The following is a 72,089-nucleotide window of genomic DNA, read 5'->3' on the forward strand; positions in this document are numbered from 1 at the left end:
ACTGACCTGAGACCATTTTCATGTGACTCTTACCCGGGAATGAGGTGGGAGGAGTCATGACATTTCCTAGACCAACCACACAGGAAGTGTGTATTTATGTCCTCAAGTTCACATGAAGTGTGGGCCCAGACTTTGAGGAAATTCTTGAGTCTCCTGGCCCCATAAGCCCAAGCAAACTTCCTTGCTTTATCCTTTTGCCAACTGGATGAATTTTTCAGTTTCCCCCCTTTCACTAAGGCTGTTGCTATCTCACGGTCCCAGCTTTAACTGGAGGTCTCATTTCCAGCTTCCTGCATGGCCTGCTCTCTTGTCTGCATTAAAACCCAAGTCCTTCAGTTAGGTTTCCTTATAATCCCTCTAGTAACTGCTTCTGCTGTCTTACCTTCTGCACTAGTTTTCAATTCCTTTCATTAGGTCTTTGGTGTCCCCGTTCTTGGAAGCTCAGCTATGCATTAAAAACAAATTCAAAACCAAACCAAACTTTTATTTCCCATTTCTAGATGTCTGTCTCAGGTTATTTTAGCCTGCATTAAGCCAGAACTAGTATCTTTTATATACTTTGACATCTCTTCTCAGCATACCTTTGCTTTCAAGTTTTCTCCCACCTTGCCAAGAATAATTTAATAGTTCTTTTTGCACTGTATTATCTTTCCTCCTTACCTGGGGTATATGAGCTCTTTGAGAGTAGTAGAAACCAGATCGTGGTCCTCTTTATGCCTCCAGCGTCTGCCACAGTGCCTATCATAAAGTAGGCACTTAATCATTTTATTGAACTGTATTTCCCTGCATGAATATTGGATCTAAAGTCTTAAGAACTTGGTTTACAATCAGCATACTGAATCAAAACCTCCTAACTAAACCTATGTGATGTGATTATTTTTAGGATTGTGATAACATGAAAGCTCATGATATATGATGGGCAATCGAAGATGTTTGTGGGATTTTATTTTTTAAAAAAGATTTTATTCATTCATTCATGAGAGACAGAGAGAGAAAGAGGGAGACACAGGCAGAAGGAGAAGCAGGCTCCATGCAGGGAGCCCGATGTGGGACTCAATCCCGGGTCTCTAGGATCACACCGTGGGCCAAAGGCAGGCGCTAAACCACTGAGCCACCCAGGTGTCCCTGTTTTTTTGTTTTTGTTTTTGTTTTTTTTTAAAGTAACCTCTGCAACATGGGGCTTGAACTCATGACCCTGAGATCAAGAGCTGCATATTCCACCGACTGAGCCAGCCAGGTACCCTGGTGTGTGTGTGTTTAAGATTTTATTTATTTACTTGAGAGTGTGCGTGAGCAGGGGAAGGGGCAGAGGGAGAGGTACAAGCAGACTCCCTGCTGAACAGGAAGCCGGATGTGGGCTCCATCCTAGGACCCCGAGATCATGACCTCAGCTGAAGGCAGACCCTTAACCGACTGAGCCACCCAGATATCCTGATGTTGGTGTTAAGCACGAAGACTCAATTTCCTCAATGTGGCAGGTTGAAGTTTTTAAAGATGAATGTAATTCTATCCCATTCCATGTGCTTTTCAGCAGGAGCCCTGCTACTCCTCATCTAGAGGTACTGTCGTCTGTGTCCCCACCCTCTTGAATCAAGGTGGTCGCCGTGACTACTTTGATCAGAATACAGTGGAGGTGATGTGTGCCAGCTCTACAGGACATTCTTCTTCTCCGCACTGTGTTTGGATCCTGAGATCAAGACCTGAGCTGAGATCGAGTCGAGTGCTTGGGGCACCTGGGTGGTATAGTTGGCTGAGCACCTGACTCTTGGTTTCAGCTCGGCTCATGATCTCGGGGTCGTGGGATCGAGCCCTGTGCTGAACACGGACCCTGCTGGATATTCTTTCCTTCTCGAAAAAGAGAGACACTGGGTTTTGATTCTTGATTAGCTGTTTGACCTTAGGCAAGTTAACTTCTTTTTGCTTCATTTTTATCATATATGAAGTGCTTTATATAGTGCCTGGCATGTAATGAGTTATGTGGTATTATTTATGTTATACTACTCAGGTGCATCTTTTGACAGATTAACTGGGACAACCAACAGATATACAGAGTAGCTGTTCAGATTGCAAAGGCTTAAAACCGTATCTTTTAAAAGTATTTCATATTTCACAAATCCATGAGTCAACACTAGGGGAAGTTGAAGAGCTAAATTTAAGACCTCAGGCTAGCTCTGACCAAAAAACTATGTAAAACTTTTTAGAAATAGCTTTTACAGGCCCCAACATAAGTCTTTTTAAAAGCCAGCCACTCAAGGGCACCTGGGTTAAGCGTCTAACTCTTGATTTCGGCTCAGGTCATGATCTCGGGGTGGTGGGATCAAGCCCTGTGTTGGGCTCTGTGCTGGGCGTGGAGCCTGCTTGGGATTTTCTTTCTCCCTCTCCCTCAGCCCCTGCCCCTCCCTGGTACTTGTGCACACGCTCTTTAAAAACAGTCAGCCAGGGGGATCCCTGAATGGCTCAGTGGTTTAGTGCCTGCCTTCGGCCCAGGGCGTGGTCCTGGAGTCCCGGATCGGTCTCTGCGGGGAGCCTGCTTCTCTCTCTGCCTCTCATAAATAAATGCATAAAGTCTTTTAAAAATAAAAAAAAAATAAACAGGGCAACCCCGGTGGTGCAGCGGTTTAGCACCACCTGCAGCCTGGGGTGTAGTCCTGGAGACCCAGGATCGAGTCCCACATTGGGCTTCCTGCATAGAGCCTGCTTCTCCCTCTGTGTCTCTGCCTCTCTTCGCTCTCTGAATGAATAAATAAATCTTTAAAAAAAAACCCAAAAAACAGTCAGCCACTCATTAAGGAAACCTAGCAGGGTCAATACCCCTATATTGTCAATGAACACCGAGTACCTGATTCTTAGAACAGGAACCTGTATCTTTCCGTTTTCATCCATTTCCCTGACAAGCACCATATGCCTTAATGTACACAAGGACATCTGGAAATATTTTGATAATCTGAATATTCACTAAATGGAAGACTATCTGAGATGAATTACCAAACTACCATTGGTAATTTTGCCAAGACCTCAACTACAGAAAAGTCTGGATTAGGAAGATTTTTTTCCATGGCTAAAAGAAAACAGAACTAAAGGAAAACATCTTAGACTCATTTATCACAATCTTTTAAGTGTTAATTGGTAGTCTCTATATGGGAAATACAAATTTCTAACTGGAAGTGTCTTCACCAAATCTCTCTTCCATTTGGTGACACATACTTTTATCTGCTCAGTATTTTTCTGTGACTATTATGCACGTTTAGTGAGCCATAAAATGTGGACACTCTCTTCGCAGCATGCACAGAAAGAAAAAACTGGGTGCCTAAGAACCTTAAGAATGAGACCTGAAAATTTTCTTAATTAGCTTATGGATTCAGGGAATTGGGGATAGAGTCACTAAAGAGGTTGAGACAGCAGAGGAGGGTTGAAGCACTTTTAATCACAGAAGAGTAAACAATAGTATAAACCGTTAACGGCTCACCCAGTGGCTGTTGTCCCCCTCCAGCCCTCAGTGTACCCTCTGCCACCCCCCCCCACTCCCTGCGTACCATTTAGTGAAGAGCAGGGTATCAGCAGCTGTCCCTGTAACTACCAGGTGGCAGGAAGGGAATCTAGCTAGGGGCCAAAAATCTTGGTCATCCATCCATCCATCCATCATTGTCTGTTTCTGTACAACTTCATGTGAAATCTTCCAGCTCCAAGAGGAACAGTGCAGAAACCTGGAGCTGAACTTTACTGTTCCATTCAGATGGCCAGAGCTTCAAGAGCCGTGGACAACAAGGGAGGGGACAGGTCAGAGCCAGCACCATTCAAGATGCAGGTCAGTCTGAGATTGAGGTGGGTTCAAAGGGGGCATAAGGTCTAGTGGCCCCAGCCTACAATTGTGCCCCAACCCAGGAAATGAAACCCGTGCACATGCACAAATGCATATGCATATACATGTACGGGCACGCGCACGCACACACACACACACACGCACACAGCAAATAATATTACTGAAAGAACCTGGAGGCTATTAAATACAAAATGGCAGAGTTTTTTTAAAAAGTGAAAATATCTGCTTCTTTCATTCTCCTCAGTGCCCTGCAGACCCCTAGTCACAAGCACGTAGATGTGGGGAGGCCCAAGAGGAGTGCGTTGCCAGTGGCCCTACAAATCCATGTGTGCTGTAGTTTCCACACCAACCACCTTACTCTTCAGCCCAGTAGCTGCTTCCCATGTGACCATTCACCCGATTGGCACCATTGCTGGAGCTGTTGCCACAGGGGCTTTTCATGTTGGTGGCCATATCTTCTTCCTCTGAGCTGCTTTCCACATCACTGCGGTCATCCTTAGACACCTGGGTGGGATGGGGCCAAAGATAGGAAAGGTGAGGACAGAACTCGTCTGCTACCATAAGACAGACTTCAGCCCACAGAGCCCATGTTTGGCCACTGCTCCCACTGTGGCCTACTTTCTGGTGGCACCTGACTCCAAATACTGTCTGGGCCATGGCTACCATTGTGAACATCCTCTGACTTTTTCTCGGTTTCTCTCTCATCATCTTTGATTCTGTTCCCTATAGAATAAGGAGCTGCTTTGGTAAGGGTATGTCTCTCCCTCCGGAGCAGCCTAGGAGAGCTGAAATCATTCACTGAGTCTGGGTGTAGGTCTGAGGGAAACTACACACACTCTTTCTCCTCTCCCACCTCAAAAGCTAGAAAAGACCAATACAAACAACACAGATGGCTGTCATCACTGCTTCTGTCGTATGGGGGTGATGGCCACTGGAGTTCCCCATATTGATTATCCTGACTTTTGTTTATCCCCAGAGCTGATCCATAACTAGGCCTTTTTCAATAGTTCTACTCTTCCTGGACTCAGTACCCTATGACATCAATGTATTTCCAGTTCTCTACCATGGACTATAAAAAGTAAAGGAGAGAAACCCAGTGAGACCTGCCAGACTTCTAACTCCTAGGACTGAAGGACAATCAGTGTGGGTTTTTTGTTTATTTTAATTTGTTAAGTAAGCTCTGCACCCAGTGTGGGGCTTGAACTTGCAACCCTGAAATTAAGAGTTGCATGCTGTACAGACTGAGCCTGCCACATGCCCCTCAATACGTTTTGTTAAAAAAAAAAAAAAAAAAAAAGAACAAGAAGGGGGTGAGAAGGATACAAAGCTAGAAATGCTGTTGCCAAGGAGTAGGGCGGTTGCTTTGGTTAGTTCTGAGACTCTGGTTTATTGCAGCTGTTGACCTGTGAACCCAGGCAACTGTATTATCTGAGCTTTAGGAAATTTCTACCAGAGGGCAGAGTCTATCTAGATTTGAGGTAAAGGGAGGCTCAAAAAGGAGAAAATAAGAGTAGACTCAACTTTTGCCTCCATTTAGGAAAAAGAATCTGCCAACTTGAGCTCTAGTCAACAATGGCCCCACAAGGTCAGGAGGGAGGCATGCTCAGAGACAACAAGGCCAACAGGAAGGAAAGCAGAAAGGAAGAGAAACACATTCAGACAGACATGCTTTACTGAACACTAGAAGCACAGATACACTTACATGCAAGAGATGAAACTGTCCAGCTCCCACCAGGCATAGAAAAAAGGAAGGAGGTGAGAAAAGAGTGGAGAGTACAGAGTCTGGGTCTAATCCTTCCTGGATAGGTCACCTGGTCAGGAAAGAAAAGCAGGAGAAGAGATGTCCAGTCACCCAGTAGCTACAGCAGAATGCATAGGCACACTGAGCAAGTTCTAAAACCAGTTGCAGCCATAAAGAACAGGGACACAACAGATTGTATATACTTGGGTTACATTCCATCCCTTTGTCCTACAGTCAGTATCTTCTCTGGCGGAGCCCCTCCCCCTTGCCACTCCTATTGCTGAAGGCTGAATCCCTAGCCCGTGGGCAAATCCCAGCCTGACTGCTTCCGAACTTGCACAATTCAGCTAGGAGTTTGATTGTTAAATGACACCGTCCTTTGTATTTTTGGGCTGGTGGCTTAAGGTGGGTATTTGAAACCCTAAATACCTATCTCGTGTAGGATCACTGCCTCATACAACAGTGGGATGAGGCCAGTACTTAGTCTCATATCTTGAACATCCATATCCCATATCTTGGGATCTTGGAGTAGCTTGTGAACACCATTCTTAGGCAATCAAACACTGCTGTTTTTATATGTAGTTTAGAGCTCTGCATACAATTTCCTTTGGAAAAAGGTTTCCCTGATAAAAAACAAAAATATGAAGTGCACTGAAGTAGGTAGGTTAGGGGTAGGAAATGGTTGAAGCCATCTCAAAAAGTAATAAAGTTCATTATTTAACCATAGTCATTCCTAAAGGACAGGAAGAAGGCAGATCCTTCCTCCTGCACCTATGTCTTTTTTTTTTTTTTAAAGTAATCTCTACACCCAACGAGGGGCTTGATCTTCTGATCAAGAGTCACATGGTCTACTGGCTCTAAGTCATGTCTTAACAGGCTAAACACTTATAGAAAAGGTGAAAACTCTGGAGTCCAAGCTTTCTGCTTGAGTACCTGCGGCTAAGCTAAATAGAAAAGGTCTATGAGTAATATGTATCTTCCTCCCTGGCCCCAAAGAAAGAAGCCATCTTTCCTCCTCACCTTTCCTCGGATCAAAGCTTTAAAAGCAATTCGCACAATTAGGTAGGACCAGAAGACATGTAGAAACTGTAGGATCAGGAGAAGGCCATTAAAGAGCCACCAGGAGGGATAAGGCCCGATAATTTCCCAACTCTCAAAGAAGGTCGTGTTCAGAATCCTAGAAGAAGAGGCCAATGGTGAGATTCCAGAGTTACAGCCAGGCAGTTAGCAATGAAGCTTGGTTTCCGGGAAACCCAGTATGTTTTCTCTCTGTACATTCTAACAGTTGAAATGCCAGCAACGTTCATCCACAGTGAAAGATAAAGAAAGGGGGCTATGAAGTTTTTTATCTTAAGGGGCAGGGAAAGATGTAAATCTTAGGAACTGATGGATTATATGATATTATTAATCGTTTCAAATATGAAGAGTTTCACAAAACCGGGGCAGCAATTTTAATCATAATCCTCATCATTCCTCAGATCCTTAGGTACAGAAAGAACAATTTGGTAGTTGCCTCTCTCAGACTAAGGGGAAATCTCTAACCTACAGTCATTGGCTTTGCACCATAAGCAGGAGTGTAAAGTGAGAGTGGTGTACATGTTGGTTACGGTGGGGGAGAGGGTATAAGAGCAGGAAAATAAGAGCCTGAGAATTTTGCAATCAGTGTAAAAGAAGGCAAAAGAATTACTTAGGCATAAATGAGGGCTGTTTCTCAGAGAGGAGTCTAGAAAGCCACAGCCAAGTGAGTTGGATGTTCTCAGTATGGATCACACCTCCTTAGAAATACTGTTAGAGGGAAGTAAGGTCCTATGAGAGTCCATAAGGGGTCATGTTAGGCTCAGGATAAAGCAGGGCAATAGGGGTTTTGGTGGCCTATTCCCTAAATTGGCAAAAAGTACCATTAGCTACATACTGACCACAGCTCCATGGCCCTAACACTTACCAGAATGGGTAGATTCCTAGACGAGTGACCACAAAAACAGCACTGAAGATCACAAAGAGGGTGTCACAGAGACGCTGGTATTTGGCATAATTGGCCAGTTTGGCTGCCTGGGAAAGGAGGATAAAAACTGAGTTGGGGAGTGGGGGAAGAAAACTGAATTGGGGAGAAAGCCAGTTATCAGGAAGAAAAGGAGACAAAGAGAAGAATAACGAGGAAAGAGGGGTTGGGGGAATCTTACCTCCAGCAAGAAGTCTGAGGCATCATGTAAACACATGATCAGAGTTCCCACCCGAACCATGTTGTTGATGTAGGAGAAGGTTATAAGCCCAATGGTGGCCAAGTGATGCACAAACATGATCAGGAAGTCCTAGGAAGGAATGGAAATAGAAGAGGCAGGTAACGGCATAGCTACAGAGATACTAGCCAACTCAGTCCCTGCATGGTTCTCTGAGGATCTCATCCCGTACCTCAGAGGTTCTTTAAGCACAGAAAATAAACATTTTATTTGGAAGTTGCAGAATATGTAGACCACGTATGTTGACCTGACACTTGGAAATAATTTCCCAGTTGGCAATCAGACCTAGAAGTTATATCTTTGAGATTCTTTTTCTTTCTTAGTTTAAAGATTTTATTTATTCATGAGAGACACACAGAGAGAGGCAGAGACACAGGCAGAGGGAGAAGCAGGCTCCTTGCAGGAAGCCCAATGTGGGACTCGATCCCAGGACTCCAGGATCACGCCCTAAGCCAAAGGCAGGCACTTAATCGCTGAGCCATCCAGGTGTCCCGAATAAATAAAGTCTTAAAAAAAACACAAAAACCTCAGTCTCATTTCACTGAGAGACAGAGGGATGGGAGAACACAGGTAAATTTGGGTCAGAGAAACAAGGATGTCATATCTCCACATGTATATGACAGTACATTATAGTTCTTGAGTTGGGGATGGGTTCACAAGTGTATGTTCTAGGATGTTTTAAAACCCATATAGGGCAGCCCGGGTGGCTCAGCGGTTTAGCGCCACCTTCAGCCCAGGGCGTGATCCTGGAGTCCCGGGATTGAGTCCCACGTCAGGCTCCTTGCATGGAGCCTGCTTCTCCCTCTGCCTGTGTCTCTGCCTCTCTCCCTCTCTGTCTCTCATGAATAAATAATAAAATCTTTAAAAAAAACCCAAAAACTTGTTTCCACCTTTGTCACCATGTGGGCAAGTCAACTCGCTTCTCTGAATCTTTGTTTCCTAAGCAATAGCAATAAACAATAAAATAAATCATCTAAAATGCTTTCCAGTTGACTCTGAGTAGGTGGGGTTACCAAGAAGGGAAAACAGAGAGAGCAAGCGAGCAAGAGCAAGTGTGCACACAAGGATCTCCAATGCTAAACAAAAGCCAGATCTTGCTTTTTTGAAAGCAGGCCTTTTCCTGGATGAGACCTTGCTATCCCTAAGTTCTGACTAGTTTCCAGAGCTTTATTTTTAATTTTTTTAAAAAAGATTTTACTTATTTATTCCTGAGAGACACAGAGAGAGAGAGAGGCAGAGACACAGGCAGAGGGAGAAGCAGGCTCCCTGCAGGGAGCCCGATGTGGGACTCAATCCTGGGACTCCAGGATCATGCCCTGGGCCAAAGGCAGACACTCAACCACTGAGCCACTCAGGCGTCCCTCCAGAGCTTTTATACATGTAAGAACCTTAGAGAAAAAATAAGGAAAATATAAGGAAAAGGCTTGCTAACTATTCTTATCCTGGGCTGTCTTGAACGCCTCAGATATACTTCATCATTAGTAAAGTCTCATTTCTGAGAACATTACAAAAAGCTAACAGTCTCATTAAACCTACTTTCTCCCTTTTTTATGGTCCCAGTCAGGGCAGAGAATCCAGTGACAGTAGTAGTGGTTGCTAGAAAGGGGGAGTATGCAATAAATTAGAGTTGACAGAGCCAGGGTCCTTACCTTTCGTTTAATATCTATAAACTGAGAAAACATAAGAGACCAATAGAAGGCCAATTCCATGATATAATAGTAATAAAGCCCACTTGTGAGAGGCTGGAAGAAAGAAAGTAGTAGTTAAAATGTTGGCTAGTCAAAAATTCATTCCATCTCTTGTTACTTTATCTCAGAGGACCAATCAATACCCAAAATCGTTAGACATCCTTCCTCCCCATCATCTCCCAAGACCTGTAATAGCTAACAGACTTTGGATTGGTGTAGAGAAATAAACCTCTTCCCTCTGCCCCTCCCCATACACATTTTCATCTTGCATCTTTAGTGATCAGATAATGTTAGCACACAATTGAATCAGTGTCTAGAATTCTGGACAATTAGTGCTTTTCAGGGGATTTAAGACACTTGGTCTTCTCTTCTACCCTGTTAGCAGCCCCTGACATTTTTCTAGTATAGATTAGAATTGAGACATTTATTAGGGGACTCTAAGTTACCCTTGATTCAAAAAGGACACCTGAGCCAGAAAGCATCTCATTAAGTGCCAGGAAGCTGTTTATCTTCCAGTCCAATTAGGATGAATATAATGGGGAATCTGGAACAAAAAGATCACTGGATTTCACTGCTATGGGGGCCCCAGAAATAGGTACCCTAAATATATGACTCAAAGAGACTTAGCCCCTAATCCCTCAAGAATACCAAGAAAACATGCCATCTGCCCTAGGACTACCCTACCTACCCTACCTTACACATATACATAAGGGCCCTGTTTTGAAAGGGCTCAGACTGTACCTGATATGGATAGCTATGCCAGCACTGTCGGATGTCCCAGAACCAAGGTGACTAAGAGAAAACAGAGAATCCAGGTCAGGCTTTAGGATTCAACCCTGGCTTACCTATAAATCCCTTTGTCTATGCTAGGAGCCACATGAGAGATGGGGAAGAAAAGGGAATCCCTCTTGATGGAATTTAGGGGTCCTTAAAGGGTCAATAAATGGCTAGGTTTTTCTTCTTGAGCAAGAAAATGTTATTACAAATAGAAAAACCATACTTTTCATTATGTTGTCTTATTATCCTTTCAATGTCTACAGAATGTATAGTTAAGAGACCCCTTTTCTCCCTGACATTGATCGTTTGTTTTCTCTTTTTTTTCCTATGGGTTTAACGGTTTTAGTTAAACCTTTCAAAGAATCAACTTTTGGCTTTACTAATTTTCTCCATTGTCTATGCCTACTTCATTAATCTTTTACCTTTTTTTGGTTATTATTTCTTTCCTTTAACTTACTTTGGAGTTACTTTGCTCTTCTTTCTCCAGATATTTCTCCAGATCGTAAATTAAAAACTTATATCGATTTTAAAACTTTCTTTTCTAATATAAACATTTAAAGCTATAAATTTCCCTCTAAGCACGCTTTAGCTGCATTCCACAAGTTTTGGTACGTTGGGTTTTCAGCTTGATTCCATTAAATATTTTCTAGTTTCCCTTGTGATTTCTTGTTTCATCCATGGGTCATTTAGAAGAGTTTAACTTCCAGAGATTTTCTACATATCTTATTATTACTGATTTTTAACTTAATTCCATTATGGTCAAAGAACGTATTCGTAAGATTTCAAAATTTTAAAATTTACTGAGACTTATTTTATGGCTTAGCATTTGGTCTTAATTCATGTTCCATGCGCATTTGGAAATTATATACATTCTTTAGCTGTTGGCATAGTGTTCTGTAAATGTCAGGTCAAATTGGTTGTGTTCTACAAATCTACATCCTTAGTAATTTTTTGTCTAATGATTTAGTCAGTTACTGAAAGAAGATTAAAATCACCAATGGTATTTGTCTATTCCTTTCCTTCAATTCTGCCTTTTTACTTCCTGTATTCTGAAGCTTCAATTGCAACATTTAGAGAAAATTAATGTGGTACAGTGAAAAAAACCCCAAACAAACCAACAACAACCATGGAATCAGGATCAAAAAGCCTGAAATTCTTCGACTCTGATAACTGAAGAGCAGGAATGATACCTGATTTATCCACTTTAAAGAGTTACTAGTTCCATTTCTACCAATATCTCCTCCTTGGAAGAACAGGAATTTTTGTCAAATGTTTATTTTATTTTATTTTATTTTTTTTGTGTCAAATGTTTTATAAACCATCAGAGGGTATGCTGATTTAGTTATTAAATTATTATAATTATTATTACTATTATCTCTCTTAAATAAGGGGAGAAACAGTAAAATTATAAAGTTACTGAAGTTCAATGCCAGACAATCTATTTAGCATATAAACCTGGGCTGTAGGCATTACAGAAAAAATAAAAGGGGAGAGGGAAGATAAAGAACTAATGGTATTTAACTTTTATCTCTAGAGATGAAGGCATGATTAGAACCCAGCAGAGGACCAGAGAGAGTTTAGACTTACCGACCAGAGAAATTTAATTCCGTAGCAGAATATACATAAATAAAAAGTGAATCTCCACCTGAGTGGACAAAGAACAGAGATTAAATGAATATTCACTCAAAAGAAAGTCTTTGAAGCTGAGGAAGTCAAGATAGCAGATTTGGAGATAAGATAATTATGGCTGAGAAATAAGATAAGTTCCCAGAGGGGCACCTGACTGGCTGGCTCAGTTAGTATAACAACTGTTGATTTCAGATTTGTAAGTCTGAGTGCCACAATGGGCATAGAGTGTGCTTTAAAAAAAATTAAATAAATAATACAAAATAAATAAATAAATAAATAAATAAATTAAAAAAAAATAGGGGATCCCTGGGTGGCTCAGCAGTTTGGTGCCTGCCTTCGGCCCGGGGCATAATCCCGGAGTCCTGGGATCAAGTCCTGCATCAGGCTTCCTGCATGGAGTCTGCTTCTCCTCTGTCTGTATCTCTGCCTCTCTCTCTTTGTGTGTCTCTCATGAATAAATAGATATTAAAAAGAAAATAGATAAGTTCCCAGAATAGGGACAAATACTGTTACCTAAAAAACTAAAATGATAGAGACATCTTCAGCCCTGTTTAAAAGATTTCCACAAGTGTGTACTGCCTTTAATCCTTTTCTTCTATACACGCTTTAGTGATAGTGCCTAATATTTTTTTGCATGACATGATAAATTGTATTCTGTGGCCAGACGATAATTAGTAAAAACCCAGTGAAATGAAATATAGCATGTCCAGAAAAGGGAGGTTTCCCACCAAAATGCCAATTTAGAGCAAGCCGGTACTATCTCTACCAAGGTGTACAAGGGTGTGCCTGTCTACCTACATAAATGGAGTTATAGGAATGCACTCCCCAACTGTTTGGGAAAGGGGAACAAAATGGAACTACAACATGTAGCTTAGTGACAAGCATGTTCAAGACACTAAGGGTAACCAGTCTTCCAGTTATCTTCTTTCCTGCCTATAATAAATAGAGTTAGCCCTCTACATCCATTTACTATTGTCCTACCAAAAGAAAACCTCAGTCCAGTCATACCCTACCCTTCCTTCTCCTCACTCCCCACATCCCTATTCACACCTACATGCTTTCACAGAATTTAGTGAGCGTTGGGGGCTTGTCCTGATTCCTCCGATGACGAAACCAGCATTGGATTTTTCGGACATCCCAGTCCAGTTGCTTTGACAGGCCCTCCAGCCTCTTCTCATCAGGATACTGTAGATGTATGACCAGAGTCAGAACATCCTTTTCTCTTCATCCCTCTCATTAAATCCCTTTGACTAGCTGAGTGGCAAAAGGGGGATAACTATAGCAGTTTAAGGGATGTTTATCTTTCTAGGTTTCATCCCCAAACTCATTTTTAGTAGGAAGTCCTATTTCACATATCAAAGACCTTTACCTTTATACACGTCCTCATTTTGTCTCCTCCCTCCAGCCCAAGCTGAGTAAAAAAAAGCTATTAAAAACCCAAACCACAAAGGTTATCAGTACCATCCCCATCTTGATTATGCAACTAGATGACGACAGAAGCTAGAACAGGGAAAAACAAAATCAAGATATGACATGTGTCTGGGGAAGGAAGGGTTGTGGTGGCTACTAGGTCTAAAATTCAAATGTATGTAAACTTGACTTATTTAAGGGATCCTGACCCAAAGGTATTTCCCTGAGGGGATAAAGTTCCCCTTATAGTTATATGGTCTACCCAAATGTGAAAGATCATTCTGTCCTATTCTACCCTTGGAGATACTTGTTTTCTACTCTCCCCTACCCTATAAGAATCTTCCTATTTCTTTGCCCACTTACCTTGGTAATAGATATGAACACCTTTTCAAGGATGGCATTGGGTTGGGCCAGATAAGGATCATTGTCCTGGATGCCAACATGGAGTGCACAGGGTTTGGCAATAAACCTGTAATGATAAAAATCCAAAGCCAACTCTAAATCCTGTTTGCTAAGCATGAAGGAAAGATTCTGATTACTGAGGGGAGGCAAAAGGGAAAACATTTGGCTGGGAACTAGGTATTTTTTGATTTAGTTTTGGATTCTGCCATTGACTCACTTGAGAAGTGATCTGGATAAGAAATATTAGAATATAAGCTCTCTTTCCATTTTTCCCTACTTCCCTTATCACATCTTGAGCTTTAGAGTCATAAAGATCTAGGTCAAACCTATCATTTTATCTACCAGTCTATCACTTATTGCCCATAGGAATTTGGGCAATTTACTTAACCTCTATAAGAATGTTTTCTTCATCTATAAGATGAAGGTAATATCAACAATGCTATTGAGTATTGCTACTCAATATAAGGGCCACAGACCAAAAGCATCATTGGTTTTTCCTGCAACCCTTTTAGAAATGCAGAATCTCAAACCCCATCCAGGACCTGCAAAACCAGAATCTGCATTAACAAGATCCTCTGGTGATCCTCATTTGCCCATTAAAATGTTAGAAACACTGGTCTACTTTACAAAAACTTTATAAGTATTCAGCGAGACAATGTATTATGAAGACCATGGCACAAATGAGATGCTTAATAAATGGTAGTTTTCCTTACATCAAAAGATCAAAAAGATCTTAATTGGAGGGCAAAGTAGAACTGAGACTGTGTTCTTCCTAAATACAAATATCTTGGGTCTTGGTCACCTTCATGACTAATCAAAAGATTATGGAAATAGGGCAGCCCGGTTGGCTCAGCGGTTTTAGCAATGCCTTCAGCCCAGGGCGTTATCCTGAAGACCGGAGATTGAGTCCCGCGTCGGGCTCCCTGCATGGAACCTGCTTCTCCCTCTGCCTGTGTCTCTGCCTCTCTCCCTGTGTGTCTCTAATGAATAAATAAAATCTTAAAAAAAAATTATGGAAATATGGAAATACTTAGAACTTTCAGTAGCCTGGAAGGAAATTAGAGATGGGAAATAAATTACCTATTAGTATTTAGTTTCTAATCCCCAATCTACCACTAATAAGTCATATAAACTTTATCTAGTCACTTAACTCTTTGGGTCTTGGTTTGATCGTTTAGAAGAAATAATGAGATGATTCCTAAGATTTTGTATTTATGATTCCATGGTGTTATCATTGATTATAGTTAATTTTTAACTTGTAGATCTTTGAAAATAAGGAACTGTTCTTTGGTTCTTCAAGAAAGATCTCTCTTTTGGGATGCCTGGGTGGCTCAGCAGTTGAGTGTCTGCCTTTGGCTCAGGGTGTGATCCCAGATTTCTGGGATCGGCCTCCTTGTATGGAGCCTGCTTTTCTTCCCTCTGCCTGTGCTGTCTCTCATGAATAAATAAATAAAATCTTAAAAAAAAGAAAAGAAAAGAAAAGAAAAAAGATCTCTCTTGGGGCACCTGGCTGGCTCAGAAGGTAGAGTATATGACTCTTGATCTCAAGGTTGTGAGTTCAGTGTACATGTTGGGCATACAGTTTATTAAAAAATAAAAAATAAAGAGGGCACTTCAGTGGGTCAGTTGGTTAAGCGTCCGAGTCTTGATCTCAGAGTTGTGACTTCAAGCCTTGTGTTGGGCTCCACACTGAATGTGGAGCCTGCTGAAAGAAAGAGAGAAAAAGACAGAAAAATCTCTCTTCTCCACAACCATAAACTTCTGTGAGCATTAGCTCTAGGAAAAACTCTATGTAGTCACTTTCAGGATAAGTCAAAACCAGTTTTAGTTCTCTTAGCATCTTAAGGAGTCCCTAGATGACATTGTGACTGGGAAGTATAAGATGGAGTGCTCTTGACCTATTTTCTTGATCTGCATTTGAATCCAGAATTTATCTCTAAGGGAGGGACTGAGAATAAGAAACTTTATTATTTTCCTCTGTGAAAACCTATCACCAAAGTTAATCAAAAGATTATGTTATGAGCCATGGAGAAGTATTTATTCAGAGCACAAAGTTAGCCACATTTGTAGCCTATTCTCACCTCTTTCACACAGGTGGTGCAAAAGTTTCATTCAAATACCAACACTAAAAAAAACAAAAACAAAAACAAAAAAAAACAAATACCAACACTAGTAGATACTTTAATTTATACTTCCTGTATATTATTCTGTGTACCAAATTGTTAGCATCCTACTCATGTTTAAAAACATTATGAACACAGAATATACAGAGAATAATGTTTTTGTTTACCATGGTTCTGTGTCTGTGCTCAGTAGTTGCTCAGTAACTGACAAGTGACAGGTCTTGCAAATCCTACCCTTGCTCTAGTGGAACTCAGTTGGGACCTAGGATTGATCAGCATCCAGAGGAGTAATGAAGTCAGTCATTCTTTCCTTTTGAGTTGGTGCTGTATGAGAGACAAAAGCACTGTCTCCTCTCATCTACATTAATTATACGAAGAGGTAGATCGAATAACAGAAATAGCCTTTCCAATTCCTACTCTTGCTCCCTGATCTAGGGATCTTCCTCAACCCAGAAGCAGTCAGGTGATGAATGCCCTGAAGCTAGATTTTACCAGCTACGAGACTCTGTGAGTTACTCACCTATAGAATGGAGATGATATCTACTTCACAGGGTTATTTTAAAAATGAGATGACATGACCCATGCCTAACCTAGTATCTGATATTTAGTAAACATTCATTAAAAGGCAGCTGCTATTACTATTATTATTATTTTGGAAGGCAGCTATTATTTTTACCAGAAACAGTTCAGTCTTCGTTCTACCTGATGCTATCTCTGGCAGAAGGCAAAAAGAGAAATAATTCTTTTTTTTTTTTTTTAAGATTTTATCATTTATTTGACAGAGAGAGCGAGCATAAGCAAGGGGGAAGGGAGGGAGAAGCAGGCTCCCTGCTGATGTGGGGCTTGATCCCAGGATTCTGGGATCATGACCAGAGCCAAAGGCAGATGCTTAATAGACTGAGCCACCCAGGTGCCCCAAGAAGTTTTCTTTCATACAACAGGGACAAGTTTGTACCCTGCTCACCTGGGCGAAGCCAAGATAATTTTTATTTTATTTTATTATCTGGACCTTGGAGTGGACTTAATATCCTAAAGTTGTAATTGGCTCATATCCTGACCTCATTAGTTTGCAGAGTGCAATGAAAGACTGTCACTGGCATCCAGTCAGTTACAGTTATACAGATACAGACCCTGAAAATTTATCTATTTGACAAATCTTATGAAGCACCTATTTTGTGCTACAGCATGAAGCACAAAACCATAAATAAGGAGTTATGATTGGAAAATAATCTTTTTCTGATAAAAATTAAATACATAGATTTATTTATGTACTTAATGAGTCACCTTGCTGAAGAAAGTGAAATTAGGTAGTCATTTTTTTTTTTCTGAGAGAGAGAGAGAGAGACAGGCAGAGGAAGAAGCAGGCTCCATGCAGGCAGCCTGACATGAGACTCGATCCCAGGTCTCCAGGATCACATCCTGGGCTGAAGGTGGCGCTAAACCGCTGAGCCACCTGGGCTGCCGGGTAGTCATTCTTTCTGTTAGATAGGCACTTAAACCAAAGCATGTCGTAGAGACTCGCAGGATTTCAGAGACCCTTTCAGGAGTCTACAACACTCTCATAATCATTCTATAACTTCATAATAGTTCTTTTCTCTCTCATTCTCTCATGAGCGTACAGTGTAATTTTCCATAGGTTACATGACATTGCAATAGACTGAATGCAGAAGCTGACATGAGAATACAGCTTCCAAATGACTAGAGACAAAAATGTAAAATAATGCTATTCTCATATTTTTTTGTTTTAGAAAATATTTTTCATGAAATATTGGTTATAATGCCAATGTAATCAATTTATTGTCATTTATAAATAAATAACATTTTTTTAACATTTCCATTTTAATTTAACCCATGTTAATATTATCCATATAAACATAAATTCTCAGGGCACCTGGATGGCTCAGTAGTTGAACATCTGCCTTTGGCTCAGGTTGTGATCCCAGGGTCCTGGGATCAAGTCCCTCTCAGGCTTCCAAAGGGGGTAGGCCTCCTTCTCCTTCTGCCTGTGTCTCTGCTTCTCTCTCTGTGTCTCTCATGAATAAATAAAATCTTTAAAAAATAATAATAAACTCTCTTGGATCCTTAATTTTTAAGAGTGTAAAAGATTCCTGACATCACGGTTTGAAAACTGCTGTGCTGGATGACACTGAGAAATCAAATTTGTCTTGTGATTTTTTTTTATCCTCTCCAGGATCAATTTGTTGCCCAAGTTTTAAAATAATTTGAAAAACCAGATTTCCCTTTGCTTGCAGGTCTGAATTAGTAGGCATTTAGTGCCCTTAATAAATGGTAAGTTACTCCTTTCCATTGCCACTCCAGGAACAGGAGTCTAATGATCCAATCTGATTGTAACATATCTATTCTGCTTCATATACATCATTTCATTCTGCCCTTTTCCTGCCCTCTAGATACATGGCAGCAGCTGACTGAGGCCTGGGCTAATTAAGATGAAATTACTTACTACCTTGCTTTTTCATACCAAAGACAGGAGCTCTACTATCTTTGTGATTCACTACAACATCACTGATAGACATGAACTAAACACAGATCTATTTCAAAGTATAGATCAAGCTTCTCAACTGGTATATCATGGCAAGTAATATACTTGAGCTATATTAATCTTGAGATACTGCTCTTACTTAGCTCTCAGGCTGATCCATGGGGCCCATGGTAGTCAGGAAACCTTAGTCTATAGCCTTTTTTTTGGGAAATCAGCATTTTATTATTATTATTTTTTTAAGATTTTTTATTTTTATTTATTGACACACACACACACACACACACACACACACACACACACACAGAGAGAGAAAGAGGCAGAGACATAGGCAGAGGGAGAAGCAGGCTCCATGCAGGGAACCTGATGTGGGACTTGATCCTGGATCTCCAGGATCACCCCCCAGGCTGCAGGCGGCGCTAAACTGCTGTGCCACCAGGACTGCTCAGTCTATATAGCCTTTGGCCTCAAATATTGCACTGTGCTATACACAAATCATTTTCTATGTGTGCAGCAACATGATTAGGTTGGAAAGCAGCAGCTCGGATAAATTTCTGGAAAACTATTAAGTATCAAAATTTATATATAAAAAAGAAAAATTACCATCAAAGAAATCAAAATAGGGAATGAAGAGAAAAATACCATAAAAAGACAAAGATCTTATACAGACTGATGAGGATGGTATATCACTAGAGTATTGAGTAACAATATCTGAACCTGAATGCTCACCATTACACATACACACACAAAGGAAAGAAGATAGCGATTTTTTAAAAAGACTTAAGAGAGAGAAGTTAGGGGGAGAGGGGCAGGGCAAGCGGGAGAAGACAACTCCCTGCTGAGCCGGGAGCCCCATGTGGGGCTTGATGTCAGGACCCTAGGATCATGATCTGAGCCAAAGGCAGATACCTAACTGACTAAGCCATCCATGTACTCTCCCCCTGCCCACCTTTTTTTTTTTTTTAAATAAAGATTTTATTTATTTATTCATGAGAGACAGAGAGAGAGAGAGGCAGAGACACAGGCAGAGGGAGAAGCAGGCTCCATGCAGGAAGTTTGATGTGGGACTTGATCCGGGAATCCAGAATCATGCCCTGGGCTGAAGGCAGGCGCCAAACTGCTGAGCCACTCAGGGATCCTCCTGCAACTGAATTCTTAATAAACCAATCACATTAAAAGCTTAAGTGGCAAGGTACCTGGGTAGCTCAGTCAGTTAAGTGTCTATTTTCAGCTCAGGTCATGATTCCAGCGTCCTGGGACTGAGCCCTGCATCGGGCTCCCTACTCCTCGGGCTCCCTACTCCTCGGGAAGCCTGCTTCTCCCTCTCCCTCTGCATCCAATTCCCCTGCCTGTGCTCACACTCTCAAATAAATAAATAAAATCTTAAAAAAAATTTTTGAGCCACTTCTGTAGGGTAGAAAGAGGGAAAAGTAAAAAAGACATTCAGGTAGCTGGAACAGCATGCATTAGAAATAAGAAACTGTGTTTAGAGAACTTTGCAAAGTTCAAATCTGGGGCTGGCAACAGGGAAAAAAAACTATACAGGTAGGTAGAGGCCAGGTCACGAGTGCCTTATGCGTTATGCTAAGCGTGAACTTTATCCGATAGTTGATGAAGAGTCATTGCAAGGCTTTAGGCAGGGCTCGAGAAAAGATACAGATTTGTATATTAACAAAGGAATGCCATCAGTTATAGTCTGTTGTAAAAACTCCATGCTATAAGTGATAAAGCACTGAACTAAGGCTATAGAAATGGAAAGGACAGATTCAAGAGATGCTGAGAAGGTAAAATTAATAGCACTTGGTGACTGAACAGATGTAGGAAGCAAAAGAAAAGAAAGAGTCAAGCGTTCCTTTCATATTTCTGGCTTGGGAAAACTAAGGTGATTATGGTGTCTCGACTATGTAGAGCAAACAATAAGAAAGCAAATTTAGAGTGATAGGTGAATTCAGTGTTAGGCTGAATTTGAAATGCCCTTGGGACACTGAAATGAAACTATCTAGTAGGCAAATAAACTTGAAAAGGGGCTTGACAGACAGACACACACACACACATACACACACAGATCTAAGAAAGAAAAAAGAGCAAGAGAATGAGAATATAGGTGGTAGCTAAAATTGTAGGAGTGGATGTGATTGCAATAAGAAGGAACACAAAATGAGAAGAAAACCAAGATCAGGATCCTGGGAAATACTAGCATTAAAGGTGAATTTAGAAGCTAGGAAGGCCAGAGCAGAGTCATATCAAATGAGGCAGGCATCGATAAGACAAGGATTTCAATATCCACTGGATTTGGCAATTTGTAAATCTCTGGTAACCTTCACCAAAGACATTCCAGTGGAATTGAGAGAGAGAGAGAGAGAGAGAGAGAGAGAGAGAGAGAGAGAGAGAGAATTACAGCAGTGAAAGGAGGAAGAAGAAAGAAGTGGAAATAGCTAAGATTCTTAAGAATTTTGACTGAGAAGGGAATCCCTTCAACTTCTGGCATTGGAATCACTCTATAAACTAAGATCCCCGTGCTTCAGATCCATTTTCTTCCTGACCAGAAATTTCATTCTATTTATTCTTTTTTTCAGCCTCACTATTTCTTCTCAAGATAACTTAAACATGCTCTTGTTCTCATCTTCAACAGCTCTTCCTGCCCCTCAGATCCTCTGGTGCTCTCCCACCTCACAGCTGAAGTTCTTGGAAAAAGTTCTCTCCTCAAGCCTTCTCTTCTAACTCCCACTCATTCCTCAGCCTTCATCCTCTCTCATCTGGCTTCTGTCCCTACACTCCAATGGCACTGCTCTTGCCAGAGCTGTTAGTGATCTCACTGTGAAATCAAATGGATCCTTTTCAGTCTTCTATCTTACCTGACCACTTGGCATTTTCCCACATTACTGACCATGCCCTCCCTCATGAAATGCTTTTTCCTTAGCTTCTTCTTTATTGACATACTCTTCCTAGTTTTCTCCCCCGTCTCTCTGGCAGTAGAACTATACTGCCTGGTATGCATTGCTAGCTGAGTCACTTGGACATGCTACTTAACTTTCTCTGTGCTCCCGTTTTCTCATCTATAAAATGAGGATAACTGTAATATCCACCTACTTCATAAAGTTACTACGAGGATTTAGTATTTAGCACTCAGAACAGTGCCTAGGACAAATAATTTTTTTTTCAAATAAATATTTATTACATCTTAACTACTGATATTATCAAATGTTGGTTGTCCCCCCCACCCCCCGCTTTTTCCTAAAATGTGCTATTTTCTCACAGCTCTATGCAGGTTCTTTTCTCACTTTACACATTCACTCTGGATGATCTCATTCAATTATAGCAGAAGGTCTCAAAGTATAGTCTACAGACCCCAGAGGGTCCCTGAGATAGCTTCTAGAGTCCCAGAAAGTAAAAACTATTTTCAAAATAATTTTAAGACACTTGCATTTGTTACTGTGTTGACATTTGCAATGACAGTGCAAAGCAACAGTAGGTAAAACTTACAGCACTTGAGCACAAATCGAGGTAGCGGCAGCAAACTGCAGTAATAGTTTTTTTTTTTTTTTTTTTTTTTTTTTTTTGTTTTGTTTTTTTAAGATTTTATTTGGGGATCCCTGGGTGGCCCAGCGGTTTAGCGCCACCTTTGGCCCAGGGCGCAATCCTGGAGTCCCGGGATCGAGTCCCGCATCGGGCTCCTGGCACGGAGCCTGCTTCTCCCTCTGCCTGTGTCTCTGCGTCTCGCAGAGACACAGGCAGAGGGAGAAGCAGGCTCCCTGCGAGGAGCCTGATGCTGAACTCGATCTCAGGACCCCGGGATCACGACCTGAGCCAAAGGCAAATGCTCAACCACTGAGACACCCAGTTGTCCCTGTAGTAATACTTATTGTGTTCTTCCTTGCTATTTCCTCTTTTTTTTTGTTTAAGCCAGTTCACTTAATGTCTTGATGAAGCAATACAATTATTGATTTTAATAAATCTAAGCCTTTGAGTATATATATATATATATTTTTTATTTATGATAGTCACAGAGAGAGTGAGAGAGGCAGAGACATAGGCAGAGGGAGAAGCAGGCTCCATGCACCGGGAGCCTGACGTGGGATTCGATCCCGGGTCTCCAGGATCGCGCCCTGGGCCAAAGGCAGGCGCCAAACCGCTGCGCCACCCAGGGATCCCTGAGTATATTTTTAAAAAGCATTTTGTAATAAAATGGGAAGTACATAGAAAGCACTTTTGCTGTATACCAAAGTATATAGTTGTCTCAAAGAAACACACTTGTTTGACGGAGTTGTGTGCTGAAATAAATCACTTTTTTGACAGAATGCCATTTTTACCTGAAAAAGTGGGGAACAGACAAACCAAGGTTATTTGGATCTAGATATTTAGAAAATATTTTCTTGAAAATGAATAAAATAAGCTTGTCACTTCAAAAAACATTGTTGCCAATGATAAAATTCAAGCTTTCACATGAAAATTAGAATTTTAGAGAACTTATATCCATCTTTCAGCTTGACAACTTCCCAATGCTACAAGCTTCTATGATAAAACTGGTTCTGATGAGATTAACTAATAAGATTTTTAAAATATTGTATAAAGAAATACATTGTATAAAATATTGCATAAAGAATATTGTATAAGGAAATGTATTGACACGTGGGAGATCTATGTAACTCGATGAACCAGTATTTTTCTTTTTCTTAACTGATGTACTCTTATGTACAAAGAGTTAGCATGAAGGAGGTAGGTATCTTGGATATCTGCAGTTAAGGTAGGTTATCTTGGATGACCCAATCAAGGAAGTTCATTTAGTCCAACTTCAGCCTATATTCTTCACATACTGATAGAAACAATGGCAGCACATAATGAGGCTGTATTTCCAGATCAGACTATGCCAGTTTAAGGTGACGTGGCAAGCATGAGAACTCTTGCCAGATTTCCTCAGATGGCTCCAGTAGAGCTGCTGGTGACCCCACCTTGCTCTCGTGGATGCAACAAGACAAAGTGACCAATCCATGATAGCCAATCAAAATTTAAGACAGATAATGAGTTTTAACATTATTATTTTTTAAGATTTTCTTTATTCATAAGAGACACAGAAAGAGAGAGAGTCAGAGACACAGGCAGAGGGAAGCAGGCTCCACGCAGGGAGCCCGACGTGGGACTCAATCCCGCGTCTCCAGGATCATGCCCTGGGCTGAAGGCGGCGCTAAACCGCTGAGCCACCTGGGCTGCCCCAATTTTAACATTAATGAAAAGCTCATTGATAGGGTTTCCTCGATGCAACCAATTATTTAAGAAATACTACTTAGGGGTGCCTGGCTAGCTCAGTTGGTTAAGCATCTGGCTCTTGGTCTCAGCTCAAGTCTTGATCTCAAGGTCATGAGTTCAAGCCCCAGATTGGGCTCCACGCTACTACTTGTTTGTTGTGCTTCAGTATTGTATCAAAGAAAAAATAAGTCCCCTTTCCATGACATATTTGTGAGGCCAGCTTTTATTTTTATACTTCAGCCAAAACAATGTATCACAAGAGATTGAATGCAGAAGCCACAGAGAAAAATCAAACTATCTTTATTAAGTCAGACATGAAAGAGATTTGTAAAAATGTAAAATCAGTGCTGTTCTAAATTTTTTTTTTTTTGGAAAATAATTACTTTTCAAAAATGTTATTCTTGTTAACATGTAACATGGCTATTACTGTTATTTTTAATGAAATAATAAATACATTTCTTAAATTCCTCAACTTTATGTATTTATTTTAATAAATAATATTTAAGAGAGGGAGAGCACAGAGAGAGAAGCAGGCTTCCCACTGAGTAGGGAGCCAAATGTGGGGCTCGATCCCAGGACCCTGATATCATGACCTGAGCTGAAAGGAGATGCTTAACCCACTGTGCCACCCAGTCACCCCTCAACTTTATTTTCAAATATGGAAAAACTGATAGGAATAAGAGATGTTCAATAAATTCAATAAAATAAAGATTTTATTTATTTATTCATGAGAGACACACACATACAGAGAGAGGCAGAGACACAGGCAGAGGAAGAAGCAGGCTCCATGCAGGGAGCCTGATGTGGGACTTGATCCCAGGACTCCAGGATCACGCCCTGGGTCAAAGGTGGCACTAAACTGCTGGGCCACCCAGGCTGCCCGAGATGTTCAGTAAATTCTAAGAATGAAAAAGAATGCTGAGAATAAAAAGTTCAAAAATCACTAAATTATTCATTTATGTGCTGATGACTCCCAACCATATATTATTTGGTGTATCCCTTATACATATGCACCCATGTAAGTGTATTTTTCTGAGTAAATTCTTTTTTCATTTTTTAAGTTTTCAAAGATTTTGTTTTTGGTTTTTGTTTTCTGCTGCCAAAAACTAGGAAAGACAGATTAAAAAAAATATTTTATTTATCTATTTATGAGAAACACAGAGGCAGAGACATAGGTAGAAGGAGAAGCAGGTTCTCCGTAGGAAGCCTCTATTCCAGGTCCCCCGGATCATGACCTGAGCCAAGGGCAGACACTCAACCACTGAGACACCCAGGCGCCTTGAAAGATTTTTAAGAAATCTCTACATTCAGTATAGGGCTTGAACTTACAACCCCACGACTAAGAGTCTCATGCTCTACCGACTGAGCCAGCCAGGCACCCCTTCTGAGTACATTCTTGAGCATAGGATTTGTCATCTACAAACACATATGCTATATACATTAATTGTACATATATATGTATTCTTTGCAGTTTCCTTTGAGGACTATTTTTTTTAATTGGCAAATTTGCTCTTAAAGTAAAAGCAGACTTCTAAAAAAAGAAAAAGACTTCTATAATATATATTACCCTAAACTATAGCAAGTCACACACCATGTATTTTTTTTTTAATTTTTTAAATTTATTTATAATAGTCACACAGAGAGAAAGAGAGAGAGAGAGAGAGGCAGAGACAGGCAGAGGGAGAAGCAGGCTCCATGCACCGGGAGCCCGACGCGGGACTCGATCCCGGGTCTCCAGGATCGCGCCCTGGGCCAAAGGCAGGCGCCAAACCGCTGCGCCACCCAGGGATCCCAACACACCATGTATTTATAGCAGATTATTCTTCCCTCCTTCTCCCACTTTCATCAGATTTATCTTCCCTTAGACCTATTAACAGGGCCTTAAAGCATTAAGATGACTAATACCTGTGCAATGTGATATACCTACCAGGTGCTGTGATGAGAAGGATCAGCATTCTGCTTACATTAACTTCTCTGTAAGGGTCAAAAGTCTTTAGATAGTAAATTACATACTGTATTATGTTAAAATGCTTTAGATAGATACAATTTAAGACTAAGTTGTAGTATCATTGTATAGTAGTGAGTGAATATTTTACTTGCTATAGAGAGCAGCAGGCTTCAAAATGTGATTGAAGAACAGCTCGGGGTCCCTGAGACTCTCATTGTTAAAATAATTTCTCCCTCTCCAACTATATCTATATACATACATTTCTTTCATTACACATATTTATCTTTTTAGGGTTTTTTTTGGGGGGGGTGGGACAGAGGGAGAGAGAGAGAGAGAGAATCTTTTTTTTTTTAAAGATTTTATTTATTCATGAAAGACACACACACAGAGAGAGAGAGGAACAGACACATGCAGGGAGCCTGACATGGGACTCGGTCCCAGGTCTCCAGGATCACACCCTGGGCCAAAGGCGGTGCTAAACCGCTGAGCCACCAGGGCTGCCCGGAGAGAGAGAATCTTAAGCAGGCTCCAAGCCCAGTGCTTAATCCAGCACAGAGCAGGACTGGGGGTTCCATCTCACAATCCTGAGATCCTGACCTGAGCCAAAATCAAGAGTCGGATGCTTAACTAACTATGCCACCCATCATTACAAATAATTTACCTTTTTAGGGATCCCTGGGTGGCGCAGCGGTTTGGCGCCTGTCTTTGGTTCAGGGCGCAATTCTGGAGACCCAGGATCGAATCCCATATCGGGCTCCCGGTGCATGGAGCCTGCTTCTCCCTCTGCCTATGTCTCTGCCTCTCTCTCTCTCTCTCTCTGTGACTATCATAAATAAATAAATTAAAAAAAATAATTTACCTTTTTAAAATGGACAAGTGACCATACAACTTAATGTATTTGCTTAAAGTAGAAACACAAATGTCCAAGTGCCAAGAGGTGGTTAACAAGAAACTCTTCCTTATGCCTTACGAAGTTTTTACCATCCTATAGAGTCCAAGAAACAAGTGTTTGTTAGTGAGACATTAAGTCTACATTTTAGTTAATGACTATTAAAAGGAAGTGAACCCACCTCCTCCAAACTCTCATAACAGCCTTGTGTATATGTTTATTACACTGTATCTTAAATCACTGATTTTCTTGCTTTCTTCCTACGAGCAAACACCATGACTTATTCACGTTTTTATCTGTGGCACGTAGCTTGACATCTGGCATATACTAAGCTCTCAATAAATAATTGCTGAAGAAAAAAGAAAATGGATAGAAACTTAATTCTCAAATAAAAGGTGAAGTGTTTTAAGGAATTGTGCCCACTTGTCCTCCTGAGTCATCAGATAACCTGCCAGCTCCATGTAGGAGAAGGTCATAGATTTCTGGAATCAGTAGAAATTCAAGTTAACCAATTTCAGTATAACTGGAAATTTCATAGCCACAACAACCTGATTGGGTTTGAGTCCCTCTGTGCTGACTAAGTGAGACTTCTTACAACTGCTGACACTACCCAAAAGCCAAAAGACTACAAACAATACCCCTTTATAAAAAAAAAAGATTTTAGGGGATCCCTGGGTGGCTCAGTGGTTTGGCGTCGGCCTTCAGCCCAGGGCATGATCCTGGAGTCCCAGGATTGAGTCCCATGTCAGGCTCTCTGAGTGGAGCCTGCTTCTCCCTCTGCCTGTGTCTCTGCCTGCTGCCTGTGTGTGTGTCTCTCTCTCTCTCATGAATAAATAAATAAAATCTTTAAAAAATAATAAAAAATAATAAAAGATTTTATTTATTTCAGAGAGAGAGAGAGAGCATGAGCAAGAGGGAGGGGCAGAGGGAGAGGGAGAAGCAGACTCCCTACAGAGCAGGGAGGCCGATGTGAGGCTCAATCCCAGGACTCCCAAGATCATGACCAACTGAGACACTCAGGTGCCCAGGAATACCCTTTTTAAGAAACTCCATAATTTTGAGAACAGATAAAATACTGTGATTGTTCTTAATGTCTTATCAGGGCTGTGCAGCACCCCATGTACATTTAACTACTTGACAAACTTGTTTGTTTACAGATCTTTACTCAACTAAGAAAATATATGCAGAAAAGCAAGACTACAGAGATGCTTGGCTAGACTGTCAATAACTCAGTGATTACTCAAAACAGACTATAACTAGTCATTTATATCATTCAGGAAATGATTTACATTTTAAAAAAAGATTTTATTTATTTATTCATGAGAGACACACAGAGAGAGGCAGAGACGTGGGCAGAGGGAGAAGCAGGCTCCATGCAGGGAGCCCGAATGGGACGGATATAAGGTCTCCAGGATCACACCCTGGGCTGAAGGCAGTGCTAAACCGCTGAGCCACCGGGGCTGCCCTGATTTACATTTTTAAACCCCATTTTTACCACAATTTTTAGAAAGACCTGTTGTTTAAAGCAATGTCTGAGATATTTAGGCCTGATCACCTTCTGGTCCTAAAAAAAAAATGAATCAAATTTGAATTTACATTAAAATTCTTTTTAGTTATAAATATGTTTGAATTACTATCAGCATTGTTCAGAATATAATGGAGACCACATATATAATTTAAAATTTTCTAACAGACACATTCAGAGAAGGAAAAAAGAAACAGGCAAAATTGATAACATACTTTAGCTTGATATATCCAAAATATAATCACATCAATATATAATCAATGTTAAAAATTGAGATATATTTGAGATACATTACATTCCCCCCCCTTTCCAAAATCCCTGTATTTTGCATTTAGAACACATGTAACTAACACATCACATTTGGACTCATCACATTTGAAATACTCAAAAGCTAGTAGCTACTGTACTAGTTAGTGGCTACTGTAGCGAACAGCACACTTTTAGATAATTCAGAGAGAATTCTTCACATCTAGGAAAACTGTCTTTGTTTCTAGGAAAGCTGGTTTCAGATTTTTTTTTTAGTTAGACGTGATTATGGTTAACTCCTTTTTTTTTTAATTTTTTTTATTATCTATTTATGATAGTCACAGAGAGAGAGAGAGAGAGAGAGAGAGGCAGAGACACAGGCAGAGTGAGAAGCAGGCTCCATGCACCGGGAGCCCGACGTGGGACTCGATCCCGGGTCTCCAGGATCGCGCCCTGGGCCAAAGGCAGGCGCCAAACCGCTGCGCCACCCAGGGATGGTTAACTGGTTAACTCCTTTTGCAGTAACATTTCAATTGATCTCCCCAAAGATAAAGCAAGAGTGAATTCAAAAAGAGTCCAAAACTCAGTGCAGGGCAGCCTTTATCTGCCTAAAAATACCTCTGGAGAGGAAGCCAAAATGAGGTACATCTCCCTTTCTACTCTCTAAGAAGGGTGCAGATTTCACCTGCTGGCCTCCTCTTCATTACTTTCTTCTTTACCCATCTAGGAGTCCTCAGTTTTCGGAATCAGGAAGTGGCTAAAGCAAAAGTATCTGACATGTTTCTTTTCTGTGACAAATATATTGTCTCCAGGGATAAGTCAGGAACCTGATCTCAGGCATGACAGTATTCAGTTTTCTGCAGAGCATCGACACCCCCGAACACAAAGGGTTGGGGAAAGAAGTTTACCCAGAAAAGAGGAAGGACACATAAGGCTTCTGATCATCTGGAGTTTATCAAGAGGTGGATTCTTAGATAAGGGAAGGGCCACATGATCGTCTTTTCCAGTCTTGCTCTGCTGGATCTGCAAATCTGATTTACATCTGTGATTTACAATTCAATAACACCCAATAGAATACTTTTAGGGATGCAATGAAATGAGCAGGCTTCTTTCCAGCCTAGTCAGCAGCTATGTCCATTCTTCCTAATGCCTCTCTAACCCTGTCTGAAGGACCCATTAATATCGGGTTGCAATGCTGTGTCCTGACATGGATCTGGGAGGAAGGCAGCCGGCCTGTCAGGTAGAGGAAAAAAGTTCTTCCTCTGATTAGCGGAAGTGGGGGGAAACAAGAAAAAGAAAAAAGGCAGTATGTAGCAGAGGTTGCAAGGCTTACAAGAAGATGAAATGAGCAGTTGAGAAACGTGCACAGGAAAAATGAGTCACTGCTCTTGTTGCCAGTTACATGACAGGCCAGCAAGTGAATCTGTTCAGTCTCCTGTGACAGAGAATGATAATGAGAAGGCTCTTTACACACCCCAGTGAGGTGGCTTTGGAAGAAGACAGAAGAGGGGATTGGAATAATGAATGAGTAACAAGGAGAGCTCTAATCTTTCTCCTGCATAATTCACAAAATAATTTTCTTCTGGTAACACAAAGCTCCTATTGGAATACCATATTCAAAATAAATGAGCCAGTATAGCTCCGATGGTGTCAATATTAAGTCTCAAGCTCCACTTGATCCCAAGAAACAAGTGCTCAAGTGACTAGATATTAAATTTCAAACAATTTTATCATGAACATAATAGGATAAGAAGTTTTGAAGTTTTAAAGAACACATGGAAGAGTTTCTTATCCCCGTGTTGATAGGACACAGGGTAGTGTGAATACGTGTATGGGGACAGGGGAGAAAGAAAAAAGCTGTAGAAAGGTGCACAACATGCAAATATAGTATGATGAAATTTAACCACAGAAACAAAGGAATTTTAGTTTTGCCTCTTTCAGTCAAGCCAAACATCTCCTTCAGGTTGAAGATCTAGATTCCAGTCACTCCTCTGGGCATCTGTATAGATAAGGATGGACCCTTCTCAAACATTCAGTAGATATTTACTGACCACATGCTACACCCGAGGCATTTTGCAAGGCTAAGGCCATCACAATACAACCACTGAACAGAGGCCCACAAAGGAAAGCCTCCTCCATTCTTTGGTAGGTAACAGTCTCCAGCCTGCAGTTCTTCAGCAAAATAGTTGGCTAGATACAAACACTTTATTATGCTCAGGTGGCTTTTCAAGTCATCCTTATCAGATAATAGTTCTTCAGGGAATGTGGGAACTTAAAAAAAAAAAAAATGCTTAGTGTGGTTGATGAAAAGGATGAGAAAGTAAGACCAAACTATAAATGCTGTTTGTTCTTTGGGAGATTTTTTTTTTAAAGTTTATTTATTTATTTACTAGTAATCTCAACACCTAACCTGAGGCTGGAACTCACCACCCCGAGATTAAGAGTTGCATGCTCGGGATCCCTGGGTGGCGCAGCGGTTTGGCGCCTGCCTTTGGCCCAGGGCGCGATCCTGTAGACCCGGGATCGAATCCCACATCGGGCTCCCGGTGCATGGAGCCTGCTTCTCCCTCCCTCTGCCTGTGTCTCTGCCTCTCTCTCTCTCTGTGACTATCATAAATAAATTAATTAAAAAAAAAAAGTTGCATGCTCTTCCGACTGGGCTAACCAGGGACCCCTATTCCTTGGGGGATTAAGACAACACAAATAGCAATAAATTATCAAGGGACATAGTGTAAAGACTCACTAAAATATGCAGAACAATTTGTTTGCTTTTTTTAAAAATATTTATTTATTTATTTATGATAGTCACAGAGAGAGAGAGAGAGAGAGGCAGAGACACAGGCAGAGAGAGAAGCAGGCCCCATGCACCGGGAGCCCGACGTGGGATTCAATCCCGGGTCTACAGGATCGCGCCCTGGGCCAAAGGCAGGCGCCAAACCGCTGCGCCACCCAGGGATCCCATGCAGAACAATTTGAAACAAAAATTTGAAAATACGATTTTCAAGTCAAATGCATTATATTAAACAACCAAGAATAAGATGAGCATAGGTTTAGTCTCCAAATCCTAGAATACCAGGAAGAGGGGGTTAAATCTTAATCCTTGAAAGAGGGTTTAAGAACAGGAAAAAGATGGCCACATCATCATACAGTGGAAAGAACAAGAGGCTTGGGAAAATGATCTGAATCTTAGTTCTAGTTCCTCCCCCACTCTGAAAAGTTGCAGGGTGTTTCTAAGCTTTAGTTTACTGTCTGTAAAAAAAAAAAAGGGGGGGGGGTTCTAGCTCTTACACTGATTACATGAATCGCTTCTAGAAACCAAGTAGATAGGATTTGAGAAATAAGAAAACACAGGAAGGACAATTAACTGTACTAATATTTCTAATATGTCTTTTACTATAAGAGTGGCTTGGACTACTTTTATGGAAGACCAGTGTAGCAAGAGAGGAACTGATAATCTCTGTCAATTCTACTGCTAAATTAATAGGTTTTATAAAAAAGAAACAAAATAGCAAGACTGCTTCTAGAGTTAAACCTTCCTAAGATCAAACATGAGATGAACAAGATGCCTGACCTTACTAGTCAAGGAATATAATACTAGAATGCTTTCAAGCTCAGTATTCCCAGCCACCTCTACTGTTCTGACACTGGAGCACCGTAGAAACATTCAGATAGAATTCCCATAGGTAAAGGATCCTTTCCAGTGGCTCTGCCAGCGCATATATAAGTCTTCACAGTCATTTAAGAGTACTCTGGAAATCTGAAGATAATGCAAGCTTATATCTTATTTCATTATATGAAATGGATATTTATAAGCAACAAGCTATTTCCACTTACCAATGATGTGAAGAAATTTCCATATTGGTATATATTTATATGAAAAGCAGAAAATCTTTTGGACAATTAAAATTTTCTGTCCTGAATTGTGTTTTTTTCTTTTTTCTCTTTTCTCAGCCCTCATATACAGCTACCAAGGTAGAGAGTACCTGGATCTAGGTTATCGCTAAAAGGGAAAATTGGTTTGTGCCCTCACCCCAAGAATACTTAATACAATTGACTATACTTAAATAAATACTGCATACAGGGGACACCTGGGTGTTTCAGTGGTTGAGCGCCTGCCTTCAGCCCAGGGCATGATCCTGGAGTCCCGGGATCGAGTCCTGCATCAGGCTCTCTGCATGGAGCCTGCCTCTCTCTCTTCCTGTCTCTCTCTCTCTCTCTCTCTCTCTCTGTGTGTGTCTCTCATGAATAAATTAATAAAATCTTAAACAAACAAACAAACAAACCCTGCAACACTAAATTCCCAAGGACCCAGAAAAGGCACTTAGATCTTTCAGTTTCATTTGCTTCAGTTAAAAACATCTTTATTTTTGTACATGAATGTCTGATAGAGCATTTTGGTAACAATACACAAACACTATGAATAAACGGATGAATGACAAGCTAGCTACATATAACAAATATTTTATGAAAGATTAGTCAGAAATAGTAGGCAATCTTGAAAAGTAATCCAAAACACATATTAATTTTTCAGAGCAACATTTGCAATGTAGTCGCATCCTAAAAAGGGCATTTCTGCTCTACAAGAGGGCCAAATGAACAAAAGATGTCAAAGTGCAATCCTCAGAGACCTACCACCTATGTGGAAAGCAGTCTCCTTTCCCGCAGTCTGAGTAGGTTTTTTTGTCCTTTTTTTAAATGATTTTATTTACTTATTCATGAGAGACACACAGAGAGAGAGAGAGGCGGAGACACAGGCAGAGGGAGAAGCAGGCTCCATGCGGGGAGCCCGACGCGGGACTCGATTCAGGGTCCCCAGGATCGCGCCCTGGGTTGAAGGCGGCGCTAAACCGCTGCGCCACCCGGGCTGCCCAGTCTGAGTAGTTTTGATCAAAATCGCCCACAGCTGTGAGTCCACATTATAAAATCACCACACAAAGTCCCTGTAAACGTTTCATCTGAGCAGATACCAACCGCTCAGAGAAAAGCGAAATCACTTTTACCAAGAACACACGGTCGGGAAAAGAATGTTGTGACTCTGCTAAACTCCCTGGGAAGCCGGCTCGAGACCCGTGTCCTCTCGGAAGCCCTACGGCTCCATCCTTTTGAGGGACCGCTCCTTGCACCTCCGGCCTCAAGCCTGTCCCGCGACTCCCCTGACACCTTCCCATACTTTGGAAGCCTCAGGCTCCACCACGCCTCATCCCCACCGGACTTCTCTCCCGCGGGCTCCGGCAGCAGTTTCTGGAAACACACACACGTCCGTGAACGGGCAAACCGAGACAAACCAAGGCCTGGGGCCTAACCCCGCTCCCCTCAACTCTCAGAACCTGCTCCTTTCGCTCGGAAGCGCGGACTTCTACGTTAACCCCTCAGCTTCCACAGCCCCGACCAGTTCTGGCTCCCGTGGCCCTTCCTCGTTTCTCGCTTCGGGTGTTGGGCCGCAGCTCACACTCACGGTTTGCCGCCCGGACAATCTCTGGAGGCTGGCAGCAGGCCTAGAAGACCCGCCAGGCGACCGCCGGGACCTGAGGCGGGGAGGCCCCGCATCGCCCTCCCCGCCCCCCTCGGTCCACACCCCAAACTCTGTCAGTGCCTCCTGGGCTCCGCGAACACCTCGGCCCCCTGCGAGCATCCCGCGCCGCGGCCCAGGCCCTCCCAGCCCCCTGCTTCCGGGCTTTCCCGGCAGTTCTGCTTCCGGAGCTCGGCCTCCCCACCAGCCGGCCCCTCCGGCCCCGGCCCGCGCCCCGCGCCCCGGGCCCCGGGCCTCCCCGCCGCTCGCTTGCGGACTCACCGCTCGAAGAGAAGCCGCACGGAGAATATGCCCGCCGCCACCGGGAACACCGAGAGGATGTGCCGCGCCCGCGGGTAGCCGTAGCCGTCGCCCGGCCCCTCAAGGTCGGCCCAGCTCACGTTCTGGGGCAGCCAGAAGCGTTCGCTCCACAGCCAGCCCCACAGCAGGCCCAGGGCTCCCGTCACCGCTGTCGCCATCTTACTCCCACCCCGCGGCCGCCGCCGCCACAGCCTTAGCTGCCGCCGCAGCCAACGGAACCCGCGGGGAGGCGGCCCCGGGGCGGGGCCGGGCCGGCGGCCACCCCCTTCCGGCCCCTTCCCGTCCCGGGCAAGTCTCAGCCCGCCTCCTCCGGGGGGCCGGGCCTCTCCACCGCCCATCTTGCCACCCCGCCCACCCACCTTCCGGACTGCCGGCCGCCGAGCCGCGTCTCCTTGGGACTCCGCCCCAGCGAGGCCACGCCCACACCGCGCGGCCACGCCCACACCGCGCGGCCACGCCCACGACCCGCCCCCGCCGGGCCCTCATTGGTCCCGCCCATTTTTGCCCCGGGTTTCGCCGCGGCTCTCGCTGCTCTGTCGCTCGCGCCGCCTGCCGCCGCCTCGCCCTGTTGCGGGCGTAGCTCCCGGGCCCCGCTCCCTGCCGGCCGCCCCTCCTGCTCAGCCCAGCCCTCCCCGCGGCTGTTCCCGCGCCCGGCCCCTCTCGCGGGAGCCTGCCTCGTCATCTCAGATGCTTCTGCCGAAGCTCCCCCACCCCTCGCGTTTTGTGCCCCCAACCTTTTTCTTCCTTCTTGTCCCACCATGATCTCAATTCCCTTTCACTGTTCTGTCTCTCAAAATGGACCTTTGAAAATCCTTTTATTCTTCTCATGGGTAAAAGGAAATGGAAGATCTCCGAAGAATATCGTTCAAGAAAAATACAAAGGAAAAAAAATGATGGCCAGTATTTAAGGAGGCGTACCCAGTGCCAGGTACTGCACTCATCATTCTACACCGGTTACTTAACTGCATCATCCTATGACGTAGGTGTGCTTTACCCTTTTATGGATGGGTAAACTGAGGTCCGGGGAGGTTAAGCAGCGTGCCCAACGCTACATAGAATCAGGGTAGAACTGGGCTTCTGAGCTAGAAAGTCTTTAGACTCTGGAACCCTGAGCCCTCCTTAATTTTAGGTTTCCACACCAAACCTTTAACTCTTCTGTGGGTCTCCATAGGCAAGAAACCTTCAAAACGCTAAATTAAAAACTGTCCCTCAACTGCTGGAGATTCCTGAACCTTGGGTGTGGTCTGTTCAAACCTGGCTACGAGGCTAATTACCACAGGCTCACTAGAATGATCTAAGATTAAAAGAATCGAATCTCTACTTCTTGTTCGAGGATAAAGTAACTTTATAACTAGTAAGACATGCTTACACCGGAAGTTAGAGTTTCACGGGGAGAGGAAGAAGGGGAAAAAAGGGTGCCATCCTAAGTAGACTAGCTTTGCTTTAGCTCAATGGTTCTCACGCTTAGGGTACACACCTTGGAAATTAGCTTATCCCATCTCTCACATGGAGAATTTCTAAAAGCCTTCTGGACTCCATCCAAAGAAATTCTGATTCAGGAGATGAGGAGTGTGGGGCCTATGAATTGACATTTCTCTTCTCTCTCTTTTTTTTTTATTCATGAGAGACAGAGAGAGAGAGGCAGAGACAGAAGCCAGGACCCTAGGATCATGACTTGAGCCAAAGGCAGATGCTCAACCACTGTACCACCCAGGCATCCCACATTTCTCATTTCTTGTTTTTTTTTTAATTTTTATTTATTTATAATAGTCACAGAGAGAGAGAGAGAGAGAGGCAGAGACACAGGCAGAGGGAGAAGCAGGCTCCATGCACCGGGAGCCCGACGTGGGATTAGATCCCGGGTCTCCAGGATTGTGCCCTGGGCCAAAGGCAGGCGCCAAACCGCTGCGCCACCCAGGGATCCCCATTTCTCATTTCTAACCAACTCATAGGCTATGCCAAGACAGCTGGTCTGAGAACCACTGCCTGGAGCCATTTTTGTCCTAACCCACCAATAGCTTAATGGTAACTACACTATATTCACGGTACTTTTTTTTTTTTAAGATTTTTATTGGACTTAACTACTCATTTTGTTCTTAAAAATTTTTTTTTAATTTAAATTCGCTTTCCAACATAACACACAGTGCTCGTCTCATCATGGGCCCTCCTTAATGCCTGTTACCCAGTTACTCCATCTCCCACCCACCTCCCCTTCTGCAACCCTGTGTTTCCCAGGATTAGGAGTCTCTCATGGTTTACCTTCCTCTCTAGTTTTTCCCCATTCAGTTTCCTCCCCTTCCCTTATGGTCCCCTAAAGATTTTTTTTTTTTTTTTATATTGAGAGAAAGTGAGAGAGAGCACATGAGCAGGGGCAGAGGGAGAGGGAGAAACAGACTCCCTGCTGAACAGGGAACCTAATGTGACTTTGGACTTGATCCCAGGACCCTGGGATCATGACCTGAGCTGAAGGCTTAACCATCTGAACCACCAAGTAGTGCCCCTCAAGGTACCTTTTAAGAGAGGTAAACTCTCTCGGATCCCATGGGAATTCAGAGTCCTAAGGAACGTACTAGCTTGGCATGCAGGAACAAGCACACAGTGACCTTGGTCTCAAGGTTTATCCCCCCCAAAACCACATTTGTACCATTTCTCAACATCTTGGCTGTTAGAAAATATGTAGTTGACAAAACATGTAATGAGAGCAAACTGTGCAGCTTTCACTTGGTCCAGGAGTGATCCAACGAGCAAGCTGGTGGAAGGAACGAAGTTGGCTGTGTAGCAGTCATGAAGAGTCTCCTTAACCATCTCAGGTCCTGAGTGGGCCCCTTTTCTTGCTTCACTAACAGAAAACCTATGTCTACTTAGCTCTTGAAAGGCAAAGAAAGCGGTTCTTCTCAAGTTAATTGCAGTCCCTGCATATCTGATATATGGTGACATATTCAACTAAGATCCATAAATACCAGCCATAAGCACTCAGACTTTTTTGTATCAAATCAGTAGATTTGGTGAGTACCCTGTGAATGGGTTGGAGTAGCAGTGAATCACACAGTAAAGGTAGCTAAACTCAAGCCAGGGTTGGATATTTTATGGATGCCATCAGGAGCTTCTGGGTTGGGATGCCTGGGTGGCTCAGCAGTTTAGAGCCTACTTTCTTCAGCCCAGAGGGTGATCCTGGAGTCCTGGGATCGAGTCCCACATTGGGCTCCTTGCATGGAGTCTGCTTCTAACTCTGCCTATGTCTTTGCCTCTCTTTCTCTCTGTCTCTCATGAATAAATAAAAATCTTTTTTTTTTTTTTTAAAGGAGCTTCTGGATTAATTGTTCGGTGAACAGGGCTTTCTAAATGACTTCAGCCTGTGATGGGGCCAAGAGCAGAAAGTAGTACCCTGCCATCCATTTGGAAGACCAAGCAAGACCCTAGAACATATAGTGACCCTGGAAAATGTAATGGATGACTCAAAAACCATGCCTATCTCCAAGAAAACTCACACTCCCACACTTCCATTTTTTTTTTAAAAAAGTGCTTTAACTTTTGAGGCAGTTGCCTCTACAGTCAAGGAAATGAAATAACCAACTATGCCTCTGCCCAGAGTGGAAAACAAATCCATTTTCACGTAGAGGCATTTGGAAATTCCCTTTAGCATGTTAGGCATAATTGCAAGGTGAATTATTAAATGTTGAGTACAATTAACAATAAAAAAACACCATCAGATTTTGAATTGTGAAACCAAACAGCTCATTTTGAATGTACACACTAATTTTTCTTAACGCAAGTTGCCCTCAATTTTTTAAGAAAAATTTGTCCTCCTTTAGGGCAGATGAGGGCCCAGGATCGACCCAACACTACCACCTAGTGGTGAGATATACTCATAACACTACTCTTCGCTTAAAATGCACCAGATCCATTTGCCTTTTCTTCCCAAACTGCTCGATTAAAAGGAGGTCCCTTCGGAGACTGTCACAAAGTGAAATAATAATGAAAAGGAACACTGAAAAGTTCAAATGTAAATTAAAAGCTTTATTGAATAAAAATGTTTCAGACTAAGCAAGACTGTAAGAAAGCAGAATATTTTACATCTCTAAAAAATATTAGAGCTAAATCTCTAAAAATGCAGTACAAAGAAAAGTCTATAGCTTAAAATACCTCTCTCCCCCACATACAGTTTGGAATATCAATTATGTACAACAAATGTACTCAAGTTTATAATGTTCCAAAGCCTTAACTACTAGAAAACCATCTCCCCCCCCCCCCAAAAAAAAAAAGCCTATAATTGATTTAATTGCACCCTGGAAATACTGTCTGCCATAAAAATCAATACATTTCAGAGCTGAAAAGTTTAAAAAAAAAAATAACTAGTGTCCCAGAAAGGAGATATCAGAAGTGGAATATAGGGTTGGGGAAGAGGGGTCTGGGCTCAAGTGGTTTAAGGCAGTTATTTTCTGTTATTCCTCCTTAAACTCCTCACTTTGTGTTAACATGGAACATGGCAAACGACACAGAAGATCTTATAAAAATACTGCAGCTTTCAGTAAATTGTGAGCTGCACAGATACCACCAAAGAAAAAAGGAATCACTTGGGGTGGAATCAAACTCATTGGCAAATATCAGAGCTTATTTAAAAGACAGTGGATCTCTCCAAGCACCAAATGTGCTCAAAAAGTGCTCCCAAAGAATGGTTGTATTATAGCCCAATAATCCAGTTCAGGGTGTGGTTTAGAGAATGGATGCATAGCAATAAATTCCCCATACATATCAGAGTAAGAAAATTAACCTAAAAAAAAAAAGTCTTAAAGATTAAATATTTGATCTCTTAACAGATGAATGCTAAATAATTAAATTGGTATTCATTTAAAAATACACAAACTGTGCCCTTTATACTAAAGTGCATTCAGTCATAATGTTTAGGTCCCTAAACCCCTACTGAATGTTCCCTAATTCCATAATTGAATTTTTAGTGTAACACTGTGCTACTAACCATCTATTCTGTATTGCTACTTGGGAATACAGTGGAGTTTGGACTGTATCAGTTGGCATATTCCCCCCTCACCATAAGACTTTAAAGCACTTATATATATCATTATTGCTAAACTAGAGAACTTAAGTAATATTACCTCTAGCACTTAGAATTGGTTCACTTAAGCGGCAGTATGGGATTTTTCTGAAGCAAGAACTCTTCCAAGATGACTTCCACATAAATTCTGGTTCATGCAAGATACCTGTCTACACGCATCACTTTGATAAAGGGCAGCGGCTCGCTAACACTAACACAAATTTAAGGCCCAGCACCATTTACAGTTGGTCATTCCTCAAGCTCATCCTCGTCCTCATCATAGTACCGATTTCTCTTTATCTGTTCCTCCACAGACAGCTCTTTGACTGATTCTCCCTCCCAGAATCCCATATCCTGGGATTTCTGATTCTGGGTCGTGAATTCTTTAGGGGAGGTATTGTCTGCAAAGCTGGACCAATTTGTAGACTTGGGTTCTAGTGGAGACTGCTGTTTGAGGTTTCTATCCTCTTCATCTACGTTCGCACCATTTTCTATAAGATTCTCATTCCCCATCTCAAAACCATGATATTCCTTGATTCTCCTCCCTGGTTCCCCTCCTCCAATCTCCTGGCTTTGCCGGGTTGTTTTTCCCACACTACCATTCTTTTCGGAGGTATTGGCATTTTCCACTTGTTTCCTTTCTGCGGTCATTCCTCCCGTAAACTCCTCACTCTGCTCTGACATGCTCCAGCCTTTCCGTATAGGTGGGGACAAGATTTTTGGGCTCTTGACTGAAGTGGTTCGAAATGAAGCTGCTACAGTGAATGGGCGGCTTCTTTCTTTCAGCGAAGATGATCGTCTTAGCTTCTTCAGATCCAGATCTACATCCTCGGGAGCTTCAGGCTTGCTCATTTCATCCTCGGGAGGCCATTTGGGCTTGGATACTTTGATCCCTTCCTCCAAGGTACTTCCTGAACTACCAAGTTCAGTGGGGGGCGGCCAGGCAATCTTCAGCTTCTTGGTTTCTGCTGGCTTGTCTTCTTTCTCTGGCTGAGAGGAGGCCTTGGCTTCCATACTTGCTGTCAGCACACCCACCTTGGCAATGGGGGCATCTTCTACCCCTGGGCTCTGAGGGGTTTCCCCCACATTTGGAAGCTGGGCTGGTCTTTCCAAAGTCCCTTCATTTTCATTTTTGCTTGCCCACAGATCCTTGTGTGGTCTGTGCCCAAAGCCTTCATCATAGTTGCCTTTAGCTTTAAAGAGCTGATTGAAGTGAGGCTTGCAGTAGATTCTCCCATGTAAAGATGCATATGTTCCTAGACTGTTAAGAGAAAAAGAACATAAAGTTAATAGATTTGTATGCTCCCATTTATACTAGCAGGCTGAAATTTGGCAATTGCAGTGTTCTCAGAAGATGCTAAGTGAGAAAAGTATCTTTAAAAACACATCAATCACCTGGAATTCTTTATCTCTCCCTTTCAAGCACATTTGTTTTATTACCCTTATAAAAACATGCTCATTTTTAGGCCCGAACCTTCACAAGACTTCTTTCATGTGTTACATCCCCCTATTTTCAAATGATTTCACTCCCTTCTGCCAAAACTGTTAAAACAACAACAACAACAACAACTATTTCTTCCAGGAAGTCTTCCCTAGGTAAGCCCACCTCTCTCCAACCACTCATAGATTTCCTATTTACAATCTATAGCTACTTATAATGATATTCCTTTGTACAAAGTTGAATCATTTCCCTCCGTGTTTCCCATTTGTGTTATAATTTAAAAGTACACCTCTACAGGAGTAGGTATAATGCTCTGCAAATGGTCTGCACTCACTAGATGCTAGTGACTGAATATGGTTAATAGGAGCACAGTAAGCAGTAGCCAGGAAGTAAATCTACTCTAATGTCAGTGCTGGACAGGCTTTTAGGAGATTTGGTGTCTCTTGCAGGATAACAAATTTTAAAGGGGATATAAAAACAATAGCATTTCCACAGAGGAGTTATAAAAATTCAGAAACTTAGAAAAATATGTCTTGGAGAAAAAATACTGTGGGCAGAAGAAACAATGAGTAGAAGTTACAGAGGCACATTTTGGCTCAGTAGAAGGGAAAGTGGTCAAGCTAGAGCGATCTTACACGGGAGCTAGGTAGTGAGGTATCATTCCCTGTGGAAGTGCCACACGGATGCCAGCACACCTTTCAAGAGTATTTTAGAAGGAATGTTTACTCTGAAAAGAAAGCTGGAGGAAGTGACAGCCTAGTTACTTTCTTCTCTAAGACTCTATGACTAAAATGAGTTAATATGGAAGATGTCCCAAATTTGTCACATTTCTCTCCCTCTTTTTTTAAAGATTTTATTTATTTGAGAGATAGAGAGTGCGTGTGTGAATGGGGGAGGGGAAGAAACAGAGGGAGAGGGAGGAGAGGAGCTGACTCCACACTGAACGCAGAGCCCAACACAGGCTTGATCCCTCGACCCTGAGATCATGCCCCGAGTCAAAATCAAGAGTTCCGATGCCTAACTGACTGAGCCACCCAGGTGCTCCAATTTGTCACATTTTTATCCATACTTTGAGTTACTTGGAAGAAATGATACATAATTTTCTCAGAAATACATGCTCTTCAGGGTCTATTATTATGGTTATTATTACCATTTATACAGTGTTTGGGACATTTTCAAGTAAAGGCTTAGACAAGTATACTCTAAAGATTTTTAAACTTTGTGATTCTATGAGACCAAAGGGGAATCTTCTACTAATTTAAGTCACAGGGGTTTTACCTGCCACCCATAGGATTTAAGCTCCATGTAAACTAAACATGTAAAGTATCAATGTACCAAGAAGTTCCAAACACCAAATATTTGTCCAACACCAAACACCAAAAGTAAATGGTACTTTAACTTTTCTCAAGGACCTTCGACAGCACACTCCTCGTACAATAGCTTCTAGTACCAGTACTCTAAAAACCAAAGACTCCCTTTGGTGGTCCAATGACACAAACAGCCCGTTCTGGTCTGGCTTACCTAAGTTTGTTGTTGCAGTAGGAGCAACGGAAACAGCTGATGTGAAACACCTGCTGGTTGGCGAAGAGACGTTCCATGGGGTAAACTGTCTTCTGACATTCCACACAAGTCTCTCTTGCAGGTGCCTGAAATTTCTAGAATGAAAACGATGACATTAGCACAGGCAGGGATGAGTTTGTACTCTGCTGAGATGTGCCCCAGTTTTACTTTGTTAACTAAGGGCTCCCTTACCTGTCAATTCTCATAGGAACACTAAGCCTGTTATGACGCTATAGCTGACTTTTTAAGGCCAGGAAGCTCTCCTGAATCCCTTTCCCTGACTGGCTGGCTGCCCCAAGGGTAGCAGCCACTGAGGCTGGACTACAGAGGAAGGCTTGGATAAGCCACCATACACGCACAAAGGTACACACAAAATGGTTCCACGGACAGGAAATTAGAGGAGAAAATGTCATCACGCACAGAAGTTTGTATCATTCAAGTGCCTGGTAAAAGCAGGACAGACTTTTATAAGAACAGATTTGGAAGGGGATAAATTTAAAGGAGAGGAAGAGCAATTTAGCATAATATTTTATCCATTAGGCACAATATTTTTAAATAAGTCAAAACTGACATATAAATGTAATAATTTTAAAGAGACAAACTATTTTATTAGGACTCCAGAAGAAAGCATAGCCCAACAAAGCTATTGGTTCTATCATCTTCTCGGACACCAATGGAGAGGGGCACCCGGCTGGCTCAGTTGGGAGAGCGTATATGGACTCTTGATCTCAGGGTTGTGAGTTAGAACCCCACACAGGGTGTGGAGCCTACTTAGAAAACAAAAAACAAAAGACATGAAAACAATGGAGAATAAACCTATTGTAATGGGGAGTTAAAGATCATAATAGACTGGGAATTCATGAACTGTACAGTGTGGAATAGAGTGGCCTGGGCAGAGCTGTTTTAGCTGGTAAACCCAATCCTAAAGAACATAAAATAGTTGGTAGTATAGCACTGAGGAAAGTCAGAATTCTCTAACAGCTAAGTTTTTACATAAGAAATGGTTACATGGCTACTAAGGGCTGGGGGTAAGAAGTCCCTAGGTGTATGTAAACAATTCTTGACTTGCCCCAGCAGAAACACCTTATCCAGCAAATGCAGGAGCAGCTTGGGTTACAGTGGCCGGGAAGCTCTCACAGGCACCTGGGTAGGGGCAAGGGTTTGGGGAGGCTCTGCAGCCAAGACCCATATGGTGGGAAATAATGCAAATCAGTCCCAAGGTGCAGGACTTGAATGGTTAAGATAAGCCAAAAATAAACTAGGTCATGGGGAAGACAGAACTTTCATTAAAACAACAACAACAACAACACCCTGAAAATAGTCTGCTGGTTCACTTGCTACATGATTTACCAGGAGGTAAAGCAAAAAATAGGAATGGTTTTCCAAGTGGATCTGGACAGGAAACAAAAGTAGAAAATGAGGGGGAAAAAAAGCCATAAAGGGAAATCTCTATAAAAGGGAGTTTAATAGAGTTTAGTGGTAAACTCCCAAATAGCATCAAGGGATTGAAGAACAAAGGAACAGAACTGAGTGGAATGGCTCAACAGCCTCCTTCCATTCCTAAGAATCAAAGACCAGTTTGACCCAGTTTACCAAGCGTAAGGGAGGTGTTTAAATATGATCAAATGTTATTGTAATTGAATACTGTTGGAAGTAATTAGGGCCTTATTGGGAGCTCAGAATTTTTATATGGACACTTCTAACAAGACAGAATTAAGTGGAGATGTCAATGCATAGTTTTAATTAGGTTTGCTCTAAAAAGAACTAGGTCCTTGTCTAGCATGCAGGAAATCCATTAAAATGCCAAATAAAATTTGGGTATAATAGTTCAGTTGACCGCATCGGAGAGAACTGGTACAGATCACAATTCACCTGATATAAAAGTCATAGGTCAAATGTATTTATTTCTCAGACTGAAAATCTTTTTCAGCTGCAGGTTGGCTTTCGTATTTTTTTTAGCCCTTAGGAGGACAGCATTCGTTCTGGTCAGTGAAGACAGAGCAGGGGACAGGAATCTCCCAGGGTACAAGAGGAGATGGGCATTCCTGTGCAAATGGGGATTGGAGCTCCTGAGCACACCTCCATCACACACACACACACACACACACACACACACACACACACACACACACACACACACGACACACTGGAGGAGGGTGCAGCCCCGGGAACAGAAAGGAGAACCTGAGAGAAAGCTGAAAGCTGAGCTCACGTTAGGAAAGTGGAAGGCAGGAGCAGAAATTAGGTACCGGAGGAGCAGGAAGCAGAAGCTGCAAGAGACAAACAGGAACCTTCAGTGAATACACAGCATTTGGGGAGGGGGCGGCCTGGAGCGCTTTACCGCAGCTGAGCTGAAACTCAGGTATAGACTCAGAGCCAAGAATAAGGCCACGTTTTCTCTTTTTCAAGTAATTCGGCTAATTGTGGCGAAAGCAGCCTCACCCCTCTCTACCGGAGGCTGGGACATGGCCCAGTTCAGGAGAGCGAGCTGTTCTGAGCCTTCACCCACACAAGGAGTGTCTCATTAACAATTCTTTAGTGTCTTATTATCTCCCACACCTGACCCACAATGGCTCTCTCTTGAATAGGGCCTTCACCCACGCAAGTGAAAAGCCATTCCTCCTCCTTAACATCAAATTAATAGACTGCTAGCCCAAACATCTGACTAATCACAAGCTTCTAACTAACCAGACCTACCAGAGTCCCATTATTCCTATCCAATTTTTACACAGATCCTTTTCAATATTATTTAACGTTTATGTGGCAGCTGCCCAAGGGCCTTCTGGTTTCATAAAGTCAAGAGGATCCCAACTTGGTAAAATGCCAAAATCAGAGTGGCTGCGTCTGTGCCTCCCCTTTACTTCCTCTGTCCTGGGCTCTCAGCCACTTTTCTGTAATTGCCCCCATGTCTATTCAGACAACAGGAAGCATAGTCAGTGCCCAAAAATCTCTACCATTATGGTAGGCCTGGCATATATCCTGCCCATGCCTTCATGGCATGCTCGGACTTGGCACAGCCATGTTTAAAACGCTGTCAGTATTAGAATGTTAGACATTTTTAATCTTTAAAATATATTTTTTTCACTTGGTCAGATGTTTTTCATCTCTCCTCCCTCACCCTTTTTCACATGTAGAAACTACAGCACCAGGATGTCAGGTTCCTTATCAAAGCTCACACGGTCAATTAACAGAATTCAAATTAAAACTCAGAACTCCCGATTCACAAACCAAAAGAGCATTTTCTAAATTGTCCTGGCATGTAATTTTCCGTAACTAAAGGAAACTCTTTGGGGACAAGAGCAGATGCTAACCCAAATGAAAATAAACTCACTATAGCACTTCCAACAAACTACGGTCCTCACTTTATTTCAAATTAAAATATGGAGATAGTATCTTTGAGATATTTAGGAATGAATGAGGTAATATATACATAATTGATGTTTATAACCACTCTCATGTCTTTTCCATATGAGGGATCTTACAGGTCCTCTGTTGATCAGCATCTCCACAAAGCTATTTTTCTAATAAATGTGTATGGCTTCATCTACATTCTTTCACCCTCTTGCCTTACATATATATTTCAGTTCAATGAAAGGTGTAGTTGGGAGATTATAGATATGTATGTATTTATATATATATAATATATAAACAACACATATATATTGGTGGGGAGAGCTGGCAACAGACAGTGAAGCTAACTAGCCTTTGGACATGGTGAAATCAGAAGAAAATTATGTACTGATGTCAGGCTTCCATCCCGCAGAACACCACAAAATGCCTTTCATTCCGTCCTTTCCAATCGGTGCAAAATATCTAGGTAATTAGATTGAAATTCTTCACATACAGTAAATGGTTGGGCCAGTTCTGTGCAGCCTTAACCCTTCCCCTGGCTTTCTGTGAAACTTTCTGACAACATTTTGGAGATACATCTTAAATAGACTGCTCTACATGTCGAGGTTAGTGTTCTGATAAAGCAGTAATAATGTAGATAGTAAAAAAAAAAGATTCTAGATGCCTTTCTAGCATAATTCCAATAGCTTTGCAAAATAGCATAAAACCTCCTACCCTGTCCATAGAGGAAGGAACACTAGCAGGGCACAGAGAGAGTGTCCTCCTCTCATGCAGTCTGCCATGTTTTCTCTCCACATCCATCAGCAGGACCAGTCAGGGAAGCTTTGGTTGTCCTAGTGGAGACAAGTGGGTGTACCCAGAGCTGGCCACATGTCCTCGCCTTTTCCTTCCTATCTTTCCTCCTGGAAATATTTAGGGGATAACTTCCCTCAATGGAAGGACATAAAGCCTAAGAGACCTCTGGGTATCTTAAGTAGAAAGGTCCTGATCTTTCTCACAAGGTCTACTGAGCTCTGCTCCCAGAACATCTTTTTTGAGAGTGAACCTGCAACTTCAATTTCACTAGCACCGAGTCTCATCAACTGCGCTGACCAGTGTTCAAAATAGACGAATAAAACTTACTTGTAAAGACCAGTTTCATTTTTTTACTTTATCAAGCTAAAGTTTGAAATGAATCGCATCTCTACCTTAGATGTCCTATTTTTCAATAATAGACACATAGGCACTAAGGAACAGTTTTTCCAGGATGTGTGGGACCTAAAAATCTATTCTGAGTGAACAAGTTTATTCTTAGCTGTATGTAATTTCCCCAAGTGGAGAAATAACTTCTGTTGCATAGTCTATAGCCATGAGACCAGTTACGCCAGCAGGTCTTCCTATAAACACTAAAGTATATATATACTTGCCTTCAGAATGTAAGGGATAAATTTGAGGAGGAGGAAATACACTACCCTTAAATAAAAGTGGAGATGTGATTGAATCCCATCTGCATCTGTACACCATAATCATTTGAGTTTTGGACGATAGGCAAACATAGGGAGCCAGGCCAACTTACTTCAGTCTTTATAAAATGTTCAAAACCTGAGGTGTATGTCTGGTGAAAGCAGACCTGTCTGCATTCTACTGCTGAGTGACTAGGGCCAAAGAATAGGCATGAGTCTGGGAGCTTCATCTCCACCTCCTCATATCCCTGGTATGCTAGGGAGGACCTAAGTGGGGTGTACTCTATCCCTACTCACTTAGCAGCTCAGAGCCTGGAGTCTGAATCAAGGAGGGACCTCAAAAGTCCAACCCAGCACCAAGAAGTCTGACCTAGCAGTTGAGGGAGGGAAATGAGACTGCGATGAGAATTCAAATACACCCAAGAACAAATTTTAGTTCTTAGACAAGCCACGGAACTTCCCTAATCCCTCAGTCCATGGCCAAGTCAGATTTTCCGGCTGCTCTTGATCCAGAACCACAACCCAAGGACTCACATCTGGGTAGGGTTGCTTTTGGACAAGAAATTAACCCCATGACAGTTGCTACTTCGTTGGACTCCAGATACTGGACAAAGAAAGTGCTGATGACAGCATGAGCAGAATGTTAAGGCCAGAAGAGGGGGGTCATGTTGAATGCGCATGTAGCTCAATCACTATTAACTATCTTTCCTCCCTTTACTCACTTCTCTCGCTACTTTCTTCACCTTTTGCTCCTTTTCATAAATCCTAGCTTCCCATAAAATTTTCATTCATGTTCTTTACCCCTCTCCCTTCCCTTTTTAAATTCACCCTTTATATTCTGGATTCTCCCCTTTTCCTCCTTTTGTTCTAAACTTTCACCTATGTCCTGTTACCTTCATCCTTTTCATACACTAGGACTTTCATCAAGGCACCAAATATGCCCACAGTTGAGAGATAAAAGTGCGGCTGATGGGTGTATGAAGTTGGGGCAGTTACAAACCACCAAAAACACTAATTCTGGCACCTGGGTGGTTCAGTGGTTGAGTGTTTACCTTTGGCTCAGGTCGTGATCCTGGGGTCTCTGGGATTGTGTCCCACATTGGGCTCTCCACAGGGAGCCTGCTTCTCCCTCTATGTCTCTGCCTCTCTGTATCTCTCATGAATAAATAAATAAAGTCTTAAAAAAAAGCCCACTAATTCTACTTATTGCATTTCTTTCAAATGTTAGACCTTTCTAAATAAAACCCAGCTACTTAAGAGAATACCAGAGGAGGAAGATACTAAAGAAGTATGGGTTTGTTTGGTTATTAATCAAAATGGCTAAATTGGGACTGCATTAGCAAAGCATTCCATTAAAACAAGTCAGGTAGGGGATCCCTGGATGGCTCAGCAGTTTAGTGCCTGCCTTCAGCCCAGGGCGTGGTCCTGGAGTCCTGGGATCGAGTCCCACATCATGCTCCCTGCATGGAGCTTGCTTTTCCCTCTGCCTGTGTCTCTGCCTCTCTCTCTCTGTCTGTCTCTCATGAATAAATAAATAAAATCTTAAGGAAAAAAAAAAAGTTAGGTAATAAAATCCAAAGTAGGTACTGGGTTTTATTTTTTGACCTTTATTTTTATAAAGGTCAAATATAGATATGAGATTATTTATTTGTAGAAAGGGAAAAGACTTTTTAAAAAACTGATGGATAAAAGGTGGCCAGAGATTGAATAGCCTACTGAAGTCTTCTTAGGGCACAAAACTTTTGGACTTTCCCTAACATCTAATATTATATACTGTAGTGTAAGTGTTAACTTGAATGCCCCATCTTACAGCAAATTGGCTGGCCAACCCCTGCTGCAGTGTACATGTTCTTTCCTTAAAGAAGCTAGCCACTGATTATGTTACAATCCAGTTCTAAAGACCAGGGAGCCACCCTCTTTAAGTCGACATACATGTCTCCATCCAATGGGCTGATCTTATTCAACAGATCATTTTTGAATTTCTTGAATTTCTCATTTTGTGATCTTTTGCCCATTCACAGATTTATGGGCTTCCCTCAAGAAAAACCTCCATCATTTTCTTTAACTTTGGGTTTCCTTAAAGCTTTCATGAAGTTTCCAGATTTCAAACTAAGAGCTATTAGTGAACATCTCCTGGCTCAAAAACATCTGAGCAGAAGAAAACAAAATTTCTAGGAAAAGTGATAGGCTTAAGTATGCCCTTATTTGATGTTTTCTTCCCCAGGAAAGTAAAAATAGGTTCAAATGAATATAAGGATAGAAGGTGCAATGAGCTCTATTAGTAAACCAATGTCTAAAGGCTCTGAGAGAAATTGTTATCATACCTTCACTGGTTTGGGTGGAGAACTTTCAGAAAGGCTGGAGGCTCTGGCATCTGGATTTAGTGGCTTGGGATGGACAGGCTGCTGGGCCTCACTCTTGACCTGGAAGTTACCTGCTTGAATTACAAAAGGAAGACATTTTATAGTGTCTCAGGGGAAATCTCAGAAAGAGTTACTCCTCAAAGTTTTGGCACCTCCACTATGGTCAGGTCTTTTCAACACTAGGGAAAACACAGCTCTTCTAATGCTAAAAGCTATGCTTTTAGGTTCTGGGCTAGGAGACTTTTTCACCTGTTGCCACACACAGCAGGAATCCAGATCACCCTATCAGAAGAGCTTTCTTCCCCCCTCCCCTTGTAGTATTTGTCATTTTTAAAGCCTGTTTGTAGATGTTGATAGCTTCTTTGGTAGTTAGCACCCCCAATAACTCCTTCTGGGGTGCTTCAATTGAAGATGGAAAAATGAATGTGAGGGTATAAATTTCATACTGTGTACATACGTGTGTGTAATCTGATGTGGTCTTTTTGATCAGTCCTATAGCAGGTATCTATGGGTGGAGATATGTTTGGAAAAACATTCCATGAAGGTTTTTTTCATAATCATTGATGTGTCACCTGCATTAGTTAATTTCCTGCAATATATTCACTGTGTGGAAAACTGAACACAGAAAAGTGCTACTAAGGAACCATAAAAGAATTCCTTAAAATGTAGAGTTAAGTCAACAACATACTAAAAGATTAAGGCTTATTTTTCAAATGTTTTGCAAACCTAGTCAAAACTCAGAAAAATTTCTAGTCTAAGCAAAATGACTGCAAAAGGAATGTTCTTGGATTCAAGCAGCAAATTTCTCTGAAATTTTAAGGTAGGATTTACTAAAGATTTGTTAAACTCCTACGTTAGTTGCTGAGTTTTCAATGCCTAGGAAAGTAATTAACCTGGAGAGAAGCTAGAAATCCACATATATTAAAAGAAATACTGAAAATCAGAATCAGAAGTGGCTATAGTAAGGAAAAAAAAAAAAAACACCAATTTTTGTTTTTGAGAAAAGTGAGGCTCGGAATGGATGAAAAGGTGATAAAATTCAGCACCAAAAGGAAAATCTCTAGAATGTGGCTAGAAGGCAGACAATGGTACACATGTAGGTAAGCAGAGAAAGATATATTTTCAAAAGGTTACTCAAATGCCAATTCTTTATCCCTGTAAATGAATAAAATCTTTCTTGGCCAAACTCCTATTAAAATGAAACTTCAAAATTAGTTTTTATAGCCTGAACCCTGACAAAAGGCAGGGTAAGTTCACTGAGAGAGGCACCAAAGGTATTCAGTTTGCCCCCAAGTAGTCATATTGAATTTAACTTCTCCCTAAGCCATGGAATGTGTGAAGGGTATGCAAGCACCAGTCCTTGAAATCCAGTGAAAGATCTGATCAGCTAAATTGCTGGATTTAGTCTGCTACATTCTCAGCACTGACAGCAAGGGGGACATTCCCAGACCAAATACAGGATACAGAGCAAGAACCTCACCCTCCAGATCTAAGAACAAATGCTTACGGGAGTCATCTTCAGCAGGAGTGGAATGGACTGCCAGGCTATTCTCAGCTGCAGAGACCTACAAAAGGGAGGAATTAAGAATCACATTAAAAATAAAAGAGCAAACTGCTGTTAATGCCATAAAAACCTGCTGACGCTAGTCAGTCACTGGCTGCCTGGGGGAAATAACGGGCCCCAGAACAGCTGAGCATTTAAACAAGAGGCAGCAAAATGTCTTTTATGAGGATATTAACATGCCTCTCAATTACAGAGTAACGGGAGAAACAGACTGCACTCAACTGCCAAAAGTGTGCATCATCTCCCTTTATAAAAGAACTTCTAAACCGTATCTTTCTACTGTCAAAAAAAAAAAAAAAAGACAAAACAACACCCTCTATCAGAGAGAACAAAGCTCCTCACCATATAACTATAGCTCACTCCAAGGCAAGATGAAGTTTTCACATTAAGAACTATTTTTATTCCTTTATTTCCTAATTCCTTATTTCCCAACCAGATATATTCTGCTGAAACAAGTCTGCCAGTACAGAAGACCTTTTGATAGCTAAAAAACAAATTTACCAAAAAACCGACTGCTGGTATTTTTTTTTTTTTAATTTTTATTTACTTAGGATAGTCACAGAGAGAGAGAGAGAGAGAGGCAGAGGGAGAAGCAGGCTCCATGCACCGGGAGCCCAACGTGGGATTCGATCCCAGGTCTCCAGGATCGCGCCCTGGGCCAAAGGCAGGCTCCAAACCACTGCGCCACCAAGGGATCCCCCCGACTTCCGGTATTAATCTTCAAGTTTTCCTTTTCCATCCCAAGTCTCAAAATGGCAGTGTTTAACAAAACAGCAGATCTCAGGTATACTTGCAAATCTCTTCCCCAGAAGCCGTCAAGTTTAAATACAAACTTTCTACTATCTCTCTCCTTTTTAGTGGCCCCAGCGGCCTTCCAGGTATCCTCCAACACACTCAAAATAATGAAGGGTCAATAGGTGACCTAATGTGTAGTCTTTATGTAAAAGTCTTTCATTCAGATGTCAGGGATTTTATGGGCAATGCTGAGTGTTTATATCAGGATGTCTAACGTACTGAGTAAATTTACAATGGAGATTAAGTCATTGGCTAACTGCACCTGAATTTTAGCATGGCTGTTTTCCCAGTCTCTCTCTTTTTTTTCTTTTTAAGTAGGCTCCACACTCACCATAGAGTCCAATGCGGGGGCTTGAACTCTTGACCCTGAGAGATCAAGACCCCAGGGATCAAGACCTGAACTGAGATCAAGAGTCAGACACTTAACCAACTGAGCCACCCAGGCATCCCTACTCTCTTTTCATTACAGGAATTCCGACATGGCATAGAACAAACCACTATAACAACAGCCAACATTTACTAAAGCGTTTAGTATGTGCCAGATATTGGAATGATCACTTTCTGTGTGTTATTTCATTTAATGATATGAAAGAAATTAAAAGCTCTCCAATTCTTGTTAATTAGTAGGTGCATCCATCCCAGGATGTTCTTCTCTCACCTCTAATTTTGGTCACCTTGAACCTGCAGGGTAAATTTAATGCCAATCATGACATCATCGCACATGCCCAACCAGCTGACTTCACTGCAGGAATAGCCAGGAGAGAGCAAGTGAGATTTTGCTCAAAAATTTTATTAAGGGAAAGCACAAATTCACTTACAAGAGGGAGAAAGGGAAGAACAATACCTTGACAAAATATTCTATTTCAGGCAAGTTTACCATAGCATTAATGTCCCTTTGTAGCAAGCTGAAGTTCAAATAGTTCTTAGGTATCGGTTAACAAAAGCTAGGCAAACAGCTGAAAGGATAACTGAGGCTCTGAAAAATTTTATGAATGTGAAGGTAGCCACGGATTTATAAACCTGCAGTATGTACTTGAAGACTATGTACTGTCTTTATCTCCGTTCTTCCCCACCCACTCCTCAATTCATGGTTTAGTTACACTGATGCCCTTTTAGGCTATAATTAAAGTGTTTTGATCTTCTAATTCACCTCAGAGTTCCAGTTTCAAATCAGTGTGAAGACAATCAAGAAAGAAACACAAAATCAGATTAGGGACAATCCAAATATTATTTCCTAGATGATCATTTCTCAAATTATGCTCCTAGGAAAAATGGGGAGATTTCAATGCTGGGAATATTTTTCTCTTAAATTTCTTTTTTATGGTGTGTAACATTTTAACTCAGCTATTTTTTTTTTTAAGATTTTATATTTAAGTACTCTGTAAACCCAGTGTGGGGCTTGAACTCATGTCCCCGAGATCAAGAGTTGCATGCTCCACTGACTGAGCCAGCAAGGCATCCCAACTCCTTTTACTCTTAAAACACAATCTCCCATTTAAAAATAGGAAAACCAGGTAGTCTAGTAAGAGAACTCATTTTATACATGGCATGTGACTCATGGATGAGCCCCCTGTTGTAAGGACATATGTAATTTATTGATTTTATGACTATGAAACACACTGCTGCCAAATATTTTGCCTTATTTCAACATACACTTGGCAATATATCTTTGTAAAATAAAGAGATTTAATTTTTCTAATTTTTTCCCCTGTTTTATCATATAATTCAAATTTTGTAGCCATTGATCTGAGACCATTTTCCTGTGTGCCTACCTTGGTCCAAGTAGGTAGTGCATTTCCTAAGTTTCTATTGGTGTTCTGTCAATACATCATACTTTTTAAAGGCTCATATAGTCAAATTTGAGAACTATTGCTCTTAATCCATTTTAATTATCTCCTCACCTTTTGGAAGAATGGCCTTAAGGGTATCAATCAATATGTGGAACAGAAGCAATGGCTTTTCTCCTAAGATTAATCACTGTGATTAATCACTGTCAAAGTTCTCTCTCCTCATCTAACTTAACATTTGGTTATCATCTTGACCAGAGGACAAAAAAAAAAACCTGGGTAACAGATTGGCAAAGAAAATTATAAATTCACCTGACATAAATCTTATGTATTCCAACCAAGCCATTCACCTAATGGTAGGTACATAAAACACGAATATGACTTGCTTAAAATCTTCCTGTGGTTTTCCACCTTGGCAGGATTCTATCCAAAATCTTAAGCATGGCATATAAAGTTTTTCAAGACCTGCCTTGTGGCCCTCCCTCCACTGTCTCTCTCCATTACCTATATGTGCCTTGTGTTCCAGCCAAGCCATCTTGGTTTGGATCTCTGGTTTCCAAAACTGTTTGTGTCTGCCTGGAATGCCCTTCTTTCTCTTTCCTCAACCTTTCCCTTATTCACTTGGTCTCTTTCCACACATTCTTCAGGACTTGGCTCAGACATCACCTTCTTGAAGAAGTCAGGCTAAATGTCATTAGTCAGAGCTTCCATGGCCCCACAGAGCCCTCTCACAGCACTTACCACACTGCTTTAAGACAGCCACCCTGTTACCTGTTAGCTTCCTTGCAGATAAAGACCACATGGAATAGTTTGTTCATATTTAGCTTTTAAGCTTAGCATTGTCTGTACTTAGCATGGTGCCTAGCTTTCAAAATAGTCTGAATGAAAAAATGAAATTGTCTTGCATAAAATGTGTTAAATTAAGAATATATAAATTCCTTGAAGATATCATCTCTAATCAAAACAGATTTTAGCTCCACACCATCTGATCATTTGCTGAGCAAAAGAATTTTCCAGTGAAGGTTCATTATTTGGTCAGCTATAAGTTGCAGAGTTCCCCAAATGAAATTATGTGACCTGCAAAAATGACAATCTGTCCTGGCAGCTGTTACCAAATTCCCAGACACTCTGCAGCCTAGAGTTAGAGTTGTTTCTAATTTTAAGCATCTAATTTAGAACACATGCTCCTTTGGCAACTGGACATCAGACTTTTCAACTCACCTTTTCTCCAGCCTGATGGGAGATGCAGACCTCAGGATCTGGGGGCACATTCTCCTTTTGCTCCAATTTATGAGTTTTGATTTCACCACAATTGGCTCTCAAGTCATTCTACAAAATAAAAGTAATCTGTGAACTAAAATTTAAAAATCTCACTATTCTACACTCTTCATAGCACATCTATTAAATAAATTTGGAACGTAAAATAAAAGTTCTTTTAAGAAGCTTTGGGTCAAAACATCCCCCTAATTCTCACAAGCGAGACCCATCGACTAGTGAATGACAAAAGCGGCTTTGTGGACACCCACCTCAGAGTTAAATATTTGTATACTAGTCTAAAACTGGATGCTCATTAGAATACAGACATATCAACACAGACACACACAGAAACCACCCCCAGCATACAATGTTCTTGTGATTCACTCCTCTAGCAGCAGAGCTTGTGGGAATGCAAAGCTTGTGAGTTTTATCAGAAAAGACCATTCTGGAGCAGGGGAAAGGAGATGCCAAGTGCCAATAATCAAGAAAATATACTGACCATATATATAAATGCTCGGCCTGGAAAGAGAGACAGGGATGATGCATACATATAAAAACTGAAATTGTATTTAATGATACCATAAAACAACCCTTTTTTGTGAGACTTTCAAAAGCATGCTTCTTTTTGCATAAAATTCATACATTGTACTAGAGACGTATCTTATTCTACTTCTCAGAACAGAACCTCAACATAAAAAAGCAGGTATTAATACGGTCATAAGGAGTAAGCCTAATTACCTTTTTTTTCCTTGCAAAGAACACTTGGAGCAAAATATTTAACTTTATCTACGAGATCCAAAATTACTATAGTGGTAGATGAATATGGACAATTCCTACCTTTAGTTTGCTACCTTTCTGAAAGTCTTGTACCTTTCTGTTCCCTGTGATTCTTTAGCCAGGGTGAGAAAACAGGCAATTTATGGCCCCAGGGCCAGTGAAAAGGGGTGAGTGTGCTGATGGGGGTGTGGGATCCCAGCTAAGGGACAAGGCTCTGGAGGAGCATCCTTGAGGAGGAGTTGGCAGCCAGTGCTGCAGAACACATCAGGACAGCCTCATTCCTGACCCCATCTTGAAGCCCCGTCTCCAGAATCACTGCCAGAGTTGTGCCTTGTTACAGCCATCCTCTGTAAAGGGCCTGAGAAATTCTTTTGGGATGAGATAAGATGTACTTTTTACAAGAATTCCTAAAGACTTTTCAACTCTTAAAATTTACAGAGCAGGAGAACTGTGATGCAGAAACTCTGTCGGGAGGGTTTTTTTTTTTTTTAAAGGTCACTAAACAGGTTTTTCCACTTAGGGAGTCACCTGGTTGGAATGTTTATAGCAGGAGGGCACAGAGAAGCAGCAAAATCTTGAAACAAGGGAAATAAGCTCCAAAAATCACCTGCTTGCTGTATCTCCTGACCTGCTTTCTAAGAGAAGTCTAACCTTGCTCATTTTCACGCAGTCAGTGAATAATGAGCCTGTGGTGTTCCACTTTACAATCGAGTTCGACGCATCATCTCTTCTTAAAACCACAGTGAACACTCAGGATGAAATTATTCATGGCCCAGATCAAATTATTCATTGATCAATACTGTTGGAGAATGCATACTTCATAATGTGAGGAAAAGAAGGCTCAACTTCTGGAATACAAGCTATGATTTCTAAGAGGTACTGGTTTTAGACTGCCTGGGAACACATAAAATTCAATACTATTCTTCCAAATTTGTTTAAAAAAACCACAACAACAACATAGGACACCAAGAGATTCATGGCTTGTGTTTTGAAATCTCAGAAGGAACAAATGTTTGAGAGATACATATCTATATATATATGTAGAGTGTTTATATGCATGTGTATGTATGAGTAGATGGCATTTAAAAGGTATCTTCGGGGGAAAAAAAAAAAGGTATCTTCGGGGTACCTGGGTGGCTCAGTGGTTGAGTGTCTGCCTTCAGCTCAGGTGGTGATGATCCCGGGGTCCTGGGATCTAGTCCCACATCAAGGTCTCTGCAGGGAGCCTGCTTCTCCCTCTGTGTCTCTGCCTCTCTCTCTGTCTCTCATGAGCAAATAAATAAAATCTCTCCCTCTGCCTGTGTCTCTGCCTCTCTGTGTCTCTCATGAATTAATAAATAAACAAATAAAAAAAATAAAACGTCAGAATAGGTAAATCAATAAAGACAGGAAGCAGATTAGTGGTTGCCAAGGAATGAAGGGAGGGGGAATTGGGAGTGATTACACAGGTATGGGGTTCTTTTTGGGGTGATGGAAATGTTCTGGAATTAGACAGTGATGATGGCTGCATGACCTTGTGAATATACTAAAAATCACTGAATTGTATGTCATTTTACATCTTATGAATTCTCTATCAACAAAAAAACCCTGCAAAAAACCTCCCCATCCCATGTTATTTTTTTTTCCCATCCCATGTTAATGTCAAATCCATCCTATATTTCCCGCCAGTATTCTCTCCTTTTTTCCTCAAAAATAAGTGTTTCTGTTAAAACTAACAGACTACTACTTTTCACACAACAACAAAAAAATTAAGTAGAAGAGACAGGAAAACTCTCAATGATATTACTGGATGATAATGTTACAAACAAATGAGTGGGGTGGGAATGAGGCCTAGGAAAGCAAAGTCAGGATTAGAACATGATAAGGATTATGGATGAGGCTAGGGTAGGATGGATTTCCATGGAAGGAGAATGCCTAGGGACCAGGGAGAGAGCAGGGCTCTCAGGTTGGAGTCTGGGGGACATCTCTAGTTTCTGTGCTCAGTGACCATTTGCTGGATGAGGGAATGGATGATACGGAACACATACTATAGCGTTGGTGGAACTGCTCTGTTTGGACACAGCTGCCTGGTACTTGGCCATTCGATCCTTTATGGAGGTTTCTGATAGGCGTGGTAAGTCCAGAGTTCGCCTATTCTCGCTTTTCTCTGCGTTGGATGTAGAGGATGACACCTGACCTGGAAACATACAAATAACATGCTCTATCAGAAGATAGAATGTGATGTGAATGGTTTCAAGATTCTAAATTTTAGGCTATTGTATTCTGGTGTGATCATTTTCTTCTATTAAAGGTACACAGAAGGAAATCAGGAATGTAACTCATTTACTAGGTAATATTTACTCACTTTCCCACCACTAAAAGGAGAACTCTTACCATAACTGAGTATTACATAAACACCTCAGCTTATTTAATACGGTTTAAAAACTAGATCTCAACACCATTTTAATTTGTATTTCTTTGCCAGGAGGCTGATGATTTTCCTGTTAATTTTTTCTTTTGTGAAATGCCTGTAAATGCCCTCTTCAAAACATATTAATTATGCTCTCAAGGTGTTATGTTACCACTGGTAATACAGGATAACAAATCTTGACAAGGACACTGCTGCCCATCCGTGGAAGCCCTCAAGCCCCAGATGACCGTAGAGCCAAAACTGTCAGCAGTGCTCCCCTCCCAACCCTGCAAAGATACCCGTTGTCTGTCACAAACAGATTTCCTTTTAATTTGTGCCACTCTTCTCCTAAAAACATTGGCTTTGAGGCTAAAAGGTATTGCTACTGATGAGTACTTTGTAGGGAACTACACACACACACACACACACACACACACACACACACACACGGAACATTGCTTACCTGCGCCTATTTCCAAATCATCCAGAGAATAGTTGTTTTCTGAGATCCTCCTCCCACCTGCACTACGGCTCTGGGTCCGAAGAATCTGCTGAGAAAACAAAACCCAGCCATAAGCTTTACACAGAAGATGGGAAATCTTTTTTATTTTTTATTTTTTTTATTTTTTATTTTATTTTTTATTTTATTTACGATAGTCATACAGAGAGAGAGAGAGAGGCAGAGACACAGGCAGAGGGAGAAGCAGGCTCCATGTACCGGGAGCCCGATGTGGGATTCGATCCCGGGTCTCCAGGATCGCGCCCTGGGCCAAAGGCAGGCGCCAAACCACTGCGCCACCCAGGGATCCCAGAAGATGGGAAATCTTGATGAATGTTCAAAGAAGAGGTCTGCAAATCCCCTTTATTAATAAAATCCACAAGAGATGAGATTGTATATTAGTTCTTACATTCCACAGAATGTGTTTTTAGCATTATAAATATGAAGTACTACATATTCACAGGTGCCCAGGGAGAAATAAGTAACTCTATACAGGTAATTCTCTTTGGTAATCATTGCTGTCTAACCAGCTTCACCAGGAAACGAAATACTTTAACCAGCCATGGAGGGGAACTCTCATGTCCCAGATGACACTGACATGTCTCCCAAATCATCAAGTCCTGATGGCAGGATCTGCTGTTTGTTTCCCTTCTGAGGTTGCTGCTTTGGTTCACATCTTCATCTTCTCCCCGGACTACTGTATCACATTTCTAATTGGTTCCTCTACACCTTCCAATCAAGTATCTGTGATAGCTGCAATTATCTCCCAATGTAAAGCTATATTACTCTCTTGTTCAAAATGCTTTAAAAATTCTTAATCATTCCTTGAACTAAATCTAAAGTGCTTCATATGTCACAGAAGATCACCAGTTCCACATCTAGTCCCTACTGCCCCGGAGTATTCCCTTCCTTACCCTTTACCCTACAGGAAAAGCTGGGAGGTCTATGAGATTGTAATTGAGTTCCCTTCCCCTTATTGCCCTTTTATCCTTCTGTTTGTTGTTTTAAGACTCAGTGGAGGCTGAGCAACATATTCTCAGTGAAGTCTACCTTACCCCTCCTACATAAATCTAAGTAGTTCTTCCTCTCTTTCCAAGGTACCTGGTCACACTTCCACTCCAATGCTTATTGTGTGTCCCTCTACTGGACTGGAAGTCGACTGAGGGCAGGGACCACATTTTTGTTTTTTGAATAGAAATGTGGATGGTACAGATTTTTTGAATAAATTATTTTGTGATTCCTGTAAATCACTACATTAATCTCTCTAATCTCTAGGGTAGATGTCTAATTAAAGTCACAAATTATAATTTAATATGTCATGTTTATTCAGCTTGTAAGGAGAACCTTCACCCAGATCCTATCATTCAAATCTCAGTTTATTTCCAGATAGCTTGAAACGGGGAAAAGATACCTGAAATCTAGTATGACAAAAGAGTAAAACACTTAGCATCATTCTGTATTCAACATTGTTATTAAACCTTTAAGTTCAATGGACTAATAACTCCACAGTAAAGTTTAAGGCTGTGAACTAGCACTATTTCAAGTCCTTCCCTGCCCCCAATGGAGAGAGAAAACATGAGCCAAGTTTGTTTGTACCATACCCATGGCAATAGTTTCGTGCAAATTCGATATACATTTAATAAAATTTCTCTCCAGTCAGCTTTGCTATGTTATTAATTGATTTAAAAAAATAAGCTGTAGCTACTCTAACCTTCCCATATCATACTCAAGTCAGATGTACCAACATCAACCACATCCACATGACTCATATGATGCAACACACTCGTGCTCCAGGCGCAGCCCCCCATCTAGAAATAAAGATCACCAGCTGAAATGAAAAGATAAATTTGGCAGGACACCTTCCCCATCCACGTTTTTAAATTTTCAAAGCATTTTTCATGTGTAGATAATTAAAGGAAAGTCCAAAGACATATTCCAAATGCTGCATCACTGTAAGAAGGTTATTATAAAAATTAGAATTTTCTGGACTCAAAAAGGGGAGAAAGCCTGGAAATACACCTTTTTTTTTTTTTTTTTTTTAAGCAAAAGGTAACAGGTTCTGTATCCTTAAGAACAAAGGGACCATTTCAAATATTTATATTTTGTTAAAGGTAAAGTTCAAGTATGATTCCAAGAATATGTGTTGTATCACAACCTGCAGATAGCTCAGTTTTCTGTCTGTACTTTAGTCAAATCCCTCTCTGTTTCACGCAGAGACCCTGCCCTGGCGTTACTGGGAGCAAACCCATGTAGAATCAGAACATATGCCTTGCCAGGACAGGGGCTTATTTTGGTTTTAGAGGCATAAAATTTTCCATCTTTGCTAGCTTTCTTTAAACCTTCAGGTTAAATAAAGTTAAGAGCCTTTTTCTTTTTTAAAGCCTTCTACATACAAAAAATAAAAAAAATAAAAAAAATAAAGCCTTCTACACATGAGGCTATCAGTACTTGAATTCTTTTCTTCCAAGCACTAAAAAAGCGAATGTACAAAGCCATTTGGTCTTAAAGAAAAAGAGAGAGAAATGCCTCTGGAAATCAAGCTATACTGATGCTGGAACACAGCTCTGAGATGAGAAAGCTTTTAATGAGATCCCAGATGAAGCACTAAGCATTTCTTTCAATACCAGTTCACCTCCAAATCACTCAAATATGGAGAATAACAAAAACTCAAATGCATTTACAATGAATTTTGTGATCCTCATTTTACAAGTAGTAGTCTGAGGTACAGGAAGAAGGAGGAGTTTCCTCTAATATTTCTCAAGGAAGCAGAAGAACACAAAGAGAAAAAAATACCCAACAACCAGGAATTCTGATACTCAAATACTCTTCTGTAACACATTTTTATCACATTTCAGCACTGTTTACTCAGATGCCTGAGGGAGCCTATTAAAAGCAGGGAGAAAAGACAAGACACTTTAAAACTTTCTGGAATTTCCTAAGGCTTGGCCTCACCCCACCCCACAAGTCCTCCTTCCGGGCAGCTGACTATAGTAACTCTCCTTAGTGGGACCTCCCCTTAAAGTACACTCTCAGAATCCATAAACCAAACGCATCAACACATACCAATAAGAGAAAAAAGAGCTGAGGGCTTTGAGCCAGTAGTCTGTAGAATTTCTTTTGTCTGGAAAATTTTCTTAAATAAAATAAAATAAGTGGGGTCCCAAATACCACGTAAAAAGCAGGATTTCCTATGCCCCTAATTTTTAGGAAAAAAATCTATTTAAAAGTTGATTCTCAACACTTTAATTTACCTCCTACCTCTCTCAGTCACTTCCTTTAACCTTTCAACTTTGACTTTCCTTCAGACTCTCATCCCTCCAAAGTCAAGGGTAGAGGAAGGATGATCTTTAGGGAAAATGGGGCTTTGTTCAACTGTGCATAGGGTGTAAATAAAACCTAGCCTTAATTTCTCAAAGTACTGAGAGACAAACTTTTTTTTTTTTTTAAGATTTTATTTATTGGGATCCCTGGGTGGCGCAGCGGTTTGGCGCCTGCCTTTGGCCCAGGGCGCGATCCTGGAGACCCTGGATCGAGTCCCACGTCGGGCTCCTGGTGCATGGAGCCTGCTTCTCCCTCTGCCTGTGTCTCTGCCTCTGTCTCTATCTCTATCATAAATAAATAAAAATTAAAAAAAAGATTTTATTTATTTATTCATGAGAGACAGAGAGAGAGAGAGAGAGGGGGGGGGGGCAGAGGTAGAAGGAGGCTCCATGCAGGGAGCCTGATGTAGGACTCGATCCTGGGTCTCCAGGATCAGGCCCTGGGCTTAAGGTGGAGCTAAACCGCTGAGCCACCTGGGCTGTCCCAAACTTCTCTTTCTTCAGGTAGAAGAAAACAGGAAAAAAAAAAAATGGAGCTCTTTTAAGTAAAATAATATATATTGAAGGAGCACTTATATCCAGGTTGTGGGATTTCGCTGTTTCCTGTATTTCTAAGCATTCTACAAAAATTATGTGCTACTTATATAATTAGGAAAAAAAGTAAAGAAAGGAGAGGCAATACTTCATATTTATTGATATGAATAGGTAAAAATGATAAAAACCAAATGCTGACAAGGTGCTGGAGAATTAAATATGCCCTGAGATTGTGCTAGTAGTGTTATAAAATAGCGTAATTTTTAAAAATGATTTTATTTATTCATGAGAGACACAGAGAAAGAGAGAAGCAGAGACATAGGCAGAAGGGGAGGCAGACTCCCTGCAGGGAGCCTGATGCGAGACTCAATCCCAGGACTCTGGGATCATGACCCTAGCCAAAGGCAGATGCTTAACCACTGAGTCACCAGGTACCCTAAAACAGTGTAATTTTTGAGAATCAGCTGAAAATATTTAAGAATGTTTAATAAATTATGGATTTAAAAAAAAAAGATTTTGAGAGAGAGTGAGCATGAGAGAGAGAAAGAGAACATGATCAGGGTGTAGGGGCAGAGGGAGAAGTAGAGTCCCCATTGAGCAGGGAGCCCAGGACTCCAGGATCACGACCTGGCCGAAGGCAGATGCTTAACTGACTGAGCCACCAAGGACCCCCGAATTATGGCTTTTGATCATGAGAACATTACCTCAGTAATACTGCCCTCCCACCAAAATAACTAAAAACAAAATATTTCTGCCAGGATGCTTGGAATTTTTATTAGACTAGAAAAATATCTAATTACTGGGGCATGATTAAACTATAAATGAAATACTAAATTGCCATAAAAAAGATAACCACATGAACTAGGAAAATACATAGAAAGGTCTATATAAAAAAGATCAAAAAAAAAAAAAAAAGACCAAACAAAACTGAGCACACAGGGACTAAAACCATGTAAAAACTAGTTATGCAATGATAGGATATCATTGTGCACAGTTGTTTTATTCTTTTTTCCTGGTGAAAGTCACTGTTTTTTCATGGTTTACTTGGCTTTTTCTTTTCCTCTCTGGTTTACTGTGAGGTAGGGGTGGGGGGCAGGTAGAGACAAGCTTCTAACTCAAGAGTTTTAGTACAAATCTCTTGCATTCCAGTGTATTTCTTCTCTTCATTGTCCTATGCTTTTAATTCAGTTACAAGACTATAAAATGTGGGAAGAGGGAAGACAGAGAACTAAAGTCTTTGAGAGTATAATTGCTATGTTTTAAATTTTTCCCGGTGGAGAAAGGGGGACCCTCTTGCACTGTTGGCAGGAATGTGAACTGGTACAGTGGTACCAAAGGTGGTCACATTTCCCCTCTGGAAAATTGTGTGGAGGTTCCTCAAAGAGTTAAAAATAGAGCTACTGTATGACCCAGCAATTGCACTGCTGGGGATTTACCCCAAAGGTACAGATGCAGTGAAAAACCGAGACACCTGCACCTCAGTGTTTATAGCAGCAAGTCCACAATAGCCAAACTGTGGAAGGAGCCTCAGTGTCCATCAAAAGATGAATGGATAAAGAAGATGTGGTCTATGTATGCGATGGAATATTACTCATCCTTTCATTCAGAAAGGACGACTATCCACCATTTGCTTCAATATGGATGGAACTGGAGAGTATTATGCTGAGTGAAGTAAGTCAGTTGGAGAAGGATAATCATTATACGGTTTCACTCATACGGTGAATATAAAAAAGTGAAAGGGATTATAGGGGACAGGAGGGAAAATGACTGGGAAAAATTAGAGAGGGTAACAAAACATGAGAGACTCCTAACTTTGGGAAATGAACAAGGGGTAGTAGAAAGGGAGGTGGATGGGGGGATGGGCACTGAAGGGGGCACTTGATGGGATGAGCACTGGGTGTTATATGTTGGCAAATCAAACTCCAAAAAAAAAAAAAAAATATATATATATATATATATATATATATATATAAAATTTTTTCCTGGTTTCCTTAGATTTCAGATAAGTAAGGCCATGGCTAGTTGTTTTTACCTAAAAAATAGTTATTACAATATTTTTTTAACTTTTTAAAAAAGATTTTATTTATTTGACAGAGACAGCGTGCATAAGCAGGGGGAGCAATAGAGGGAGAGAGAGGAGCAGGCTCTCCACTAAGCAGGGAGCCTGATGTGGGGCTCAATCCCAGGACCTTGAGATCATGACTTGAGCTGAAGATAGACGCTCAAGCAACTGAGCCACCCACACACTCCCAGTTATATTAATGAAGATACTGTTACATGGTAGAGATAGGGTACTAAACAATTTCAGTCCTTGTTCGGATATTAATTAGCCAATCCCATTGGGCGTGTCAGTTAACTTCTCTGACCTCAGCTGTTTCCATCTATGCATTAAGGATTTTAATATCCTGAGAGCACTGAGCTGGATTAAATAACTTTACGGTCCTGTACAGTTCTAGGATTTATGTCAAAGATTTTGATAGGGATTTTTCACTCACTGTAACTCACTGATGAGTTAGAAGACTAGAGGAAATGACTAATATGTTCATCTGGATATACACACCTATGTTGTCTAATCCAGGACTGAGTCTGATTCCAGAAAGATAAAGGTGGTCATATTTGAGGGGGTAAGTGAAGTCTTTTTGGCTACTCTAATGGAGTCAATCTTGCTTATGGAATGTTCCAGTCCTCTGACATTCCTTTTCAACATGTTTTTGTTTTGTTTTTAACTTTTCAACACATTTTATTGTAATGAAACTGGCTAGAAACCAGTAAGCAGATGGCCTGAAACCAGTAGTTAGATGGCCTGAAAGTAAACAGAAAAGAGGTGACTGGTCTCCAGTTAGCACATCAAGATCAGTCATTTAGGACAACAAACAGTGAGAAATATCAGAATTCCTTGACCAGTATTTCTACACTTGGATCCATTATTACCTTACCACGAAAGCTGAAAGAATTACTGTTACTAATTAAGGGTAAATAAAATTAAATTTGTACTGGTGTGACATCTTTATTAGAAATGATCTGCTAGAGGGATCCCTGGGTGGCGCAGGGGTTTGGCGCCTGCCTTTGGCCCAGGGCGCGATCCTGGAGACCTGAGATCGAATCCCACGTCGGGCTCCCGGTGCATGGAGCCTGCTTCTCCCTCTGCCTGTGTCTCTGCCTCTCTCTCTCTCTCTGTGTGTGTGTGTGTATGACTATCATAAATAAAAAAAAAAAAAAAAATTAAAAAAAAAATTTAGAAATGATCTGCTGGAGACCAGTCAAAATAACACTGAGAGCATTGTACTTACATTTTGAAATTATAGAAGATACAAATCATAGATGAATATAATAAATCAGTACAAAGTTACTTTTAGTAGAATATATTTGAGAAAGATGGCACTGATAGAAAACAAAGATAATGTTTGTGTTTATTTAACAAAACCAGTTACTGTATCGACATTTAAAGCTCTAGCAAGGTATCTATTTAGAGGTTTAATGTTGGGTCAAATTTAAGATTTATGATTTGGTGATTAGCAAATTAAAGATATACTCCCCTACATTAGGATGACTATATTAGATCATACAGTGATGTTGACAGTTATTCAAGTCCCTTTCCTAAGTCTACCTTAAAATTATTACTTTAAAATAGCAATTTATACCAATTGTGCACATCCTCAAAATTTTATTCTTCTTGAAATATAATTTCAAATGACTTACTTAAGACATTAAGAAAGCAGAAGAAAAATGTTATTAAGATAACATTAAGGGCAGAAGACACGAACAGATATCTGTCCAAAGACCTACACATAGCCAATAGGTACATGAAAAAATGCTCCACATCACTGGCCATCAGGGAAATACAAATCAAAACCACAATGAGATACCACTTTACACCAGTGAGAATGGCTAAAATTAACAAGACAGGAAACAACAAATGTTGGTGAGGATGTGGAGAAAGAGGAACTCTCTCACACTGTTGGTGGGAATGCAAGCTGGTGCTGTCACTCTGGAAAAAAGTATGGAGGTTCCTCAAGAAGCTAAAAATAGATACCTATGACCCAGCAATTGCACTACTGGGTATTTACCCCAGAGATACAGATGTAGTGAAACAACGGCACACTTGCACCCCAATGTTCATAGCAGCAATGTCCACAATAGCCAAGCCACAATAGCCAAACTGTAGAAGGAGCCAAGATGTCCTTTGACAGATGAATGGATAAAGAAGATGTGGTATATATATACACAATGGAATATTATTCAGCCATCAGAAAGGAATAATACCTACCATTTACACTGACGTGAATGGAACTAGAGGGCATTATGCTAAGTGAAATAAGTCAATCAGAGAAAGACAATTATCATATAGTTTCACTCATATGTGGAATATAAGAAATAGTGTAAGGGACAATTACAGAAGGAGGGGAAACTAAATGCGGAAAAAAAATTAGAGAGGAAGACAAACTATGAGAGACTTTTTATCTCTGGGAAACAAACTGAGGGTTGCTGAAGGGGAGGTAGGTGGAGAGATGGGGTAACTGGGTGATGGGCACTAAGGAGGGCATATGATGTGATGAGCACTGAGTGTTACACTATATGTTGGCAAACAGAACTTAGATTTTAAAAAAAACATAACAGTAAGTGGATAAGAGAACACATATATTTGTTAACCAAGAAAGGAGAAAATAAAATGCTATGGATAATTTTGTAACAATGTAGAGATTTCCTATGGACACCTACTCATTCTTCAAGAAGGCAAATACAAATTGTTTCTATGATATAGATTATAGATTGGTTGGCTATAGATAGAATATCCAGTGAACACAGATCAGACTTTAGCTTGGTTGCCTTATTTTCTCAAGGGCTTGCTCCAGTACACCAACATGTATACACTGTTATATACAAGTTACAGAAAGCTAAACAAAATGCCAAATGTCACTTCCAGGAAATTACAAGAAGAAAACCACAAAAATTTTGGTCTGAAGAAGGATGGTTTTATTCTCCTATTAACAAGTGCAGCTTTTGTTGGTATTTTGGTGCTAGCCATTCATAAAACGATCCTTGTGATAAGAGAAACAAATTCTAAGGGAAATTTAAGGGCTTAGGAGTCTAAAGGGAGAAAAGTAGTAAACAAGTGAAAAGGGAGCTGGGGGCAGCCCAGGTGGCTCAGCGGTTTATCACCACCTTCAGCCTGGGGTGTGATCCTGGAGACCCAGAATTGAGTTCCACGTCAGGCTCTCTGCACGAAGCCTGCTTCTCCCTCAGCCTGTGTCTCTACCTCTCTCTCTCCTCTCAGTGTTTCTCATGAATAAATAAATAAAATCTTAAAAAAAAAAAAAAGAGCTGGGACAAAGGAAACTTCCGTTTTTATTTTAGATATTCCTATTTTAGCTGAATGTACTGTTTTGCCTTTGTAATATAAGTTAACATAATTAAAATATGACTAACTGGACACATTAAAATATACCATATAGTGGGGAAAAAATCAGAAAGAAAAAAATTTCTAAATAGTTTTTTTTTTTTCACTTATGGGCAAACTTTCTCATTATTTTCTCTTTACAACTTCCCATCCTTGATTAGTCTCTGAAGCAAATGAGTGAGTTTACATGTTTTAGGAAACAATCATTTTTGGTGAGGAAGTTCTCACTCTTCTTCTCTCCTTTCTTCCTTTATCTAAGTCTTCTCCAAGAAAATGGAAACACTTCATGGAAGAAGCAGTACTCCGCATTTGTATCAAAGAATCAATGGATATCCACAGTCTAGTCTTATTTTCTTGCATTACACTTAAGTGGTTCAATCTTGACCCAAGCAAAAGACAATACTTTAAATAGGTTATGAAGGTAGAAATATGTCATCCAAATACTTGGCCTTTATTCTCCTATCGAAGGCTTTGTGTGAACCAAATATGGAATCAAACAGGAAGAAGTGAGACTTAATGAGCCTGTCACATGCTCCTTACATTGCTTGGTCATTCCAGGGCATAGAAGAAGTGGTACTTAATTTTTTAAATAACCACATCTTGGCTTCTAAAGATTATGGATTCAAATGTCAACATGATGATAACTGAACATCAGTTATGTCTAGTTAATCAGCTATCTTTTTCATAAAAGGATGTCCAGAATAGTTAAACCTCAGCTACATAAAATCCAGATCAACATATACATGAAGTTAGGATTGCTAAACCACCTCAGTATATGCCACTGTGTGTGTGTGTGTGTGTGTGTGTGTGTCTTTTTCCTAGTAATGATGGTAGGTTATATTAATCCATCCACCAATCATTTACTCTAGGAATTAGAACTATCATGTTCAACTGAACCATCTGTCCTGAATAATGTATCTATTCACTAAAAGTACAGAAAAAGTGAGGAAAAGCCTTTAATCAATTCTTATTATTTATAAGCTATTTGAATTCTAAGCTTTGTTTCTTCCTTTTATTAAATAAGCACTAAGAGCTAAGTCATTGTACTAACCACTGGGGAAGAAAAACATCATTACTTTGAAAGAAATTACAGACTTTAGGAATATACAATTTTTTAAAAAAGATTTTATTTATTTTTTAGAGACAGAGCACGGGGGAGAGGGGAGTAGGAGCAGAGTGTGAGGGACAAGCAGACACCTTAATCCTAGCACAGAGCCCAATGGGGGGCTTGAACCCACGACCCCTAAGATCATTACCTGAGCCAAAATCAAGACTCAGATACTTAACTGACTGAGCCACTCAGGACCCCAGGAATATACAGATTTATACATGATTATTAAGGGAAGCGCAATATAAATGCCCAAACAGAAGTAAAAAGGAAATTCTATAGCAGAGTGAGAAGGGTTAATTTAATCTGAGAGAAACTGAGGTAAGGTCTCACAGTTTTGACAGACCTCGAGGAGTAAGATTTCAGAAGTCAGTGATGGGGGGATAGGCGTGAATGATTTAGAGAGTGGGGAGTGATCCAGGGTTTAAGTATAAGACTTGCTCTGAGACTAAAAGGTAAGTTGAGCTCAGACTGTGGAAGAACCAAATATTGAATATGGATTAATTTTGAGGCATCAAATTTTCTTTTCTTTTTTTAAAGATATATTTATTTATTTTAGAGATAGAGAAAGAGAATGAGCAGGAGGTGCAGAGGTAGACAGAATCTTAAGCAGACTCTGGGCTGAGCATGGAGCACAAAATGGGGATCGATCTCCTGACCCTGAGATCAGAACCTGAACAGAAATCAAGAGTTAGATGCTTAACGGACTGTCCCACCCAGGCACCCCGGGGCATCAAAGTTCCTGATCTAGGGAGTCAACAAATTTACAACTCTATTTAGAAAAATAAATCGCAAGAGTGTAGAGAATGGATGTGAAGAAAGAAAAGAGGCTGATAGAGGAGGCCATAGCAATATTATGGGACCAGACTGAATGGACCATACTTGAGAGATGTGTGGAGGGTAGGCTTATTAAGATGGCTTAGTAAGTGACTGGGGAGAGGAGGCAGGCAGAAGGAAGAACTGATTCCAAGTTTTACTGACAAGGAGATTTGGTGCATGGAGATGTATTAAGGTACACCAGGGTAAAGCAGGAAAGACAATGGATTCTTTTTTAGCTTTCTTAAATGTGAGTGCCTAAGAGATTTTCAAAGAGCGATGTCTGATCTGGCAGGCAACCAAAAAGATGAGTCTGAAGCTTGGGTTAAGAATGGAGGATTAGAATCTGGTTTGGGGAGCAGCCCGGTGGCTCAGCGGTTTAGCGCTGCCTTCAGCCCAGCGTGTGATCCTGGAGACCCAGGATCGAGTCCCCTGTCAGGTTCCCTGCATGGAGCCTGCTTCTCCCTCTGCCTGTGTCTCTGCCTCTCTCTGTCTCTCATGAATAAATAAAATTTAAAAAAAAAAGAATTTAGTTTGGGGATTCACCTCTTGGTGTCATGGAAAGAGATTTTTCACAAAGAGAGAGGAAAAAAACAGGAGGGCAGAGACCAGGAAGGAAAGTAGACAAGAACAGAAACCATCTCAGGCAAAGGGAACAAGAGAGACTAAGAATTGGCAGCTCAAGCCAATTAACTTTGTCTCCTGTAAATAATTGATAAAAAGATTTAGGAGGATATGACATTAGACCTTTTATTTCCATTATCTACGTGCTCTCAGACCCTGCCCAGCTCAGATTCAGTCCAGTTCTCTAAAATTACAGAACCAAAGATTCACACAATTTGTACCTACTCTATTTGTCTCGCTAAGGTTCTCATTTGTTAGCTCTGAAATATATATTCCTTCTTGTAGACTCTTGCTCCTAAAAAGATTTCTAGTGTCCCTCCCATATTTCTTAGAGCTTCCTTCCAAAGATCCAGCTATAGAACTTCCCGATTAAAGCAGTATCCATGTTGGGACGCCTTGGTGGCTCAGCGGTTGAGCACCTGCCTTCAGCTCAGGGCGTGATCCCGGAGTTCCAAGATCGAGTCCCACACATCGAGCTCCCTGCATGGAGCCTGCTTTTTCCTCTGCCTAGGTCTCTGCCTCTCTCTCTCTCTGTCTCTCATGAATGAATAAATAAAATCTTAAAAAACAAGCAGTATCCATGTTAATTAAAGCTGAAATTATGTTAACAATAACCATAATGCAGTTTCAAACTAGTTACTCCTTAAGCTAAAGTAGACAATACTTTTTTAAACATTAAAAAAATATATTAGACGAAAACTTTTTAAAAGTAAACTAAGCAATTTCTAACATGGATAATGATGCTTATTTAGAAACAGCTATAAAACCAAGGGCAGCTCTGTTTTACTAAGCAGTCCATTAAGTGACAAATGCCTATTTAATCAGGAAGTTTGAAAAGGCACCTAAAAAAGCCCAGGTCAATCTTAGACACGCCCCCCTCGGCCCCTATTTTCCTATACCATTAAAAATCAGGCTGCCTGCCCAGTGCTATTAGAAATCTAGAAGGATCTTTGTATGAGGAATCTTTCTCCACTCTGACCAGCCACAAAGTGATAGGCTTGTTCTGACCCATCTCTCACCAGACATTTATGAGAAAAAAAAATCTCTCACCAGATCCTTACACATAATCAGCATTTTTGTTTGCTGCAATCCCAGTCATTTCCTACCTTAGGCCAGTTTCGACATGCACTAGGCTTTTGCACTGAATCGACATTGTGTGTGCTGGCATGACATCAGCCGTCCTGCCCCTAACAGGGTCTCTGAGGAGGAGGCTTACAATGGTGCTTTGAGTCACAACAAAACCCCTTCCTCTCTATTTAGGATTTCTGACATTTTCCCCCTTCCACTTAAAATTCTTCCCATTTAAATTAAAAAAAAAAAAGAAAAAGAAAACTAAAAAATTTTTTGTTTTATTAAGACTGTAAAGGAGAAAGGAATTGGCAGGCCTAGAGGGCTAAAAATTGAGAGGGATGAGAGTTTAAGAAAAGTCATAAAACTGCTTTGTGGTTACATCTCTTGCCAACTGGTTTCAGTGTTAAAATAGAGCTAAAGCTCAGGCACAGGAAAGAGTTCTAGGTTTGCAGACCTTTAAAAATTCTTACTACATCCTCAAAATAGATGATCCTTTAAACACCCAAGAACTTTTTTCTAGGCAGGAAAGCAATAGGCACCGCAAGTGACGGGAGGAGATTAACTAAATCACGTCAAACTTAACCGATGATTATAGGACGAGTTATCGAATTTTTGTCTCAGAAAGAAGGTCTTATACCATTACTTCACACATGTAGGGATTTGGGCCAAATATTTAGCTTAAAAAATTTCAGCTTTCCCATCTAGATGGAATCGAGAGAAAATGATGGCTTTGCTTCCTGTCAGATCTGTTTATTTCATTATAATGACTGTTATAACAAACCATCCCCATGTACAAAGCCAGATATGCAGGAAAGTATGAGAAAACTGGAAAAATTTACCAGTTCAGCCATCCCTGGACTGTGTTATAAGTCACCAGCATATGTAACTCATTTTCTAGTTAAGTAATTCCCTCTGGGTACCCGGTCTGCAATCCACA

General features: G+C 41.1%; 2 protein-coding genes across 8 annotated transcripts in view; both read right to left on the bottom strand.

Annotated features, from left to right (window-relative positions):
* Window positions 1-3,404: 3,404 nt before the first annotated feature.
* CERS5 (ceramide synthase 5) lies at window positions 3,405-34,300 on the bottom strand. Of its 2 annotated transcripts, XM_055336959.1 has the most exons (11): window positions 33,968-34,300; window positions 13,666-13,771; window positions 12,947-13,077; window positions 11,851-11,908; window positions 10,228-10,278; window positions 9,448-9,540; window positions 7,742-7,870; window positions 7,504-7,610; window positions 6,582-6,738; window positions 5,523-5,631; window positions 4,191-4,324 (listed from the first exon to the last, which is right to left on the bottom strand). In XM_055336959.1, the coding sequence occupies exons 1-11, from the start codon at window positions 34,162-34,164 to the stop codon at window positions 4,317-4,319; spliced, it is 1,146 nt and encodes a 381-aa protein (XP_055192934.1). In that variant the 5' UTR covers window positions 34,165-34,300; the 3' UTR covers window positions 4,191-4,316. The 2 variants fall into 2 exon arrangements, with proteins under 2 accessions (XP_055192933.1, XP_055192934.1); XM_055336958.1 differs by lacking the exon at window positions 5,523-5,631 and having other exon boundaries at window positions 3,405-4,324; window positions 33,968-34,290.
* Window positions 34,301-38,002: 3,702 nt separating this feature from the next.
* LIMA1 (LIM domain and actin binding 1) overlaps window positions 38,003-72,089 on the bottom strand; it is an 88,802-nt gene continuing 54,715 nt past the window's right edge. For 3 of the 6 annotated variants that reach the window (XM_055337006.1, XM_055337007.1, XM_055337008.1), the window contains exons 5-11: window positions 58,246-58,333; window positions 57,421-57,569; window positions 54,581-54,688; window positions 50,721-50,778; window positions 49,175-49,287; window positions 42,019-42,152; window positions 38,003-40,317 (exon numbers count right to left, since the gene is read on the bottom strand). In XM_055337006.1, coding sequence (XP_055192981.1) covers window positions 39,306-40,317; window positions 42,019-42,152; window positions 49,175-49,287; window positions 50,721-50,778; window positions 54,581-54,688; window positions 57,421-57,569; window positions 58,246-58,333 — 1,662 coding nt within the window. In that variant the 3' untranslated portion in view covers window positions 38,003-39,305. The remainder of the gene's footprint in view (window positions 40,318-42,018; window positions 42,153-49,174; window positions 49,288-50,720; window positions 50,779-54,580; window positions 54,689-57,420; window positions 57,570-58,245; window positions 58,334-72,089) is intronic. The other 3 variants (XM_055337005.1, XM_055337003.1, XM_055337004.1) reach the window with 3 other exon arrangements.

This window comes from Nyctereutes procyonoides, unplaced genomic scaffold (genome assembly GCF_905146905.1).
Source record: "Nyctereutes procyonoides isolate TBG_1078 unplaced genomic scaffold, NYPRO_anot_genome, whole genome shotgun sequence".
Taxonomy (NCBI): Eukaryota; Metazoa; Chordata; class Mammalia; order Carnivora; family Canidae; genus Nyctereutes; species Nyctereutes procyonoides.

Bases quoted from the DNA above. Each gene is read 5' to 3' on its own strand.
- CERS5 (XM_055336958.1), bottom strand. From the start codon at position 34,164: ATGGCGACAGCGGTGACGGGAGCCCTGGGCCTGCTGTGGGGCTGGCTG. The intron at 13,772-33,967 runs GTGAGTCCGCAA...TTATCATTACAG, and splicing joins GTGCGGCTTCTCTTCGAGCG to GTTTATTGCCAAACCCTGTG. The intron at 11,909-12,946 runs GTAGGTGTGAAT...TTGTCCACTCAG, and splicing joins ACTAAATTCTGTGAAAGCAT to GTGGAGATTCACTTTTTATT.